This window comes from Rattus norvegicus, chromosome 17 (genome assembly GCF_021556685.1).
Source record: "Rattus norvegicus strain SHRSP/BbbUtx chromosome 17, alternate assembly SHRSP_T2T, whole genome shotgun sequence".
In the NCBI taxonomy this organism is placed as follows: domain Eukaryota; kingdom Metazoa; phylum Chordata; class Mammalia; order Rodentia; family Muridae; genus Rattus; species Rattus norvegicus.
This window is the reverse complement of record NC_141550.1, coordinates 90,484,293-90,556,027: the sequence shown is the minus strand read 5'-3', so window position 1 is coordinate 90,556,027 and position 71,735 is coordinate 90,484,293. Positions and strand designations below refer to the sequence as shown.

The 71,735-nt window shown below is 43.5% G+C and overlaps 2 protein-coding genes and 2 long non-coding RNA genes across 8 annotated transcripts in view; 1 reads left to right on the top strand and 3 right to left on the bottom strand.

Moving 5' to 3' along the window:
* Window positions 1–14,599: 14,599 nt before the first annotated feature.
* LOC134482761 (uncharacterized) lies at window positions 14,600–24,928 on the bottom strand. Of its 4 annotated transcripts, XR_015641930.1 has the most exons (6): window positions 24,774–24,928; window positions 23,656–23,748; window positions 21,298–21,401; window positions 19,726–19,937; window positions 18,493–18,623; window positions 15,238–16,233 (listed from the first exon to the last, which is right to left on the bottom strand). It is a non-coding gene; the product is annotated as an uncharacterized LOC134482761 (long non-coding RNA). The 4 variants fall into 4 exon arrangements; XR_015641932.1 differs by lacking the exon at window positions 24,774–24,928 and having other exon boundaries at window positions 14,600–16,233; window positions 18,493–18,627; window positions 23,656–24,426; XR_015641929.1 differs by lacking the exon at window positions 24,774–24,928 and having other exon boundaries at window positions 15,222–16,233; window positions 23,656–24,426.
* A 2,594-nt stretch (window positions 24,929–27,522) lies between these two features.
* Thnsl1 (threonine synthase-like 1) lies at window positions 27,523–33,960 on the bottom strand. The gene is given in 4 exon segments (NM_001025035.1): window positions 27,523–29,880; window positions 30,458–30,610; window positions 31,402–31,460; window positions 33,858–33,960. A coding segment is annotated over 1 exon segment (2,238 nt). The 5' UTR covers window positions 29,836–29,880; window positions 30,458–30,610; window positions 31,402–31,460; window positions 33,858–33,960; the 3' UTR covers window positions 27,523–27,597.
* Window positions 33,961–34,088: 128 nt separating this feature from the next.
* On the top strand, window positions 34,089–57,970 carry Enkur (enkurin, TRPC channel interacting protein). Of its 2 annotated transcripts, NM_001106126.1 has the most exon segments (5): window positions 34,346–34,637; window positions 43,103–43,248; window positions 45,207–45,430; window positions 50,084–50,230; window positions 57,575–57,970. In NM_001106126.1, coding segments are annotated over 5 exon segments (768 nt in total). In that variant the 5' UTR covers window positions 34,346–34,560; the 3' UTR covers window positions 57,749–57,970.
* Window positions 57,971–66,591: 8,621 nt separating this feature from the next.
* The window catches only part of LOC102550221 (uncharacterized), a 21,871-nt gene continuing 16,727 nt past the window's right edge, over window positions 66,592–71,735 (bottom strand). Inside the window, exon 2 of the long non-coding RNA XR_015641927.1 lies at window positions 66,592–66,977. This is a non-coding gene — a long non-coding RNA (uncharacterized LOC102550221). The remainder of the gene's footprint in view (window positions 66,978–71,735) is intronic.

Here is a 71,735-nt window from a genome sequence, read left to right as displayed (position 1 = left end):
AACTCTCCCACTGTCATGACCCTGGAGTTAACTCTTCTGTCTACCATAGATGGCAAAGAGGCAAGGGGGAAAAACTCTCTCCCTTACCTACACAACTGCTCAGCAAACAAGTTGCAGAGCTGGCTCTCTCACACTCAGGCTCCCATGGCCAGTTCACCCTTCCCCACCACCACCAGGAATCAGCTCTACTGTGCTGCCCAGGTTAAGAACAGGCCCAGTTCTTCCAAGTGCTGCAGCCAATGAGGGGCAGAGCCAGTTCTCCTACTCATGATCTCAGAACCATCTCTCCTGCCTACCATAGATTTCAAGAGGTAGGGATGGGGAAGGGTGTACATATCACTATACTTTTGGTACTGTAATGAATCATAATGTAGATATCTGCTATTCAGCCCCTGTGCAGTCCACAGGTTAACTGCTGATGTATGGGCTATGAAGTTTCTTGACTAGTCATTAATTTCTCAATGCAATCAGAGTGTGGCTCTTTTTCACATTTATCCTGAAGAGCAATAGCACACTTAACCTTTGTGAAAGCCAAAAAACACTCTTAGGGCTGAATGCCATTAGACTTTCTCTCCATGACTTCAAGTAGAGTCCAGATAGAGTCAATGTTTTTCTCATACAAAGACAGGGAGGCAGTTGGGTAATTGTCAGATCTACTTACCTCAAGTGTCACATTTCAGCAGGCCAACTTGTTATGCATTCTACGATCTACGTGTACCAAAAAGAGGCTTGAGCTTCAGCCCTCAGAAGGAATTCTTTCTACCTTATCTTAGATGGCCACCATATCTGTGTCAACTGATGCACAAGAAAGACCAGTAATAAAGAAGAGAGAATCTGGGATATAAATATGTGGAGAAATCAGCTCCTTCCTTGTGTTAAAAGCTGTCTTGCTTTTCCAAAGAAGCTGAGGTACAAAGTTGCTGAGTGCTTAATCCCATGAGGCCATTAACTGATTTTGATCATAAGAATAAGGAGAACATTGCTGATAAGTAAGTTAAATCTATTTGCTATATCGTCATGAAACCAAAAGTTTCTCTGAGAGCTTCTTCTCAGAATAGGTGGTGATTAACAGAGACCCACAACTGAGCAATGTGTAGAGAGTGAAAGACTTTGGAGCACACGGTCCTAAATGGGATATTAAACCCTTCCCCTCAAGGCCAGTGATCTACACAGAAGAGGAGGTGGAAAGATTTTAAGAGTCAGCGGTGGGTGACTCCAAAAAAACAATGTCTTCCAGACACAACAGAACTGATACACAGAAACTGTGATAGCATACACAGGACATGACCAGATTCAAACCAGACAAAATTCCAACACTGAGAAGAAAAAGTGGACACAAAGTCCTAGCCCTAACCAAGAAGCTACTCGCAATTGACACCTGGTGGGGAAAGGAAAATCAGTGTTCATCAGTGTTCACTAACTGGGCATATCATGCATACTCCAGGACACGCCGGGAGAGAGCACTGGGTCTCCTGCAATCCTGTGCTGGTCTCGGATGGGATGGGGACCTTTTGGCTTTGTTTTGGTAATTTTTGTCTTATTGGGCTTTTGCTGTTGTTTTGATTTTCATGGGTCTTGTTTTTGTTTTGAGAAAGAGAACACAAAGTTAGGGAAAGGATGTGGAGGATCTGGGAAGAGTTGGAAGAGGGGAAAGCATATGATCAAAATATAACGCATGAAAAAAAGTCTTAAAAATTTCAAAGCCTCTATGTAGTGCAATACCCTGGCTGTGCTCCTCAGTGAATAAAGAGACTTACCCCAGAAGCAGCATCGTCAATTCTGGTTAAATGGCCTGCATCCAATTGTGGCTTGAGAACATCTCTTCCCAACAGTTGATTGATCACTGCATTTGGGAAATGGATTCATTTTGAATTTGACTATATTCTCTTGAGGACTTTTGGATTTTTCAGCATTTAGTGAAAACAAGAACTTAAAGTTTAGTTCAGCCTTTACCTCATGTTTAGTCTTTGGGGCTTAAAGATATTCAGATTTTAAAACCAAAATGCCCGTCCCAGCAATCCATGTGCTTTCAGCAAGTAGAAGTAAAATCAGACAATTTGTATGAATGCTTTACAATGACTCTATCTGCCAAGCACAAGTCTCACAAAAATATATCATCTTATCAATAAAACCGTGTTGGATATTAGCTACAAAACACGAGTTTATATAAAATTGATCAGGGGAGATATAAATCATTTTTTTAAAACTAAAATGTGTACTTAGAGGAAGAGTGTGTGGATATTAAAATATAGAATGAATATGCAACAAAATCTAAATGTTCACATGAGACTGTATTTCACAAAATGTTATTTCTCCTGCAGAATCCTTAAGTTGGGTTGGAGATAGATACCTTTTTACAAGTGGATAAAGCAGTTTGTTATAATATTAACCTCTGTTAACCTGGGTTTAATTTCCTGATTACACTGGTTTACTCTTCTTTGACTCTACTTGCCATCTGACTGCCATTCAGCAACACTAAAAACTCCCTCTCAGTTGTCACTTCATGAAGTCATGCATCCCCAATGAGTTCACGCATGTGTTTATTCACATATTAAATACTTACTAAGTGTATATTGTATAATATGTGTTAGGAAAAGGAGACAAGGCATAGTCCTGCCCTTAAAGAGCTAATAGGTAGAGAGTAACACAGAGAAAGGAGTTGACAGGAGGATGGTGTTTCCACACAAGTTGTCCAGACTTTATGAGAACACATAGCAAGGACAGGAGACTTGGTTTTGATTTGGAAGGTTGGAGCATAAAACAAAAGTTCTTAAAATAAATTTTCATGCCTAAATTAGATTAAATATACTAAAAGCTATGAAAAAATATGAAGTGGAAATTTCTGGTTTCTTTGGAGACTCGGTTGTGTCATGATGTTTTTCTGGAAACTGTCTTATGAGAGGAAGTTTTTGCTGAAGCAGACACTTGGGAGGATGTTTTGCTGAGAACAGACATATGGTGTTTTTCTGAAAGCAGCCTGGGAAAGGGCATGTGATGTTTGGAAAGGGTATAGATAGAACCCAACAGACAGGGGACGACTCTGTGGTGTTGGTTCGCCTCGCCACTCTTTTGCTGGTCTTTGTTAGGTTTTGCCATCTCTGGTCTTCACTGATGAAGCTGTGGCATTGGGTCACCTTGCCTTCTTCCCTAATCATCATCTATTGTGAGTTTGTAGAGAGAAATGCATCAAAGAACTTCTGGCTCTGGTGACTTATTGCCACTTCTGCAGACTGGGGACAAAACCTCAAGGATCTTCTGGATCAAACTGCCATTATTGATTCTTGAATGGTGTTTGCGAGAGGGATCCAGCTGTGCTGTTGATTCCTGTGGACTGAGCTGCCAATACCCTCACAGTGAAAACTGGAACCTCCCCAAAGAACTACTTCTATAGGTCTACATCCCCTTTTGCCCTATTAACCTTTCCTTTCCACTACCTCGGGTGGGTGGTGGGCTAGAAGGGAGGTTAAAGCGTTTAAGAACTCTTATTAAAGTAGGTTTTGAAAAACAGCAATGATTGAATTTCTCAAGTGCAGGCACCCGTCCTCATAGTAGAGACTCAGTAACCCAGAGGGATGAAGCTCAGTTGGTAGAGAACTTGTCTAGCATGCACAAAGTTCTCAGTTGGATCCCAATCACCTCATAAACTGGGCTTGGTGATATAATGCCTGTAATCCCAGCATGCCAGCCCTGCAGAGACAGACACAGGAAGAATGGGAAAGGTCAGGGTCAGCCTGAGTTACAGATGAGCTTCAAAGCCAGCCTAGGTTACATGAGACCTTGTCAATAAATCAAAATAAATAAATAAGAAAGAAAAGAAGAGTAAAAAAATTATGAATAATCTAAGGAGAAATCGGTATGCCTTAATATCTTCCCATTTTATAGATGAGGAAAAAGGAGGTGTGAAGGTTTTAGAACAGTTACTGTCTTCTCAAGTTCACACAATCATCGAGTAGCAGAACATTGTTTGGGAGAATGCTTCCAGCCAAGGAAGCAACGTATACGAAGGTCATAAAGAAAGAAGTGAGAATGGCGCGTGTGCTCTACACTTGTGGGACTGAGTAGGCAGCGGGAGCCCAACAAAGCACAGATTGTTAGAGGGAGCCTGTGGATGTGCTCCGGTGGCTCTGCTCATGATGCAGGTTTCCCACACTAAAATTCCCATGCCATAGCGATGGAAACTCCTAATGGCTTCTAAACAGAACAGGAGAAACTGAAGTCATGCATATGCTAAGGCCTCAGTTTATCCCCCATTTCTTTAAGACTAGTCTGAATAGAAGAGGGGAGTATAAATGGCAGTTAGTAATGGGTGAGGACCTACACTTCCACCACTGTGCACCGCAGTAGCCGGAGCAAGCTTTAGAGACAGGCCAGGAACTGCCATTTCCTCTGTCAGGGTTCAGTTCTGTTTTGTCCTTGGACATGTGTTAAGCACCTTATACTAAACACTCAAGCTGCAGTGGAAAAAAAAGAAATCACTGTATCTAAAACCATGACTCTAGCATCTCTGGAAAGTAGAGGTCAGGGGGAATTCAGAGTCCCCTAAGGCCTGTGCTCTGGACCTCTGATCTATCCTTGGAGCCATCCACTATCTTTTTTTTTTATGGGTATTTTTTTTTATTAACTTGAGTATTTCTTATATACATTTCGAGTGTTATTCCCTTTCCCGGTTTCCGGGCAAACATCCCCTCCCCCCTCCCCTTCTTTATGGGTGTTCCCCTCCCCATCCTCCCCCCCTTGCCGCCCTCCCCCCAACAATCTAGTTCACTGGGGGTTCAGTCTTAGCAGGACCCAGGGCTTCCCCTTCCACTGGTGCTCTTACTAGGATATTCATTGCTACCTATGAGGTCAGAGTCCAGGGTCAGTCCATGTATAGTCTTTAGGTAGTGGCTTAGTCCCTGGAAGCTCTGGTTGCTTGGCATTGTTGTTCATATGGGGTCTCGAGCCCCTTCAAGCTCTTCCAGTTCTTTCTCTGATTCCTTCAACGGGGGTCCTGTTCTCAGTTCAGTGGTTTGCTGCTGGCATTCGCCTCTGTATTTGCTGTATACTGGCTGTGTCTCTCAGGAGAGATCTACATCCGGCTCCTGTCGGCCTGCACTTCTTTGCTTCATCCATCGCCATCCACTATCTTAATCTTTAAACCTCAGCCAGGCAAGGGTGACAGGGAAACAAATCTCTCCAGCTAACTGCATCCCTTGAATACCATCCACTCCCAGAAGGAAAGTTCACTCTGTCTTGTCTTATGCCCATGAATGCACCCTTTGTGGTGTACCTTTTAGCAATAATATTTGAGGCACTAAGCAACACTCTCAAAAGGGTTGATCCCTAATTAGGGCATTTCGAAGGCTAACTAGCCACTCTTGGAATGTGGGTGCCTGATTGGGATATTTCAAATGCCTCCTCACTCCCAGCGTGGCGATTATGCAATGTGATATCGTCAGGTAAATCAGCACCCAGATGAAGTCTCTGCTTGTCACCGAGAGCCAAAGGGGAAACTGTCTCTTTGTCCATTTGTTTTTAACTACTCACTGCAAGGAAGAGAAGCCAAGTTTGAGTGATGTCTCCAGTCATTTCCTCTTCCTGAGTGGACATGCATTTGAAGCTTTAGTCATGCATGAGCTCTGTATACCTCTGTCTGCAAACCAGAGCGACACACTCTGCTCTCCAAACTCCACCACCATTCCTCAAGCTTTTGGACAGGGCCTGACTTAGAGAAGTAGCGACGTAGGCTGACAGCAGAGAGAAAGGCCTGGTGACAAGTTTCTATGTGGAAGCACAGGAAACATACTGTGCACTGGCTGAGCTTAGGAACAGAGACTTCTGCACAAGAAAGAAAGCGCTGGCACCCTGGACAAGCTAAGGACAGAAGCACATTAGTTTGCCTGTTCCATTTAAACCAGACACCCTCAGCTCAACACAGGTCTTCAGGGAAGTCGAGGTACCACCAGTTGGAACTCACAGAGGACCCCATTCAGAATTAAGTGCATTGGCCTTAATTCTTGAAACCCAACAACAATAAATAACAGACAAAGTACCTGTGTACATGTATATGGCGTGGGGGGCTGCAGGCTGTGTGGGGTAGTATATTGTTAGATACTGGGTATATTTCTTCAGCCATTTTCCATCTTTTTTTTTTTTTACTGGAAGTTCATCAATTTTACTAGATGGCCTGGCCAAATTTGGCTTCAGTGTCAACCTGTCCCCACTGCATCCAGGGCTGAGGTTATACGCAGTTGCCCTGCCCCATTGTGTGCGGCTTTTTACACAAGTTCTCGGATCATTGTGTTTGCACAACAGACTCTTTATTTACTAAGCTGTCCCTCCACCCCACACATGTGATTTTGCATGTAATCTCAGGAAGGACATGAGTCCCCTCCCCTAAATATCACACAGACACAGACAGACAGACATACTACTAAAGGTCTTTCCACTCCGACAGTACCATAAGTTGAGCTGTTGGGATCATGGAAAGGCCTAGCAATAAAATCCCTTCCATGACTAAGATATAGACCCACATCTGGGGCAGCTGAGATCTAGAATAGAAGTTCAGTTTTCCTGTGAACCACCCCATCTTCCTCATGTAGCTTCAGCTCCAGACAAAAAGGAACTAGGATAAAAAAATTAATTGTTGCATAATTCTTTTTAGCATCTATCAGCCATATTTTATTCCACAAGCATATGTGATTAGAATAGACAGAATATCACCAATATTTTTGTTGGGAATTCTTATTTGGACATACAACTGATAGGTTTTTCCATTTTTATTATTTGTTTATTTATCAGGTGGTAGGTTTTAGATGTAGGTCTGGTAGGGGCTCCGAGTCTCATTTCATGACTTGATAGCATTCTTAACTGCACAAAACATGAGCAACGAATGCATCAGTCAAACTTATTAAAGAAATTAGATTTTGCCTTGGAGAATCTAAGCAACCCAAGCACTGATGTGCTTTCAAATATCATGATGGGTCTCCGTGAGAGAAAAGCTTCTCTGAGCAGGGATTTGGTGGATAGCCCACTCCTTATCCCAGCTCTGTGCTCTATACTAGCCTTCCTTCTCCCTCCATTAGTTGTAAATGCCTGGGAGATGGTAGGGATGAACCATTTGAACACCATTTCAATTCCTCTAAACAGCAGTCTTGTCAGCTATCCCCTCCCCTCCCCATCCCCTGCCACCTCTTACATGAAAGACAAAAATCTGCTAGGCTCCTCCACCTCTACCGTCCTGAGCTTTCGCCCCCCTCCAGATCCAATACTGGAGCTGAAATACGAGGTTACCTGAAAACAAGTACTAGCTTGCTTTTGTGGTTGGTTTGTTTTGTTTGTTTGTTTGTTTCTTGGCGGGGAGGGTGGTATTATTATTGTTTTGCATTTTGTTTGTTTGTTTTTCCATCAAACTATTTCTAAGACAAACAACTTTTTATCCAAAGAGCTAGGGAAATTCCAGCTGACATGGCCAAGTGCTTTGAACAAGGGATCCGTCACCCTCCCAACACCGGGACCCCTCCAAACAATCTCCTCGGTGCGGTGCGTTGGAGCCAGCAAAAGGACCACTCCTACAGCACATACCAGACAAGGGTTCTTTCAGACTCCAAGGGGGCTAGAAATTGGACAAAGCTTCACAGGCTCACCTCCATCATCAGGTGGTGCTGACCATGGCACCATGTCTGCTTCTTCTCCTATCCTGTGTCACATACATGCCAGTTCCTCGGAGGGCAAGCTACCCGCCCCGCCTTCAAGAGTGCCAAATCTACTGGGGACCCTTGGGAGCCACAGTGATGTCGTGTGCTCTACCTTTTGAGTACAATTTTTCCGAAGGACCTCTGTGGAGGAAAGGAACGCAGGGAATGTTTCACAGAGGAGGAAAAAGCATAGTCGGGCTTAGAAGCATGAAAGTAGAATGGGGGAGGGGGTGGTAAGCATAGGAGACAATGTGTAAAAGATCGGAGGAAAAAGCAAGTGAAATCATGAGAGGGAGGTCATCCCATGTACCTAGAACACACGATGCTGTGACAATTCGGAGAGTGAATTGAACACGGGACCTGAAGGACAGACAGGATAGATTACAGAAAGGGTGGCTGGGCATGGACAGGATGGGGAGGAGCTTCCGCTCTCAGCTCCACTTCCCTGTCACTTCCCGGCAGACCCGTTGACCAGGCTCTTTCCCCAAAAGTGAGTCACTGCCTATAGTCCTTGTCTACCCCCAAGCCTGGCTCAGTGAGGTGTGTGCTGTCTAAACACGGCTCTCCTCACACAATTTTGGTGATTATTAATGGATAAGGCCAGACTTGCAGTGTTACTGGCTGCCAGAACGCTAGCTCCAGATGGGCGATTGGCTGAGAGCTTGGCCAGGCCTGCAGACAGCTCCGGCCCGAGGAAGGAAGATAGTCATTCTGGAGGGACACAGAGGAAAAGCAAAAGGGAAATGCTAGAGGCCAAGTAGAGACTTCCCAGATAGGGAGTGGCTATCCAGGACCTCCATTCTTCCTGAGTCTTCTCTGTCATCTTCTTTCTGCCTCTGTCTTTCCTCCCTTGACATGTGTGAGCATACACACATACGCAAGTATGTATGCACCTTTTCAAGGAAATAACATTTACCTTTTCCATCCTTCATTAAGAGAACATTGGTGCAAATGTCGGGAAAAGCAAGATCTGTTAATTAAGGACGACTGATTCTGTGGGTGCGATCAGGGATGGTGGTTCTCAGAGTGGTATCCTTTGATCCTTTGTGGGAGCCAGGGAAGTCTCTATACACAGGAAACACACCACCAAGCCAAAATCCTATTCTTAACTGTACAAAATGACTCGTAAGCTACAGTTTTAACCAGCAGAGAGGTTGTGGCATTTTATAATTCCTCCTCCTTGCCTGTAGTAGTTATTGTTGGTTTCCCTCCTCACAAACACCCTCAGAGAGATGGCCTGCTGGTGGGGCTCTCGGTAAATCCACATTTTGCAGCTGTCATGCCTGCAGATATTTTGAAGTAGCCACAGTGCACCAGGAACTATTTGTTCTAAATGCTAAAAGCAGTGAGCAGGTAGAGCATGTAACCCAGTGACTTGTGCATTTCAACAGTCCCTAGTCCCTGGGGCCAGGGATTAGGTTCTGAGGACTAAGTTGATACATCAGATGGAAAAGAGAAACATATGGGCTAGAAAGGAGAAGCAGTTGGTGAGGATTCTGATGGTAAAATCACTGAGTATTGCTAATTTTGGTGTGTGTGTGTGTGTGTGTGTGTGTGTGTGTGTGTGTGTGTGTGTATGTGTGTGTATCCATCGGACTGTGGGTGTGTCTGTGTAATGTGGGAGGGTGACAGGGTTGGAGCATGGGTTGAACAGTCTTGAAGCTGCTCTAAGTGCTGAGTCTGTGGTAAGTTCCTAGTCTCTTGCCTGGATGTGTCTTGGAGCCTGCCTTGTATCTGCAGCACATCTTAGAGACTAACACCTTGCCATATATGTCTGGTATCTGGGAATCTTCTCATGGAAACCAGTTGCCATGGAGCACTAAAACCATCCTGCTCAAAGTTTTCACATCTTGAGAGCTAGCGCAGCAGGGGACTTAGAGGTCTCCCTATTTCATCTAGAGATTCATGAGGTAGGGAGGTGGAATTTGTAATGCCAGCACTCAGGAGGCTGAGGCAGGAGGCTTTTGAGTTCAGAGGTAGCCTGTGCTTCATAATAAGGAGGAGGAGGGAGAGAGAAGGGGTCTAGGGAGAGAGAGAGAGAGAGAGAGAGAGAGAGAGAGAGAGAGAGAGAAGACAGGAAGGATACGCCTCATCTAAAGAAATAGAAGAAATTGGCCTTATCTTTCCAGGTACGTGGCTGTGGTGGGATTTACCTGTCCTGTGACCAGAGCAAACTGTCTACTAGTTCTGATCCAACCATGACTGAAGTTTTGCCATGTGAGATGACAGACACTGGGAGAGCTCCTCCTGGGAAATCTCTCTGCATTGATGTAGTGGAGGCTGAGGAAACACGTAAGGTCTGTTTCCAGTTTGGGGTAAGAATGAGGCTTCCATGAGTTACATTTTCCCTCTGGACTTTCCCTGTTGAGATGAGAAGTGTCTTCTTCCTATGATCTGATTGAGAAAGTCGAGCAGCTGAGGTATTCTTTGGCTCTTTGTTGGAGCCTGTATTATGAGAATAGAGACTCGCTTTCCTCATCCAGGAGCCTGTTCCTGCCCAGCCAAATTACCCAGGAGCCTGGCACCCAGTCTGTTTGCACAACACATTTTTAGACTCTGAGTCACCCTTGAGTTCTTTCTGGTATCAGGTTGGATTAAACCTCACAGCATCCTGTTACCTTGGCTTCCTTGTACAGGCAGGTTTGCTCAAGAGGCTTCTCAGAGCCCCGCCTCCATAGGTAGAGGAGCCAGGGCAGATCAAAGGGTTGCCTATTTTACACCCACTTGCTTGGGAATACCAGGTATCGATAACAAAGGTTTTATCATTCCCAGCCTTACCGAATTCACACAAAGCTGCCTTGGGCAAAATGGTGTAACAGGTCCAATTCATCTGGGATGTTTTTCAGTCTTTCCTTAGGTTAACATTAGTTAGTATACCCTCCCATTCCCAGTAAAATATAACGTCATGCAACATGTGTTTCTTAGTAATTTCCTTGCCTGGTCTAGGCACTCAAATACAGTAACAAAGTGTGTGTGTGTGTGTGTGTGTGTGTGTGTGTGTGTGTGTGTGTGTGAGAGAGAGAGAGAGAGAGAGAGAGAGAGAGAGAGAGAGAGAGAGAGAGAGATCTTCTTTCTCATGGAAGTGTCGACAGGTGCCGCCAGAACTTTGGCTATTTCTACGACAAGAATTTCCTTTGTGCTATATATACAGGTCTCCCATAGCTAGTACAAATAGCACAAAATTATTCTTTAAAAAAATCAGAGACAAAAGTAACATGGATCAGCTGTTCTCCTAAATAGAAAGCTCACTTAGGGAGAGGGAACCTGAACTCTGCTGCATGGGCCTGTGGAGAGCAGAGTGGCCCCAGTTTCTCAGAGCAGTCACTTTGTATGAATCTCAGATGTTACCCTAGGTCCCCATCACTCTGCCAACCATGGCTGTCTTTCCTGCTGGCTACCTTCTGTGTCAGAAATCAACTGGGAATAAGGTGGAAGGTGGCCTATCTTAAATTACGTGACACAGTCAAGCCGGAGAGGCAGTAAGAGCCAGATTCTTTCTTGAATCAGAAAGGAAATAGGTGAACAGTTGATCTTGGGTGCAAATTCCTTCAGCCTGAGGTGGCAGCAAGAAAAGCTTCCTTTCTCCCCACCGCCTTGTCTCCATTCTTGGGACCTGACATTACTGAGGCAGACAGTGAAAGAGAGACCTCTGAACTGACTTAAGAGAGGAAAAGAGTCAGGCACTGCTCTAGCAGGGTGTGTGTGTGTGTGTGTACACAAGTGCACCGTGCCTATCCCAAACCTAACTGTTCTCCATAGTTCCTCACGGAACCCAGCTCTGAGCTGTGCCAGCCTTGACTCTTGCCTTTCCTCTCACTCTCCCTGACCCCCACTCAACCTCTCCATTCTGAGTTGTGTGTGTATTTTAGGGATGCACAGAACATTCATTTTCTCTAGATTAATATATTTTAGATATATATACCATGTCATACACATCATTTTGGTTTTAACCTCTTTTTTTCACCTTGGTTAAGTATATTTTATTTTTTGAGAGAGGGTCTCATGTAGCTCAGGTTAGACCAGAACTCACTACATCGCTGAAGACGACCTTGAATTTTTGACCCCCCTGTTCCACTTCCCAAGTGTTAGAATTAGGATCATCCCCACCATGGCTAACACTCCAGGGTACTGGGGATCTAACCTAGGGTTTTGTGGATGCTGGGTAAATATTCTACCAACTGAACCATAACCCTGGCACTCACTCATTTTGGGGTTTTTTTGTTTGTTTGTTTGTTTGTTTGTTTGTTTAGTTTAGTTTAGTTTTATTTTTTTAAGTCAAGTACCATTTATTACAGTTTTTCTGCCCTTGGGTAGAATTTATTTCCGAGTAGAGCAGACCTTTCTAACCTTGGAAAAGGCCCTGACAGTGAATTTGCTCTGGAGCATGTCACGCCGGCCCTGCCCAGCTGGGGCTGCCTATCTTTACCTGAGCAGTGTTTTGGTTCCTCCTGGATTCCTCTGTAGCTGGGCCTTTTGTGGCAGTTGCCACAGCTTCAGGTGGCGGCTCACTGAGAATATATCCTCGAGGTGAGGTATAAGATTGTAGGAGCTAAGGCCATGCCCTTAGTGCACACAAACAAATACTCCTGTACTGACAACTAATGCCATCAAGATTAGTGCCCCAGACTCCACAATGTTAACATGTCAGCAAAATGGACGGTCTTTAACTCCTCTTTTTATTAGAATTCCCAGCATTCCAGTCCTTCCACAAAGTAATCCCTGGCCTTCCAGACATTTCTCCCTCCAAGCCGTGCCCCTAGAATGATCCCCTTGAGAAGATCCTCACCTGTTTCTCACTGTGATATGCACTACACTTGCCTTACACACCTTGTATTCTCTTTACTGAACCTGGTGATGTCCATTGCTACGAGCCCCTCTGAAGTCCCTACTTAGCCCCCATATACAAATTCACCTTCGCCCCTGCCCAGGACTTGCCACCAGTCTCTGTAGCAATCTGTGCAGCTGAGTCTGCAAAGGAACTAACTGTCCCTGTGTGTGCCTTCTCCTCCCCACGACCTGGGAAGCCCTGGGTGGAATGCTGGCGCTGCCTCTCTCCAGAGCACAGGCTTTGATTCCCACCAGACCTGAATGCAAATTCTGACTCCTTCTCCCGCTTAGGCTGGCTGGTTTGCCTGCAGAGCCTTGGACTCCTCGTCTGTGAAGAGAGAACAACAACATATATATCCTGAAGGAGACCAAAGATGGTGTCAGAAGTATACATCAGTGATGACAGGGGATGAAGGTCAGGGCAATGCACACCGTCCTGGCAGCCTCTGTGTTCACAGGGAGGAGCAGCTGCCTAGGAACTTGCTTCAGGGCTCAGCTTAGTACTCTAAGGGAAGGTGGACAGTTGGTGTCACTACAGGAACAGCCTGATAAATGAAAGTGGCCAGAGAGCATCAGAGAGTCCAAGAGGCATTACAAAAAGTAGGCTGGTCATAAAGAAGCAAGGCTGTCTTCTGATCATCGGCCATGTTACTAGTTACCAGAGCCTCCGGTGACCCCCCAACTGTCCCGCTTCCTGCCAGTTGTTTGTTTTGCGGTTTCCACCATGCATTGGTTTTGCAAATTGCTTCATGAATTTAGTGTGAAACATTACGCCTATGAAGAAGGGCTATACCTCAGGGGAGTGATATAAACCACGCTTAGAAAGGCCGGTCTGAAGGGAGCCTGCCAGTCCGGGGTGCGTGCTCCCCATGGGAAGGAGATCAGCACCGTGTTTTTCAGAGATCGGAATCTAAGGTACATTGTAATGTACTTCTGTTCCCTGCCTAACTTTGGCACACAAGAAAAATATATTTAAGATATCTATAAACATTCCTATTCAAATAAAAATAATCACAAGAAAGAAAAGAATATATTGTGAATGCTATCACTAACTGGGGATTTGAAGAAGCAGAGGACCAAAGAACTATGATAAAATATGTTAATAAAAACCCAGTGAATTTGAAATGGAAAGATACAGGTATAAGTTTTGGTCCTTGAATCCATAGCCAAAACATTTCAAGAGCTCTCAGAACCTCTGCTTTGAATGTGGAAAGTGAAGACAAAGAATCGGCCACCTCTATTGTACTGCCCAGGTGAGTTCAGGGCCCACTCTCTGGAGTGCTGCAGCCCATGTTGGATGGGGCCAGCTCTCCCTTGTTCACGGCCTCAGAGCCAGTTCTGTAGCCAGCGAGGGGCCTGGCCAGCCCTGTAAAGCCCTCAGATATCAACATGGCCCCAAGCAGCAGCCCAGACCAGGGATGTCAACGTGGCCTTACCTTAGTGGTAACATTGGTCACAGACATCCCCACAAACCCACTGCTGCAGGGCCACAGACCCAGACATGGCCCTGGGTGGTGGCAGCACCAATGAAAACCCCACCGTGGCCTCAGGTGGCAGCCCAGACCACTCACATCCAGCTGTCCCTTGCCACGCCTGAGTCTCCAGTCTGCCTCTCTTCATAGTGCACAAACCGCCCTGCTTCTCTCTCTCTTCCGTCTGTCCTCCACTTACATGCTCATCTTAGTGACGCCCGGGGCCTCTGGGTGTCTCCTAGTGGCCCTGGGCAGGCATCATCTTGGGTGCGCTCTGCCCTACCCCCTCCAAATGGCATCCAAAAAACTTTAAAAGAAGAAAAGAGGAAGAAAATTATTGTTGGGCCCAAATGAAGTGGATCACCTCCCAGGTCTTGAGTTTACTTTTGTTTTCTTTCTTTCTGATCAAGCCGTGGTCATTTCTCATCCACCAGGAAGTCATGCAGTAAGACGGCTCTCCAGTCTATGTCTCTGCACATCCCGCCCAAGGATTCTAAGGAACACTGCTTTCAAATGAATGGCAAACGAGTTTTTGCTTCTATTCTTTGGAGGCTTACATTAGAATTTTGTAATTCAATGTAATTTTAAAAGTAATCATTTTATAATATATGAGTTATGCGTGTTGCTGATGCATATATGACTGTTTATTTATGTCATGTGAATATTGTAACGTTGGAGATGTTTGGTCCAGTTCTTCCTCCCAGTCCTATGCTCCCAGAAATAAGACCTTGGCCCTATAGCTGGGCTCTACTCTAACTCGAATCATAACTTAATTAACCCATTTATCTATTCTAATCTACATTCTGCACATGGCTGCTTACATGTGCTTAGGTACGGTGTGGCCATCTCATCATGTCTTCCCGGCCAATCTCCTGCCTGGCTCTATCCCTGAATCCTTTCTCCTCCCAGATATCCCACCTTCTATTTCCCTCCTTCCATAGGCCATGGGCTTTTTAATTGGCCGGCGACATATCCATACAATACACAAGATATTCTCTCTACAAACAGCGGGTGTTGAGTAGCTTCAAAGATCAAGAGAAAGACATAAGCTCGTAATGAGCGAGGGAAACTGAATTTTCCTCCAACTGTCTGAGACTCGAGGTTCAGCCTTGTGTACTTCAGAAGCTTGGTGGTTTCTGTCCCTAGAATTCATGAGAGGACACAGCACAGTTCTGTGGGATCTCAAGTATGGAAACAAGAGAGGACATATACTTCAGAAATCAGAACACCAATGAACCCCTTTGTTCAGGACTTAGCACTATGCTCAGTTTTACACATCTGTTTATTTTCAGCATCGTTAGTGTAGAAGATTGTAAGTTCATTGCATAAATAAAACATCCCAGTCTGTTCGTATTAGACATGAGGAAGGCGATGCTATCAGCAAATAGTAAGAAATGTGGACCGAATTAGATTTTTTTTGCCACAATTGGCCAGTGCGAAGATGACCCTTGTGTTAACTTTAATGAAACCCCTCTTTTATAAAATGCATTTTAACCTTTTATAAACATGGGGTACATTTCTATCATCTGGGGGTTGGAAAATTTTGAACCAGTTCTGTTCTACATTAAATACCTATTGCATTTCCTGTCTTACTTGGGAAGACAGTAAAAACAGGAGAGTTGAAGCGTCTTTGCCAGCTTGTCCTATTCTGCAGCTCACGGCATGTGGACATGAAAGTTCCACAGTGATTCTGGATACCATGTTATGCAGCTATGCTCTTGTCTATGCCCCTTACAATCGCATAACTACTTATATCCAAGCAACCGCTTTCAACGGCAGTGGGAACTGCGAAACATCTGGAGATTAGCCTGACATACAACCTCAGAACCTCTGTGTGGTCTCTGTGTGAGAGGCTTTTTCCCCGGTGCAGCCTCACACCCTCACACTTCCCACTCCTCCACCCCCTACTCCCAACCTACCCATCCTCCAACCCACTCTCCACCCCACCCCCATGCCCCAGTGCCAAAGGCTTCATCCTGAGCCCTCGGTGCTGCTGGACAGCAGCAGTAGCTTTAATGGGGAGAATAGTCACGTTCTGGTCCTTGGGGCCTTGCTCTCAGAGGGGGCTGCAGGGCTGTTCCTGGGGCTTTGCTTTCGGCCAGGAGGTGAGCAGTGTCTCCTACTGCACTCTCGCCGTGGTGTAAAACGAGAGATGGGATTAGATCATAGTATGGACACTCCAAAACCAGGAGCCAAAATAGACCCTTCTTCTTGTTGAAGTTGATTACCTCAGATGTTCCGTAAAAGTAACAGAAAGCCTGTAGACACAATGCCAAGGGAGAAATCATAACACTGTAAAACTGCCTTCTAGAATTATCTGAGTAAGCAGGCTACCCCGTATTATTGGGAAAGGCAATTATTTACAAAGAGATCAATTTTCCTCAAATTAATTCTATTTACAGATTTAAAAAAGTAACTAGCTTTATATCAAGTTGACATAAATTAGTTAGTGATTGGTGAAGGAGGACCCAGCACATTGTGAGTAGTGCCACTCCTGAGGAGGTGGTCCTGAGTTCTATAAGAAAGCAAGCTGGGCAAGCCACGAGGAACAAGCCAGGAAGCAGCACCCCACTATGGCTCTGCATCAGCTCCTGCCTCCAGGTCCCTACCCTGCTAAAGCTCCTGTCCTGACTTTGATGATGAACTGTACTGTGAAGGTGTAAGCCAAATAAACTGTTTTGTGCTCCTCCTATGCCCCTGCCCCCCCCCCCACACACACAAATATGATGGTTTGTATATGCCTGGCTCAGGGAATGGCACTATTTGGAAGTGTAGCCTTGTTGGAGTAGGTGTGCCTCTGTGGGCGTGGGCTTTAAGACCCTACTCATAGCTGTCTGGAAGTCAGTCAGCTTTCAGATGAAAGATGCAGAACTCTCAGCTCCTCCTGCACCATGCCTGCCTGGATGCTGCCATGTTCCTACCTTGATGATACTGGACTGAACCTCTGGACTTGTAAGCCAGGACCAATTAAATGTTGTCTTTTATAAGACTTGCCTTGGTCATGGTGTCTGCTCACAGCAGTAAAACTGTAACTAAAACAACTAGCTTTCTAAATAAAATATCTAAAACTGACTTTGAAATTTCTGTGAAAGTACTGAGGGTTGTAGTTAGTTCAACCTACTTTGAGGCTCCAACTGGAAGCAGGGTATTTGGCAGACACTCTGTCCCTCAGAGCCCTGTTTCCTTTCATTTTCTTACACCATTTTGTGAACCTGACACATCTCTGCTTGCCTTCCAAAATTAGAACACCTTGAAGGACAACTATGATACAGTGAGTGTGTCTCTTTAGGGCTCCTCTTGGGCTTTGGCTCAGGAAACCCTTACTGTTGGGGCAGCTCTGCAGTCACACACACGTTATCACTGTATCCAGATATCAAGGGTTGGGTTTTATAGAGACCCCTTTGTTATTTTTGATGCCATTATGTCATTTTGAGGCATTCTCCACAACTCCATGTATCTGATCCTGGGGTTCACTGTCTCCTCTGCACAGCCCATCTCTGATGGCTCCTGTCATTGCTGTCACATGATGCTTCTGGTGACATGGTTTCCCTTGCTGGTCTCTCCAAGATACTCCTTACTCTGTTTCCACACCTTAGCCAATAGAATTGTTTTCCTCTGATATCTTGTTTCACTTGATTTTTTATCTTTCCCATTCATTCTAATCATTGGATTTTGAGCTCTGGGCCCTTACCAAGATTTCCAAATCCAGTTCTGTTATTACCTCCTGTAACTGTGGGGACTTTGTTTCTCAAGTTTTCCCCAGCACTGAACAATTCTGAGTTCCTTGCTGGTGACTGATAGCTACCTCCAGGAATCTCCCAGGGAACACATAGCTCACTATCGTGCATGGACTTTATGTGCAAGGCAGTCTTCTAATGGTTTACAATAATCTTCCCAACAACCTTTTGGATTTATTATCCCCATTTTATAGATGAGACATACAAACATTTCATAGTTTACCCTCAGGGTGTTCATTACTTTTCTCATCGCTGAGACCAAATACCTAAGGAAAATGAAGTTGAATGAGGATTTACTTATTTTGGCTCATGGTTACAGAGGTGTCAGTCTACAGTGGGGAAGTGGGGAAGAGCATTTCAGGAAGCAGAGAGAAAGGGATGCTGGCTCTCTGCTTTTCTCTTTCCATTCTACTGCTCCCTATCCATGGGTTGGCGACTCGTATACTTCGGTGAGTTGCTCTCTCTCTCTCTCTCTCTCTCTCTCTCTCTCTCTCTCTCTCTCTCTCTCTCTCTCTCTCTCTTCCACACGCATGCAAGAGCTTTGACCCACCAATCCCCTGAGGGATTCTAAATCTAGTCAAGTTACAATAAAGATTTGCGGAGAAATAGTTTGGTCACCACTCCCTGTGTTGGGTGGCTCACAGATGTTGGGAATTAGGAGCCCTCTTCTGGTCTCCTTGGGCCCTCAAATGAATGTGTGCATTACAAACATGCAGATATGTGCATAGACATAGACAAACAAACGAAAACCAAAAGAAAGAAACGTAGTTTGATCATTACTCGAAATCATGAGGGTGTTGAGCTGCATGTGGAGTACACCTTTAATCCCAGCACTAGGAAAGTAGAGGTAGATGAATCTCTGAGATCAAGATCAGCTTGGTCTGTATAGTGAGTTCCAGGATGGTAAGATCCTGTCTTGTAAAACAGAACAACAACAAAAAGCCACTGGGGCAAACAATATAAAAATTGCTTTACCACTAAAGATCAACATCTCAGAATGGATTGGGAAGAGCCATTGGGTTCCCTGATTCCTAGCCTGCCATGAAAGCTCCGCCTGATCACCCACTTGAAGTGTCCTAAGGGCTGAGAACAGCTCTGTGAGACCTTGGCTCACAAATTAAACCCAATCTGGTTTGGCTGTTGGTTTGGGCCACAGCCTGTGCTGGGCTCTGCTTCTCATCAGCCATTGTCTACTTGGTGTCAAGACCTGGCTAGGGTTTGAGCTTCTCTGTATCTGTGTTTGTTCTTCCTCACGTGGACCTAGGCCCACTGGCCTTGTTGTGTCTGTCATTTCTCCTGGGATGTTCAGACTCGGGGCTTTCTCCCTTTCATTTTGATAAGCTTCTGTGCCCTTTTCATGTTGGTAAATGTGTGGGTCTTGGCATGATGTGGCATCTGCCGGCAGGATGGAGAGGTCTCCAGCAGTCCTTCTCTGGCTGCCTTTAAAACCTCAGCCATTTTTACCTCTGTGCTTATCTTTCCACTTTCCAATTAAAAGTTCTCAGATCCTCTCTCACCTCCTTCCCTCCTTCTCTTGCTAATGTTGCTTGACTTTACTGCCACCTCTGTGACCTGTGGTTTCCTGGGAGAGCCAGATGTAGCTGTGGGACTTCTCTAATTGTTCCCACAGAAGAGTTGCAGGGAAACTGTGGAGATGCTATTTGTGCCAACAATATTATCCAATTTTTGTTGTGGTGTTGGGTGGGGTGCAAGGGGTGCTAGGTCTTGACCTTGAAGAATGCTTCAGAAATTATATGTAAGGCAATCCAGAGATAAAAGGCAGAAACTGTAGCAAATATTGTGGCCAGGAGAGTATTCTGTGGGATATGAAGCAATTAAATAAGGCCTAACCAACCCCACTGTGTCTGTTCTGCTTTGTGCTGTGTATGCTGACTAGGGAGCTGCAGAGACCGTCCTAAATGTCTGCTTCCAATTGCTACTTTTCAGGCACCCAAATCAAACCAACCCCCAACAACAACAATAAAAACACCAAACAAACAAATGAAAATGTACCATGCAAGGAAAGAAAAGTAGTCTTTCAGATCAATAGAAACTGGGGCTGGAGAGATGGCTCAGCAGTTAAGAGTACTTATTGCTCTTGCAGAAGGCTCAGGGTCAATTCCCAGCATGGTGGCTTACAACTGTCTGTACTTCAGTTCCAGGGATCCAGTACCAACTTTCTGATTTCCACAGGCATGCATGTGGCACGCAGTATACAGACATATCTATGAGCAAAACACTAATATACATAATTAAATCCCCCCAAGAGAACTTTTTAAAAGATGGCTAGAAAGTGTTCAAGAAAAGAAAAAACCAAAATTCAAATCTGAAGTTCAAGATCTTTCTTCTCTTTTATAACCAAAAAGTACTAGAAAAGGTAAGTCTGTCTCTAAATGAAGGGACTTATTACCTTTGCATTCTTCTCCTTGACGGTGCCTTTTCTAATGGCAGAGGAATGGGGAGAGGGAGGGGGTAGGGAGAGATGTCTCACTGATTGCCAACACTTCTTTGAAAGGACAGTGTTAAAAAGCCTTGATGCCAACCACTCGGCTTGTTACCTCGGTCAAAGGTTTGACAGGGAAGTCTTCGATCAAAATAGGGTACAAGGGTTTGTCAATTTTATTACGCATGTTCTCTCCACCCATGGTTCCTCTGATTAATTAAATATGAATGGCCAGACAGAATGAGAGTCCAGCATCACCTAGTAGTCACCTGGGATCTAATCCGGCTGCTGACAGACAACAATACCCTTCTCCTAAAAAGAGCTGGAAACAAAAGTAATTGGCATCTGTGAATGAACCTTCAGCGTCTGTGTTCACATCAGGTCAAATGTGTAAAAGGGAAAACTGGGAGTCACGTTTCCTAAAGTACAAGGATTTGCACAGATGGTTCTTAAACTGCCAACAGTCCCAGAGACAACTACCTTGAGGTTTTTAAAACAAACAAACAAATACCTCGTTTTCATTTGTTGAAAAACTCAGCAAGAGTCTATTGTCTTGGCTTAAAACTCAGATTAGCTTGCAGTTTGCCAATTGTCAGGTTTTTTTTTTTTTTTTACCCAAATGCAACAGCTTCTATTAATATCTTAGGTTTCTAAAGATGGTAACATCTTAAATTAAATTTTGAATTAAATTTTGAGTACAGCAACCTTTCAGCGGAATCCTTGGGGTGTTTGGGCAAAACTACCCATCAATATACCTGTACGTTTATGGTAATGTGCTATATTTTACAAACTATTTGAACTGGGCTGGTTCCTTAAAGATTCTTTTTCCTTCAAAATGATTTGTATCGTTTTAAGCACTAAATGTTTCAAACAATCTTTACTACGTTTACTCATTCATTTGTGCTTTTCTGTGTGACCTCTCACGCTCACACACGTGTGGCAGTCACGGAATAGCTTGCGGGAGTTCATTCCCACACTTCTGCCAAGCGAGTCCTGGCAATCCAACTTGGGTCAACAGACTTGGCGCAAGCACCTTTACCTTAGAGCCATCTCACCATCTTTAAAATACTTCTTAAAAAAGCATGTCGACATGAACTTCTCCCTTTTACTTCCAAGAAAGCAGCAGAGAACAGAAATCTTACCCCAGTTAAAACTCCAGGACAGAGCAAGCCGCACAGTGACACAAAACATCCACAGATAATGGTGTTTTCAGAATTGACCACAGAGCCAGGGACGGTGGTGATGCCTGCAAGGAGGGGTGAGAGACAGTGTGACTTCGAGGCCAGCCTGTAACCTTAGGCTAGCTAAGGTGACATAATAAGATCCTGTCTCAAAAAAAATTTTTTTTTACTACATTTCAGTAATTTTGAAAAAATCCCAGAGTACAAGCAAGATGAATAACTCCAGCCCATGGGCGGAGCTGAGAGGAATGACCGGCCTAGAAAGGCAAAGGGCAACCGTTCTTTCTCATATGTGCATCCAACTTTGTACCTTTGGGTTTGTCTGACTTACAATAAGCTTAAAGCTGGGAAACCAGGAAGGAGACATTGGGTGAAGGAAAAGTGAGCTTCTGGGATAAAACAGTAGATGCTGTGACTGGGAAGGTCATAGGCCCAAGGGAGAAACGACTGTTATTATCTTATGAGTGGGCATAGCATCAATTGCTCTTAATATCTATGCTGAGACAAATAGATTAGTACTGCTCTCCTCACGGCTCATTAGAAAGCCCCCCCCCCCCCAGTGGATGGCAGGCAATTGCAGGGATTAACAATTTGTCAAAGCACAGAGAATAAGCGACTGTGGGTTGCCCAGCCATAAATGGGACACCTGTGTCATACCCTGCCTCACGAGGCTCAGGAAACATCCAAGAGGAGGAAGCAGAAAGACAGTAAGAGGCCAGACTTGTAAGATTCTATGGGTAGGAAGGACTGATGGGAAATGGTGTCTTCTGAGTAGGACAGACTGCTGCCCTGAAACTCTTGTGCTGCTGTGGCTGTCTGCAAACGATGGGGCCAGCCAACTTTCCAGCATGGATGGTCTGAGGCTGTGAAGTCTCTTGGAAGAAGAGTCCTTTTCCTTCCAGAGTGTGACCTATGATAGGTAGCACACATCCCATCAGATGGCTACACACCCATGCTCATGTGGTTGGCATTAATTACACTCAAAGAAAGCCATAGTCAGATACACAATGTAAGTGTTGAAAAGAAGCAACAAAGAGAAAAGGAAAAAAATCAGAGAGGAAAAAAGCCATGTTCCACACAAGGGAACAGAGGCCGGGATGAGCACAATTCCTCATCAAAGCCTTGGGAGGAGAAGACCATCTCATTGTCCATCCTGAAAGATAGCATGCATAGTTTAAATGTCCACACCCTTTAAGAATTCTACTTCAACAAATTTGCCATGAATAAATGATCAAAATGATCTAAGCAGATTTAAACAGTAGAGGAGGGATTAAATACTGATGTTTATCTAAGAGCTATTTCAAATCATGCTCATATTTATTGACAGATTTGTACAATCTTGTTCATTTGTCTGTGTGTATGTGTCTATGTGTGGGGGGTGGGTACAAATGTGTGAAGGGTAGGTCAGCCTCAGGTTTCTTTCCTTCGGTGTAGTCTGCCTTAATTTGTAGGGTAGGGTAGGGCCTATTACTGATCAGAAGTTCATCCAGTGGACTAGACTGGCAGTCCAGCGCCGCCCCCTCAGACCCTGGGATTCATCTGTCTCTGCACCCAGTACTGAGCTTATAAGCATGCACTACCGTGTCTGGCATTTTGAACACAGGTTCTGGAAATAAACTCAAGTGTTCATCTTGTATAGCAAAGGCTTTGCCAAATAGAGCCCATCTGGTGAAATTTTAAAGAGAGGTTATTAGATGGCATGAACTCATGTATTTTCTGAACATAAGCCCAGCATGTTTTCACCAAGGAGAAATAAAGTTTTGTTTAAAAAAGATAAGTCAGATGATCAAACACCATGAGGGCAGCATTCAGCATTGTTTATTAATTATTAGTGATAGAATTCTCAAATCATGAACAAGAAACTGTCTTCCAACTGTGATTGCCTCTTGAAATGACCATTTCATTTATTATAACTGATAGAGTGTATAATATGGCCCCAATGGGTGACTCCAAGTCCAAATTCTTTTACTGTGTAACTTTGCTACTCCAGTCATAAGGAAATATAACTTATTTCTTTACAACTTGAATCTACTGGACTCGCCACCGGCTTTAAGCATTCAAAGCAGTGGAAGTGATGTTCTGTGTCTCTCAGGGATATGTTATGGTTGTGAGGCCTTATAGTTCTACTTCTGCTTTTAGAATATGGCAACTATAGGAAAGTGATTCCCCTGTAAAGAAGCCAGGTGAAGAGGTCCTGGAGGAATAGCATATGTAGAGAGGAGAAAGGCAGATGTCTTAGTTAGGGTCTTTTTGCTGTGAACAGACACCATGATCAGTATGAGTTTTAGAAAAGACAACATTTAATTGGGGCTGGCTTACAGGTTCAGAGGTTCAGTCCATTATCATCAAGGCAGGAAGATGATGGCATCCAGGCAAGCATGGTGCAGGAGGAGCTGAGTTCTACATCTTCACCTGAAGGAAGCCAGGAACAGACTTGAGCATCCTCAGGCAGCTAGGAGGAGGGTCTCCAAGCCCACCCCACAGTGACACACTTCCTCCAACAAGGCCACCCCTTCTAATAGTGCCACTCCCTGGGTCAAGCATATGCAAACCATCAGAACAGAGAAGAAAGATGTGTGCTTTGGTCCAGGCTCTAGGCTTCTAATGGCTTTCAACCTGCAAATTTTAATTCCTCTACCTCCACCCAGTTCCCAACGTGATCTCTGATATATGATTTGGAGATGGCTCGGTGACTAAGAGCACTTGTTCTTGCAGAGGGCCCAAGTTGATTCCCAGCAGCCACATGGTGGTTCACAACTATCCATAACTCCAGTCTGTTAGTCCTAAGGAATCTGGTGCTCTCTTCCGGCCTCCAAGGATCTGAGCAAAACACTCGCAGTCCTAAAATAATCTTTTAAAAGAGGACTATGCTATTCAGCTTAAACTCATTCAGTCATATCACAGAACTCTCAGAAATGTTTAAACCTGTAGAACTTGCCTGACTTCCTAGCTTCATCTCCAGGTTCCTTTTGTTTCAGAAAAACTGAACACTGCCTACCATACTCTATGTCAAGTTCCTTCCAGCCCCTATTTGCCTATTTAACTTTCACTTAAATTTTGAGATTTGGATCCCATGAATGTCACCATGTCCCCTCGAACATTTATTTAAAATTTTTATGTGTGTTTTGCCTGTATGTATGTCTGCACACGGCGCACACGCCCGGTACCTGCATTAGCCAGAAGAGAGCACTGTATCCCCTAGACCTGGAGGTGCAGATGGTTGTGAGCTGCCATGTGGGTGCTGGTAATCAAACCTGGATCCTTTGGAAGAGTAGCCAGGGCACTTGACAGCTGAGCCATCTCTCCAGCCTCCAGATTCACAAATTAAAGATAGCTAACAACCAAAAGCAAGTCAAGATTTTGGAAGTCAAGAAGTAGAGAGAAGACAATGTGTCTGCCTGCTTCATTTGTTCTCTTAGCATCTAGATGGTTATTACCTCATGTCTTCACATGGCCTTTGGATTCTCATCACCTTGAGCTCCTCTTTTTTGCTTGCTTAGGATGGGGTTTCTCTCTATACCCGACTGCCCTGGAACTCACTCTGTAGAGCAGGCTGGCTACAAACGCACAGAGATCCCCCTGCCCCTGCCCCCGCCCCCGCCCCCGCCCCCCGCCTCTGCCTCCCAAGTGTTGGTACTAAGAAATCGTGCACCACCACGCCCAGCTTCAGCTCACTCTTGTAAAGAGTAGTTCTCCTCCCATGTGACTTAGATGATAAAGAAAAGCAAAACTGTATTAAACAAACTGACTTTAGACATGGAATTTGAGATAGCTACTTCTTGAGGGAGGAATAAATGTGCCTCTTAAGGTGCCAGAGGTGAAAATGTCTGTGGTGCTCTGCTCTTACTCCAGAGACTCAAGCACCTCAGTGTTTACCACCTGCCTACAGTCACTGAACAGTGGAGATGAGAAGGTGGAATCAATCCTACAGCCTTTGCAGGACTATGTCTTGGTTAGAGCACGGTGGGATGCACAAAGTGGAAGTGTAGGTGCTTGCAGAAGTTTTTCTATGAATGCTAAACTATGTAAAGATCATCTGAACATGACAGGAAGGCAGGCTCCATTGTAGACATCAAGAAACGAGAGGAAGGAAGCACGATATCAGAATGAAGCATGTTATCACAGTTGAAGGAAAATGGACACAAGGTTCACCTGGACCCTAGTCCTTGAAAGGAGGACTACCACCTAAGTCACACAGGAAGAGGGTGAGCATCTCTACCCTTTACAAGAGTGAACTGAAGCTGGGTGTGGCCAAGCATGCCTTTAGTCCAAGCACTTGGGAGGCAGAGGCAGGTGGATCTCTGTGAGTGTCACCAGTCTGGTCTACAGAGTGAGTTCGAAGACAGCCAGGGCTACACAAAGAAACCCTGTCTCAAAAGAAACAAACAGAGGAGCTGAGGGTGATGGGGACCCAAAGGCCACGTGAAGACATGAGGTAACCATCTAGATGCTGAGAGAATAATTGTATAATGACAAAGGAAGCAGGCAGACACTGCTTGACTTCCAAAAGCTGCCCCTCAGAACCTACATCCACTATGGAGTCTAATTACTTTATAGCAGTGCATTATTTCCCTTTTGTTAGCTCATTTATTCGTTTAGATAGTCTCCCTATGTAGCACAGGCTAGTCTGAAGCTCACAATCCTCCTGCCTCAGCTTTCTAGGGGGTGAGAGCTCAGGTGGGTGCCACCACACCTTCTTCTGTTAAACTCTACACTCCCCGGCTGCACTGCTGGTTTTTTTTAATGTGTCCCCACACTGTTTTACAGTAATTATTATCGGTTGTACATCACTTGGACTTCATGTGCTCTTCGATTAGTCGCTATGTCCAAAAATGAAGGCTCAACATTATCCCATTGCTTTTAAAGTAGATGATCATGCATACACTCAGTAACATTAGGTAATTTCTTTTTACAGATCATTTTCTCAGTATAGCTACTGAAACAAATATTCTGAAATGATAGGATGTGTATACAAAGAGAGAGCTTTGAGTCTATTCACAAAAGTGTCTTTTGTTTATTTGCTTGTTTGGTTCTTTTTTTAAAACAGGATCTCATGTATCCCAGGCTGGCCTCAAATTGTGTGGCTAAACACGACCTTTAACTCCTGCCTCTACTTACCTAGGTGCTAAGGATAGAACCCAGGGTTTTGTGCACCGTACAGGGACACTCCTGGCCTCCAGTATAGGCTCTAGATCTACATTTTAGAAGCGAAGCTAGAGAGTTAATATTAACATGTAATTGTTTATTTAAAACCTGTATATCAAATTGCTTCTTGCTTATTAAAACTATTAACTTTTTCCATCATTTCAATTTGGAATGTTTCCCTGTAAGGTAACCAGAAGCAGACTGTCACCAGCAATAGCAAATGCTGTGAGGAATGCCATCTTGTGGTGGGGAGCAGCCCACTGCACTTCTTCGGTCAGTCACACTCTTCAATCCAAAAGCCAAATACGCAGGAAATACACAAATCCCAGTTAAGATCACTGTTACTACACAGCCGTGGAATGAGGCATTTGTACTGATTTGTGTGGATTTAGGTACCCCAAAATGTTAAAAGTGAGACAAATAGGAACAGACTACAAATAATACAGAAGTGCTGCTGTCTATGACTGAGCTTTCATTAAAGCAGCTTAAACATTACTAATCTTGGATCACCTTCCTGAAGTAGGTGACTTTGCTCCCGTGCCCACAGTTCTGTCAACGGCTACATCCTGGAATCACACGTTGGCCTGATTTTCAAACTTCATCAGCCCTAACTACAGACATTCAAAGAGCAGTGAATGGTCCGCCAACTCTAACTGGATAGTGTAGGGTACATGTCAGCAACTACTGTTCAAAGTGGAGTTTGAAAGGGGTTAACAACGATGACTCTAATCTTAGCGTTCTTACTACTTCCTCTATGCTGGCTACCTCAAGCAGCAAACTGTTCAATCAACACTAAATGGCTACAGATGCAGTACCTAACTGTGTTTAAATGTTTTTAAATGCCACGCTATCTGTTCCACTCAGAAGAGAGGTGAAGGAGAAACTGCCATGCTCAACATGAGCAGAGAATACAGCACGAGAGCACAGGGGTCCAGGTACTGTGCTGGCCTTGTCTCTTCTGGAGGACGTGAGGACAGCAGGTGTAATAGTCAGCTCCAGAGATCAGATGCACACAGAAACATTTATACAAAACAAACTCTATTGTAGTCCAAATCCACTTTCGAGATTTATTATTGCTCCTTACCAAGAAAAAAAAAAAAAAGAAAACAACCCTACTCAGACTTCCCTAAACCAACTTTGGATGAGTTTTTCCACATGACTCTTCAGGACATCCACATCAGCTACACAAGCCTGGTAATCCATCTTCCCCTTCTGCTTCATTCTCTCTAATAGAGCCTCATGAGGAGGTGGTAACGCATTGTACGAGCTCAGGAGGTAGAGCTGGCTTGCCGACGTCTGGTTGAGTTCTTTGATCCTCAGTGCCTGCAGGACGACAGGTGCAAACTTGGAGTAGTGAGCTGTCGATGCGATGACCACGGGGCAGCTTTTGTCTTGCATCTTGTCTGCAACCACTTTTGCAACAGCGGTATGTGGATCCAAAATATAGCCCGATGTGTTGTAGGTAGTGCTGATAGCCTCTAGGCATTCGCCCTCAGAACACCAGTCAGCAACAAAATCCTGCTGCAGCTTCTCAACTAGCAGCTCCTCAATCTGGAAGTGAAGCTGGCTCTCCAGCTGATTATATAAATCCGCCATCAACTGCCCGTCTTTGTTAGCCATCAAGTATAAATGTCGCTCCAGGTTTGAGGACTTGAGAATGTTTATTGATGGTGAGAAGGTTTGTGCTAATCTCCTATTTCTTAGATCATAATGTCCAGTTTTTATGAAATCAGTCAGAACGTGGTTCTGATTAGAGGCACAGATAAATTTTCGAATAGGAATTCCCATCATCTTGGCATACACTGCTGCTAATATGTTTCCAAAGTTTCCTGTGGGGATACAGACATCGACTGGGCTTCCAAAAGAAATAAACCCTTGGCTAACGAGCTCAAGGTATGCGGAGGCATGGTACACTACCTGCGGGAGTAGTCGAGCCCAATTTATAGAGTTCGCTGAACTTAAGACCACGCCGTATTCCACAGTCAGAAAGCCAGTAAAATCAGAATCATTAAATATTTTTCTAATAGCTGCCTGGCAAAAATCAAAATCTGACTTGACACCTATTGCCCATCCATTTTCTCTCTGACTTCCAACTATCTCTGCTCTCTGGAAATCACTAACGCCATTCTCTGGAAAGAACGTGAGCACAGCTATCCTTTCTTTATCACTTCTGTTAAGCCGGCTAAACCCATTTAGGACGGCACTCCCAGTGTCTCCTGAAGTAGCTACAAGCAGCACATAGTTGCAGCCTGGAGGGATACAGTAGGCAAAAATATGAGGCATAAGCTGTAAAGACAAATCTTTAAAGGAGCCCGTCGGGCCATAGAACAACTCCAGGATGAACTGATTGCCAGAAAGGTGCCTGACAGGGGCAACTTTGGAGCAGGCAAAGCTTTCCCCATAAGCAGTTTCAATCATTTCTCCTAATTTGGCAGCAGGAATGTCCGCAGGGTGAATGCACCTTTCCAACAGCACCTGTGCTCTTTCGATGTAGGTTGCCCCTATGAGGTTAGTCCACTCCCCGAGGCTTAGTTTGGGAAATCCCCTCTCGGGAACAAAGAGGCCACCATCAGAAGCTAATCCCTCAACCACAGCTTCACTGAAGTATTTTGGTGGAAACTTCTTGTCGTGGTCTTTAAGACAAACATGCCTTGTTGAAATGAACGTCTCTGAGTCCACATCTTGGTATCTTTTAACCACATCAAGCACTTTGTCGGCAACCTCCTCAGCTGAGGCCCCACTCTCACAGAAGACTCGGGCATCGTACCACTTCCTATAGTGCAGTTTCCCATGCTTCAGCAAGTCTCTCAGAGACGTGCCAGTGTTCCGGCCAACAATCCTATCAACTCTCATTGACTTCAGACGACTAATTATATCTGTTAGAGGCACATCCAGGTATACGACAATCCCATTTTTCTTCAGATGCCACATGCTAGCATCATGCATGGGATTGGACCCACTGAGGGAAATCACACTTCCAGATGCAAACAAGTTTAACACTGCTTTTCCTTCCTCTTCTAAAAATCGCTCATTACCAACATCCTGCAATTTTTCAGACACGCTCATATTCCAGGTTTTCTCAAGGACATCAGCATCCACATCGATGACACAGCAGCCTAGTTTGTCACCTAATATTCTGCCGACTGTTGTTTTCCCAGCACCAGGAGGCCCCATCAGGACAATATTCTTGTCTCGAACGAGGGAGTGGGTCGAGTGCCATGACTTCCCTGATTCTGCACATGCCAAGGCTCGTGGAAGCGAGAGCTGTGTGGGGGTCTGCACTTTAACCAGCGCACTAGAAAAGCACTTCTGTGTTATCCGCTTCAGATGGTGACATCTGGTAAAGCTCAGCATTTCTCTTCACTCTCCTGACCAGCCAACCAGGGACTGGCTTTAGCCCTTTTCAAGACAAAAAAGGCACATGGTTACTTTTCACAAACTGGTAACATCCTGATGGAACTGAATACACACATGCACTCGATATGCAGATATTCAAATTACTTCAAATGTACACTATTCTTAATAAATTATCACGTTCCTACAGCATCATTAGTGCTTGAACTTAAATTCTAGACTTCAGAGAAACAGCCAAAAACTCCATAAAGATACTCAATGATGAAAGGAAACTGTTTAGCATCTCAAGATGATCTACAATTTCCAATATCAATCCAACTCCTGTCTTTGGAAATATACTTATTCTTAAACAAAACATGCCAGGTATCAAGTATTATGTCATAATAAAATTCAACTTAGTAACCGGCAACGTTTCTTACACTGGCTGATGTAGCTTTACAGGAGCAGAGTGAGGCTGCTCCATGCCCTCTGACAGGACTGGAACGCAACCAAACTAGATCAAAAATGAAGTGCCTTATTTAATCATAAAAATTTTCCAATAGGTTACTGCTTTTGATACTAAACTGTATCACAATAAAACCTTCAGACTGCTTTTAAAAGTCTAACTCTGAATTTTACTTACAAGTAAGTCGGCCTGTCAAGAGAAAAACTTCATTTCCTTATTTGGCTTTGTATGGTGCAGTTTCACTCACTGAAGTGGAAACACAATAGAACAGGATCCCCAGACAAAGAGCGTACTGATCTGAGGCAAAGGCAAACTTGCAAAAAGTAGGGTCTGCAGTGAAAGAGAATTTCAAGTTAATAAATATTCAATATTTTTAATAAATATTTCAAAATGGCACCTGAAATTTTTAAATGACAAGGAATAATTTTTCATGTTTCTGAAATCTATTATTGAATGGTTAAAACATTGGGCAAAATTTATTATATAAATGGATTTTTATAACAGTGCTGAAGTTATTTTTATCATCAAGCAATAAAAGACAACATAACCAGGACGGGAGAGATAGCTCAGAAGCTACTTTAGTGCCCACACTGTGGTTCAAAACCATCTATAAACTCTAGTCTCAGGGACTCCGACACCTCTTCTTACCTCTAGGGAACCAGACAGGCACGTGATGTACATGATGTATATGTGAACAAAACACTCACATATATAAAATAGTTTAAATAAAGATGACAACATAACCAAATAGTAGCAGTGGCAATGTCTTTCCTTATGCCACCTGACTTTAATTACTTAATGGTATGCAGGTTCAATGCCGAGGGCAGATCGGTGAGCCAAAAGCTATGAAATGAGTACCTAAACTGTTCTTTTAGACTTTCCTGTTCATCTAAGCCACTCTGAAAAGCCTGCAGCCCCTGTTTCCCACACACAGGTCTTAGCTACTGAAATGGGACGGTGATATATTCAAAGTGTATATTCTGCTAACTATCATAGAAATATTAATACTAATAATACCCAGTCAATGATAAATATCAAAGAATCTACACATGGAATGGAATTATCCAGGGACAAGACCAAGCATATCATGTATAAACTTTAGAGAAAGCAGTGATGCTTACCCCAAATTACAAACAATTTCACCAGGTAGTCTGATACACTCTCTGGAGCAAAGCAAAGCCTAGAGGAAAAAAATTTAACTTAAATCACTCAGCAATTCACAAAACTGTACTCTGGCAGTGTGTTGGCACTAACTGCTTTTAAGGACACCTCGAAACAACATAATTAATCTTCTGTTTATACACATGCGTAGGGAAACGACTGTGCATGCACGCGCACATACAACACAAGCTGCATCATCTGTAGCTGGCTTGTTCTCACTGTCTTCATAGACAATGATTCTTTCATGTTTGATTCAACTTTTACATGGGTTGCTTAATATCCACCCCATAAAGGACAAACAGTGGAAAAGCAAACACGACACATATTAACTCCCTTATTTTCTCCAGTCATCCTTGGGCTTTCCACACCATGTTCTCATTTTAAATGTTACTTCATTTCCTCTTTCCCAACGACACTGGCAGATCAGAGTAAAAGCAGGACTCTTACAGAGTTCAGCTTACAAATTCTGCATCAGCATCCTTTCACAGTAAATGTCTCATTAGACGAGCAAAAGGCAAGCAAAAGGCAATGACAAGTGGCAAATAAAAGAGTATCTTGTCCAATTCCGCTTTAATCTACATAGGAAATTTTGTTTTGTAGAATTCAGCCATAAAAATAACCTTGGAGCCTTTCTACCTAATTCTTAGTTGAGCTAATTAAAAGGCAGAAGAAGGTGGACTAATTCTCCACCGCTGGCCATTTACCTATAATCTGAGCCTTCACTATGTTGCTTCTTGTTCATGTAGTTAGGGTCTGTAACACTCCTACCACCCCTGAACTGGGAGCATGGCCACTATGAACTCCTAAGTGAGACGCTGGGTTGGGTTCCCACGAGCCTTCAGTCAATACTTTTTTTTCCAATCAAAGAATATATTAACCTTACTGTGTGTGTGTGTGTGTGTGTGTGTGTGTGTGTGTGTACTGCTCGTTAATATGAACACTAATAGGAACAAAGCCAGCATCACTCTCATACCTCAATGAGGCTCATCTTAACACACCTGCTTTTCTGTAAAACACATCAGTCTCTCCATACTTTGGACTACTACGGAGCACCTGAGTACTCAGTTTAAGAACCATTTTAAGTGGCCACTGAAACCATCAGAGTGCAAAACATGTGGCATGTTTCGCAGAATATAAAAAGGATATATGTTACTGAAACCCCAAGCAAGACAAAACACAGCTCGTCTCACTTCATCTGGGAACATGCACCTAACACACTTCAAAAATTTCACTGCCATGCCTACGTCCATAAATGACTAATAATGTATGGCCAAATATTAAAAGATTATGAATAAAGTTGATCAAATGAGATATTAACATATAGAATCCATGAATAATGGTTAACTTTGTCATTTCCCTTTATTGAAAGCTGCATTCTTACTTCCTTTTTCACATATTAACTGCATCTAATTAGAACATGCCTTGGGTTATCAATCTGGTTCCAAACACGGGCTTCGAATACCTGAATCCCTGGGTTCTGTGCCAAGGTCTGGAAGGTATATATATACCTTGGCTGATGGATATCAAGTTGGTCAATAATGTCGCATTCTATTAATTCACAAATCAGACGTTAGCATGCACAGGAGCACATACACAACAATAAAGTTTTTCTCTTTACATGTTAAGTAAAAAGAGGGCGAGAGATTTTTGTTTTCCTATCCACACATAAATCTGTATGAAATGTTTTTAAAGAAATCCAATCCGCTGTGAAATAAGGAATCACCCCCCCTCCAAAGATTATTCATCTGAACTGTGGGCTGCCCAGAAAAAAAAAATATAAATTCTATCAAACAGAAAAACAGGAAACAAAATTGCTCCTTTATTCATCGAATAAAATTTAGCAAAAGCCTCCAACCGCCATTTGCATTGAGCTAAGCTAAGAACTATAAAGTTCACTAAGCCACCAAGCCATTTAACCCATCCACCAGGCAGTTAGAATTGCCGAGCTAATGCACTTGACTTCCCTGGCTGGACACTGCCTGCCAAGTGGTTTCAGACTCATGGATCACTCCCCCGGCCCCCACCCCCCAAACCAGAGGGCCAATGGGTGTGACTGGGGTTAAGTCTTTCAAATGAGCGTGCAGTCACAAGTGCGTAAGCATGAACGGAAGATCGAACAGCTCAAAACAAAATAAAAGCACTTCTCGGAGAGAGAGAAAAAAAAAATATATATATATGTCAAAAAGGGGTCAAGGGCTGAAACCTGGGCCAAATACAAGGCCCACTTCCAAAGGCTGGTCCTCCTGGCGCAAGCTGCGCTCGCGCACGCGCCGTGGAGACAGCGGAGCGCAGGGCGCGCCGCGGGATCCGGTGCGACAGGTGGATGGCGAAGCCGGGGCCTGGTGGGGCGCGACGGAAGGAGGGATGCTAGGGCAACAACGCTCGCTGGCCTTCCCTTCCTCCTCCATTAACTCACCAAGAAAACCACCCAGAGAAGAATAGGAAGAGAAAGGGGAAAGGGAAGCGACTTCGACACCGCCTTGGTAGCCTCAGCCGGCAAACCCGCCCCAGAGCTGCTGCTTCTGCGCCTGCGCCGACTGCGCGCCGCTCCACTAGGCCGGCCACGTAACCCAGACGCCCCGCCCATTGCCCCGCGGCTCCTCCCCTCCCCCGTCGGTCGCTCCGCCCCCGCAGGGGCGCGGCCTGTGTGTTGGAGACTATTGTGTGACGCCTGCGCGTCTGCCGTGTTCCCTATTGTAGAATTTTTCTTTCCAGATGCACCATGGAAAAAAGCAAAATGTTTGTGCGCAAGGGGAGGGGAACCACTGTTTCTACATCATCTTTTCCAAAGACGCAGGAATGTCTTTATCCGTACGTTTTTCTCAGACAGAAGAGGTTACAGAAAAAGGAATCAGAAAAAGCCAGTTTGCCCCGCCCCGTCTCCTAGCAACTGTTTCCTTAGCAACCACGCGGTCAACAACGCAATTCAGTCCCAGAAGGAGCAGAGTATTTTCTTCCTGAAAAGGGGCTCCCACGAAAGGGTCAAAGGGAAATTACACGAAAGATAGATTTTAGTTCCTTGATAAGAGAGCAAGAAAAGGAAACGGCGGTGAGAGAAGGAGTGGAGACAGTGGGAAAGTGAGCCATAAGCTGAGTAGTTAAGGAACTCCTTGGTGGCCATGGACCCAGCCTGCACTTCCGAGAGTATTTATAACCTCATACCCAGTGACTTGAAGGAGCCGCCCCAGCGTCCTAGGTATGTGGGTAAGCAAAAGCGATGACTTCAGCCCAGAGGAAGATTGCTGACTTCTTTTAAAGAATTAAGGGCTTGCATATCATAGGACTTTTAAAATTAACCTTGGGTGGCAACTTCTTAGGAACTAATGGACAAATCTAAATAGCGTTTTCTAATTCACAGGGAAAAAAAGGTGAGCTAGAGCTGTCAGATGTCCATTTTATGATCATAATTCCCGCTTATTTGCAATTATTGGTTCGGTTTTAGGTGGTGTGTATAGTGTGAAATTCCATGTCGTTGAAAAGAGAAAAAATGTTTTATCAGTCCAGTTTAGGAAATCTGATGTTTAATTTTAGAAACTCAGTGTTGTATTTGACTTCTGCACTCTTTTGCCTCCCATAATTTGGGTCGAAATTGAATTCCCATTTGTTTCTAGGCCTCGGTATTTCAATTGGTTAAACAAAGATGGTGGACTAGAATATGTCTAGGATTTTTTTTCAGCCTTTGTAGTTTAATTGAAGGGATATGGTTGGATGGACAGAGATTCCAAAATAACAATTGAAGGAAATTAGTCTGTATTTGTTAGACCTTTGAAAATCTCCAAATCTCAAAAAGGAAACTACAAAATAAATGTCCCAGACACTCCACTCCGCCATATGGCTATTCTGTAAACTCTATTGAAATCTGAGAGAAGAAGACAGTCTCATACCTCTTAGGAGTTGGTGTTTTCTGCTTTGTACCTTTGTCTTTTGACTTATGAATGACACAGCCACTTTAAAAGAACCAACACTCAAGTGTGCCTGCCTATTGCAGCATCCAGGATACTGAGGGAAGAAAGAGTTCAAGGCTAGCATGGGCTACAAAGAAAGACCCTGTGTCTAAAACTAAACAACTAAGGAAAAAAAATCCTCTGAGCTAAAAAACAAAAAATTCAAGATTTACAAGTTATTATTGTGGAAGTGTGCGATCAATTTGCACTTGTTTTCTGATTTGAAAATAAGGGAAGTAGACATTCTGAGGTTCCCTCTATATAATGGTCAAATTTTTTATGACTTGGAGTGGTACCAGCAAAGTGGAACTTCTTCCATTTTAACCCTAAGCGAATACCTAGCTTAGATCAGAGCAATCACGACATTGTACTTCCATTGCTTATCAGCTGGTCCTCTTTGGGAAGGCAAGTAAATTGCAATACTCACATTACTTGTGGCTGAATTAACTTTTGGTTGAACTGTCAAAGATAAACTTCCTCCTCTCTGTAGCACACTGAAATAATCTGCCTTCTGTGGAATACTGAGTTTAATAGTTCAGCATTCTGTTAAGTGGTAAAGAGCTCTAATGCACCTGGAAAGTTTGTTTTAAAAGGGATTTATTTGGCCCCAGTTCTGTGTCTAACTGTGCCCCAGTATTCTTGCACATGCTAGAGTGACAGCATGAATTTCTTGGTTTATTCTTAAGAAATACTTACAAAAGGGACTTAGAATAAGAAGCAATAAATGGAGTGCCCTAAATAATCCTGTTAGGTGATGTCAGTTTCCCTGTCAGCAACAAGGGTGAGACAAGACACCACACATGCAAGGTACTGATTTGTTGTTTTTTCAAAGCCTGATAAAACATTTCACCCTATTTCTCCACCACACTGCCACAAACTTCCCCCTCAGTCTTCTCACTAAGGTGCTTAGTAACAAGAAAATATTTAAAGGTGCAAGTCCTGCTTGCATCATTGAATAATAATCCAAGTTTCTGGAGAGGTTGCCACAGCTCTGAAGCACCGACGGAGAGTGATGCCAACCACGATACACCACACCTCACAGGAAACAGTCTTGTTGTTGAACAAAAATAGAAACATTAAAATGTCGATTAACCACAAAGAAATATATTCTTAAAACCCTAAAGGAAGTTTCAAATAAACGAGTGGAAGAGATTCTTGGAAACAACAGCTTTCGCTCTGTCACAGAAATGAAGGGAAGGACATAATATGCAAACAGGGTTTAGACCGCAAGGAAAATGGCAGCTGACCCGTTTCATCCAAGTCGCTGCCTCTCACCCCCACTTCCGTAGATAACATACTCTCAGAAGTGTGGCACGCCTCTCTGGCGTTCTACATACAGACCACTGGGGAGAGGACATGTGCCAACGCTACCAGTTAAAATTAGCTGCCATGGAAATCTGTAGATAAGCCAGCCTATTCAGAGCATCATTCCACACAGAACAAGGTTTACCATTCTATGCAAATAACTCTGTATAACATACTGTGATAAGAGAAGTCATTTTAAGAAGTTAGGAATTTCTGTCAGTCTATTAGATTCACCAGAGGGCGTAAGACTGCATTTTTATTTTACCCAGGACTCTGGAAAAACAATGTTAAATTAATTTAGTTTAAAAAGTTAACCCAACATACAGCCAACAGATACAGTGGCAACTGATACTGCCCACAGGGTCATGTCCAACTTACCAGTAGCTCTGGCGTCCCAGGCACTGTACTGCTTTTCCCTATTCATTCCCATGGGAGCTCTATCAGATGATTAGCATTGTTTTAGTTGAGGCAGGTAAGAAAAACCAGAGCAGAGACTGACAGAAGTCTGACTGCAAGGTCCAACGCAGTATCAGCTTGCAACTGCCCGACCAACAGAAAGAAACTCTCAAGTGCCTCGGCTTCAGCAGAGCATTCACCATTGGTTCCTGAGAGCCTGTCATGCATTAGATACCGTTCAGTATTCATACGATGCTTTCTTCTCGTGCAATAAGATATGACGAGAACAGCAGAGAAGAAGAAAATAGTGCATGACTGTGTGCTCAGAAGCCTTGATCTGTCTCACTCAGATTTGACTTCAGAGGAACCAGAAGGCAGTCAGCCATCCACAAAGGAAGAAATGTCCAAGTCAAAACGTCATGGGCAAAAGTTAAGTTGTAGTTGAGCAGAAGTATGATACTCTTTATAGGGAACCATAAAACACCTTCTCGTGGTTCGTGGAGAGAGAACACAGTGTGGGATGAGAACCGGGGTTAGGATCAGCCTCACATGGGACGTGCCATGTTTTATTGCTCTGATACTCCAGTGCCAGCATAGCTTAATGGAGGCCGTTTGAATGGAGTGCTGTCCTCTACTCTAATTGAACCGATTTTTTCTAGTATTTAGGCCAACGCTGTTCATTAGAAATGAAATAAGATAAAAAAAATTTGTAATAGTCATTTTTAAAAGAAAAAAAGAAGACAAAAGCAACATTAACTTTAATGTACATTTAACGATGTACATTGTTTAGCCTGATGTATCTACACTACCATCATTTCAGCATCATTGGCGCTGGCCCCAACACCCACAGACAGAAATCTAGATGATTATATTGACAGCATTGAACCTTACCATTTTTTCTCAGTAGCTTAAGAAAGAGCATAATTACACTCAGTGACATAGACCTGGATCACTGACTATAAATTAAGTACAGGGCATAGCGGTGACAGCTAACCACTCTGGGAGTGGAATTTCATCTAATTTTGAAAACTTAATTAGCCTGTATAGTCAACAGGATGAATTGAAAAAAATCATTTCAATGTCTGTGAGTGAACTTATGCAGTATTTAACTAAATGTAAAATTCTCAAGATATAATTTGGAGGACTTTCGAACACAGTTCAAGCTCCAGAGACATTATTAATCTAAAATTGAAAGCACACATACATGAGTTCACACACACACACACACACACACACAGACACACACACACACACAAATGTAGTTTCTCAGATGTCTCATTCATTACAAGAAAAATCTGAAGTCCTTTCAAATTATCAGCACATTTGAGCAATATTGTGTTTTTGTGTATCCTTTTAATATGTTATAAAATGGATTACGATGTTGTGCTTATTGGCAATAAGAGAGTTATAGTATGTTAATTGAATATGACGATTTTAGTTTCAAAATAAGTTATCTCTAGCCCAATTTAAAATAAGTAGAAAAAAGGTCCAGTTATCTGATAAAATTGCCTGCCACAGAATGGAGGGGTTGCTCAGTGGTTAAGGGCACTGGCTGCTCTTCCAGAGGTCCTGAGTTCAATTCCCAGCAACCACATGGTGGCTCACAACCATCTGTGATGGGATCCGATGCCCCTTTCTTGTATGGCTGAAAACAGCAACAGTGTACTCATATACCTAAAATAAATAAATAAATCTTTTTAAAAATATACCTGCCACATCCCTATAAGGAAGCTGCACATTTTAAAAAAAAATGCAGTGGAATGTAGCTACTTGGAAAAATAACCTTTCTATATACTGACATGAAAAAGTATCACATCACATTATGGTTAAGAAATGAAGCTGCACATACACGGGCACACATATTTGTGTAACTATAAGTAATGTGAAAGAGTCCATGAACTTGCAAAAGGACACAGGAGAGGGAAAAGGGAGAAATTATGTAATTATAAATCTCAAAAACTGAAAGAAATAATTAGATATGGATATAAGCAAAGTTAAGCACTCTGATGATGGTACACTAAAATGAAAAGAATAAAAAAGAAAGATAACAACAATTAGAATTGCAATTCATACAGACAAACACGCACTGAATATATGCAGGAAAACTGTTGGGAAAATGAAGGGAAGGGAACTGAGATCATTATTCATTTGTAATTGCTTTGGGACAAAAATTGTTACTTATCGACTAAAATGTCAGAATGTTTTCCACTCCTATACACACAAAAAGTACTGAATCACAAATTTCCAAACTGAAAAGGAGGCCGTTATAAACACATCCTATTTCACATCAAAGGACGCCACACCTTCTCTGCCAACTTCCGCAAAAGCTTTAAGGCGCAAGCTTGGCTTGAAGATCCCCTCCGAAAGTTATCTATGACTCATTCATTTCCATAATGTTCCCAGCTAATGTTCATGGTTGAAGCAAGGCCCTAAAGCACAGAAACAGTTTTGGTTTTCCATACACGTCTGTGTACCCACATAAGCAGAGAATACAAGCCGACAGAGGCAGGAGGACTGGGTGGGGAAGGGGTGTGAGCAGAGTGAATTTATGTAAGTATGAGATGGTCAAAAAATGAAAACTCCAGATTAGAAACAGACTGAGGAGAAAACAGATTACCCCAAATTTCATGTCCCTAAGATAGTTATAATTTGATGCATTTTCCTTCCTACAATATTAGTACAAATATTTTAATGTATCCATATTTGGGTAGATAGAATACATAGAATTTTAATAACATCAGCATCAGGTCCTGAGGATTTTCTAAAGTTACTGAGTAGTCTACAAAAAGAAATCAATTTTAAATACTTTATAAACAAAACAAAACAAACAAACAAAAAAAAGGATAGCTGAACATATGCTTCCAAGTAAGGGTGGGATTTATTCTCTCATGAAAAACAGCCAGGACACCAGGAAAAAACACATGGAGCAAAGGTATTCAAACACCAAGCAGGGGACAGCTCAGAGCAGTTGGTCCTTCCTGAGCAAGGAGAAAGGACTGAGTCAGGGCTGCAGTTGTCCTCACAGACACTCTAGGGACAACATCCTGGTCAAAGTCCAGAGGAAGGAAACAAAGACCTTGATGATCTGAGGACTGAGAAGACAGTTAGGAGCTGGAAAGACAAGGCAGCTAGTGTTCACAGAACAGTGCACCAGAGGAAAGAACTATCCAAAAAGGGACAGAAACCTACATGAGATCCCTTTGAGCTCCTTGACTGACAGTGTATATGTGTGATGAAATGCAACACCACAAAAATGACCTGAGAAAAAACAAGCTGTAAAAAGTTCATCCGCTCCCCAGCCAGAAGGGTAAGGTCTCCTTATACACAGAACACATCGCCTCAGAAGCAGGGCAGAATCAAAGACAAAGCTCGCAAGCTGAAGACATCACATCTAGCCTTAAGATGACCAATTTTTTGAACTATGATAACTCATTCTAGACTCAAACTAAAGAATGTTAAAACCATTTTTAAAATTTTTTAAAAGAACAAAAGTCAGGAATTAACACTATAAAATTCACAATACTTGGCATCCAATAAAAAATATGCAGGCCAGTCAGGCAGGATGGTGCATGCCTTCAGTCTTCATACTTGAGAAGCGGAGAGACAGTGTGAGTTGGAGAGTTGGGGGCCAGCCTGGGCTACAAAGTGAGTTCCAAAACAGACAGGGCTAAGCAGAGAAACCCTGTCTCAAAACCAAAGCAGAACAACGGAAATGAACAGGCATTCAAAGAACCACGAAAATAAAAGTTATGACCTAAAGAAAGATGTCGATCTAAACACCTAGAAATGTAATACATACTAGAGAATGGCATTTAAAAAGCTATTTTAAATATCGCATTCAAAGAGGTAGAATGATGTAAGGCTAAGATACGGAGAGACATGAAAGGGGAAAGATATACAAGTCTATCTTCTAGATGCAGAGCCGACCATGTCCAAAATGAAAACAGCCACTGGGTAGGACCAGCAACAGTGAAGCCACTCATAAAGAAAACCTGGAATCTGAAGACACAGTAACCAAGAGGAATCTGAAGACACAGTAGCAACAACACAAAATGAAACATGGAGAATAAAGACCAGAAAAGAGAAGGCAGCATTGGCAAGCTAAGGGCATAAGTTAGGCATGGTAGTGCATGTCTTTCCTTAATCCTCAGGAGTCATTCTCTCTGTCTCTGCCCGTGGTCCTAAGGGTCAAAAACAGGTCCCTATGCTTCCTGACAAACTCCTTAACCCGCTGAGCCATCTTACCAACCCATAAATGCAGTCCGAAAAGCACATTAACGTTAAGTGACACAAACATACAAAATAAAAGTGGTTAGTGCTTGGCTAAAATTTCTATGTAGTCTATGAGAAAATCCTTATAACAATAAAGATATCGAGTACAAAACCAGGTTGATTGAGTGATGTGGCCAGCACAGGCAGCTAACCCTTCCTCAGCACACCACGTGTGTCCCTCCTAAAGCTATGTTCTGGGGAAAGGAGGATGACCTCTCCCGGAGACAAGGAGAACTGGTCTTCAGCCAAGAGTCTAGCTGTGCTCTGTCAAGGCTCCCACCTCCCTAGTCTATACAGATTGCCAGTATTTATTTTTAAGGACTGAAGTCATACAAAGTGTATTCTCGAGGTGCAGTGGGAGTAAATCGGAAATCAGTTAAAAGGATAATTGGGAAGTCTGAATCTGTGAAAACCAAGCAAAGATAAGCAAACTTCTAAACGAAGGCAATAGAGAATGTTCTTAACGTTGTATGAAAATGAAAGATATCCTAACTTGCCCACCACTGTTTCACCCCTGGGAAACAGTGCTGCTCTCTGTAGCCCTGGCCATCCTGGAACTCAGTAGAGCAGATTGGCCTCGAACACGCAGATCTGCCTGCCTCTGTCCTGCAAGTGCCCCAAGCCTCATGAAAGATCTCCTTTCAGAATATTTGGGAGGCAGCCAAGGCAGTGATTGGAGGATGATCTGTAGCTCTAAACACTCAGAAGGTCCCAAAAATTTAAAACCAAATATATTTGGTTATAATTACACCTCAAGCTTTTTCACCAAGATGGCGCCGAAAGCGAAGACGGAAGCTCCTGCCCCTCCCAACGCCGAAGCCAAAGCGAGGACCTTGGAAGCTAAGAAGGCAGTGCTGAAAGGCGTCCACAGCCACAAAAAGAAGAAGATCCGATTGTCACCCACTTTCCGGCGGCCCAAGACCCTGCGGCTCCGGAGGCAGACAAATGTCCTCGAAAGAGTGCACCCAGGAGAAAGAAGCTTGACCACTCTGCTATCATCAAATTCCCACTGACCACCGAGTCGGCCATGAAGAAAATAGAGGACGCTTGTGTTCATTGCGGATGTCAAGGCCAACAAGCACCGGATCAAACAGGCCGTGAAGAAACTCTATGACATTGATGTGGCCAAAGTCAAGACCCTGATACCGCCTGACGGGGAGAAGGGGTATGTTCGCTTGGCTCCTGATTATGACGCTCTAGATGCTGCCAACAAGATTGGGATCATCTAAAGTGAGTCCAGATGGCTAATTCTAAATATACACTCTTTTTTCACCATAAAAAAAAAATGCACCTCAAAAAAATTTTTTAAAAAAACAAATCACACCTTAAGAAAGAGGAATAAATACCAAAGAACAGTGAGGAAAATGAAATGAAGCAAGAAGTCACCATTAGAGAAAAACTATGAGATTTGGATTCATTGAGAAGACAACGGTTAGATGCTAACAAGACTAACTGGCTGGGGCTTGCGGGTAGGAGACACACACATCAGTAAGATGTGTGTGAGAGAGGAGACATCCCAATTGACACTAGTGACAGCCCGGGGCTGATATGGAGAGAAATGAAGACCTTTGCCCTGGTCCCTCTCTTACCCCAGCGTGCAGTGGGCGGCGTCAGACTGTTCAGCCTCACGCCCACGCTCCACTATCAATACAGCCGGACACAAAGCAGAATGTTGCGCCTGTTTTTAATCTTTGAGTATTTCGCACTAGAAGTAGAAATGCTAGTTTTAAATGTTTAATTTCAGGTACTCATCACTGTTTAAAGCGACTATAAAAGATGACATGAAGAAACTCAAAACTGGGATGAAGACCATGGGGCCTGCAAAAGTAGAGGTGCCTTCCCCAAAGGATTTCCTAAGGAAACATTCCAAGGACATACAGCTGCCGCCCAGTAGGTTAAAGTCACTTGCCCTTTTCAATGCTAGAGTTGTTGGCAGGTAATGAGCTGCCGTTATGTCCCCCTCCGGGAATATTAAACGTACAGAGGCAGCAGCGACTTCACCCTGTGAGTGGGGCTCAGGGGGACTGGCAGAAAGTAGGAGCAGAAATAGAAAAAATAGAGGGGCTCGTGATAACTTGGCTCCGTATGGCCTCTTGGTGTGGGGCAAGCGCTTGCCTCACTTCTCGGCCTATCCAAAGAGGCCCCACCTCCAACAGCACAGGCTTCAGCGTCCGGGCTGGCTTTATCTTTAATACTAAGCATTTACAGAAAGGGTTAGCACCCCAGGTATGGTGTTTGCTTCACAGGCAAGGTTGCCTCTCATTTTGTCTCCAGACTTTTTTCTAAGAGATACAGTGGTTATTACCAGTTGGAGCAATATCTAACTTGAATTAGAAACCATTCTACTAACGTCTATTTATCTAAATTACCTTAAAAGATCTTACCCTCAGATAAGGTTCACTTTCTAAGGTACCATATCTATAGATTTAATGTGTGAATTCTGGAGGGACAGAAGTCAGTCCCAAGAAAAGGGGAAATCTAACCCACAGACTTCAACAATAATTATGGGATTTTTCCCTGAAATTAAAAGTACTATAATCTCATCTGTAACAGGCCCCCAGACCTTAGTATGACTGACTCCATGATGTAAGCTCCATTCAGCCCATACAACTCAGCATGTAGATATTACCACCTGTCAAAATTAAAACAGAGGCCTTATCCATCAATGTCCATAGCTCTAGGACAGTCCCTAAACATGCTCACCTCTCTTTTTAGCTTCTGTAGTTCTGCTTCTGGATAACTGTTCTTGTTAACTGTCAAACCAGAACATGACTTTTATGATTAAAAGCTCACTCTAAGAAAGGCTTAGGGCTACACTGAGATCCGGAAGATCCAGATCACCCCGTGTTACTGCCTGTCTGCTAATAAAGACTTCCCATTGGTTAAACCACGTCTGAGCAGTGTTCTGTGGTGAATACCCCAGAAGATCACTACCCAAACAGTCACCTAGTGCAGAAGTGAATAAACTCAGACCATCGTAACTACAGTGCAGCTGAGACTGGAGTGAGACAGGAGAGTAGCTGTTCCAGTTCTTAGAAATCAATGTCAATTCTTTTACAGTAGAATAGACAAGTCACATTTCTATGACTATATAAAAATGCTGGCTGGAATTGTTGAACAGGAAAGACCGTTAGGCAAAACAATTTCATCTGCTTTCCTGAAGAGTGTAGGATAGAGATCGAGGAAAAGGCCTGGGGGTTGCTCCTGTAGAATGGGACACACTTAGAAGGAAGGAATAGGGAATTTGGGTCACACTGGTAACCTGTTACTTGTTAAACTGTGCATTGAGTGCATAGTAATTATTCACTGTAATAATAATAGTGCCTGTGAAAATATCCAGAGTTTATTGGGCTTCCAATGTGAAGTCTTATTAATTTATTCAAGGGCTTTGTTATCATTTTCTCTTAAAAATAATTCTGGTTAGTACTGAAAGAGTGCTGAAGTATCTGTGGTTTTGTACTTATTTTAAGTGGTAAAACTGAATGTGGGTTGCTGTGGCCTTTATAATAGCCATCAAAACTGTAGTGGCGATCCCTTGTCACCCTCTTACTTTTTATGCTGCTGTTCAACGTCACATCTGTTACATTGGGCTTAACTTGGTGTTTTGATTAATTAAATTTTTTCTGTTTAAGTGCTTTTGTAGAAGTATGACTGACAAAGGGAAAGCAATACCCACTTGATGTAGACAATCCAATATATTTTTGGCTATATAGCATTTTTTCACCTTAAGTATTTATGTATGCTGTAAAGAACTCTCAATACCAGTGGCACACATTTGGATGTCCCAAAGAGTGCTGAGTAATAATGTTTACTTTTGAATATTAACAATAAAATGTTATGTTTGACAGAGAAAACGTTTAATAGGTTCTCTTCCAAGAAGCCTGCAGTGCCCTTGAGGACCGATCATCCAGTCATGGGAATACAGAGTGGAAAAAACTTCATAAACACAAATGTAGCTGATGTCATCGTGGGCGTGGCCAAAAAGCCCAAGCCAATTTATGTTGACAAACGAACTGGAGACAGGCATGATCTTGAAACGTCAGGACTCTTCCCCAAGTACATCAACAAAAAGGTAGCCCTTTATTTTCAGTGAGAGATATGAGATCCAAAGCCCAGCAGAGAGCTAGCCGTCTCTGCGAGATAGCTGGAGTGCGCTCCCTGGACAGACAACGGTCCGGTCACTCCCACCGCCCTATGCTCTGCGTGTGGCTCTCACTGAGCATGAATGCCGTCTTCCTCAACTTTAGCTGCTAATGTACTTAATAGCTACAGCAGTCTAAAAACTATTAATTATCGGTGTCACTAAAGGCAGTCAGTACTGTAAATGTGGAGGAACGGATGTTTCAGGATGTCTTGAGATGCGGCCCCTCACCTCACCACCATGGGAGCGGGATGAGAACTCAGCCCACGCAGCTTCAGAGCCAGCTGTCCTGTCCATCTCTCCAAAATAACCCGGGTCACTACTTCAGTGAAAGCTGATTTGTGTGATGTGCGTTCGGAGCAATAACTGCAAAGGGATTAATGGCTTGGGTCCTTGATCTCTATCTGAAAAGGTGTTCATAGGGGAGGGTCAGGATTTCATTTGCTAGACATTACATAAAAAGTAAATTAGTAAGTAAAACTACTAAATTAGTAGTTTGCATTTAGTAAAAAGGTTTTTAAATCAAAAAAACTTACAAAGAAAAATATACAAATCTTGCACTATTTTATATACTTTATAAAGCATAAAAGTGTGTGTATGAACACACACTAAAACCAGCCGCAAAGTCCCAAATATTAGGAACAAATAGTAGTTGTGGCCAGAAATTGAAAAGGATAAAAGGAAGGAAGGAAGGAAGGGAAGGAGGGAGGGAGGGAAGGAAGGAAAGAGAGAGAGCTCAAGGAATAAAGAAAGGGGCAGAGGGAGAGAGGAAAGGGGGAAAAGAGAAAGAAAAGAAGAAAAGGAAAAACAGATGAGAGGGAAAGGGAGGAGAGGGAGGGGGAAGGGAGGAGAGAAGAGGGGAGGGAGAGAAAAGGAAAGAGGGGAGGGAAAGGAGAGGAGAGAGGGGAGGGAGAGGTGAGAGGGGAGGGAGAGGAGAGGAAGGGGGAGGGAGAGGAGAGGAGGAGGGAGGACGGGAGGGTGGGGGAAGAAGAGGAGAGGAGAGGAAGTGGAAGGGGACTCCAACAGTGAGGGATGAGGACAGGTAGCCCAGTGATGTACTGCATACCAACCACAAGTGTAGAAATGAAAATAGGTTCCAGGCCGCATTCAGAGCACAACACCCCTTCTCTGGGAAATTTCTTGTCCAGCAGGCTAAGATCACCTCCGGAAGAACTCAGCTGTTATCCAGACGTTGGCCACATGCTGAGAGCATTACTAAGGCTACTCAGGATAACTTCTTCCATGGTTCTTGTCCAATCACTGGGAAAAGTGGCCTCCTGGCTCCTTTAAGTCACTTCCAACCCACTATTGATCTGTTAGAACAGCAAGGGCTGCATGTGCTGCCTCTCTTCCAGCAGTCTCTGTTTATGCGCCACATGTCAATACGCTTTTTTTTAACAGAAAAAATGTTGACATATCCATCACAGAAACATGAAGCTTGAAGACCCACCTACTACCTGTATGCATTTATTAAACCTCAATGGCAACACACTGTTCTCTTGCTGTCTCTCTTCAGAGACTTACTGGATCAACTTTTCACTATTCAGAGTTAACTCTAAACACACACACACACACACACACACACACACACACACACACACACACAAAATCCATGATAAGTAATGGAGGTTGCCATATCTCAGTTTGGCTTCTGTGTGATAGATGGCATGACCAAACACACATAGGGAGGAAAGGGTTGACTTAATCTTACAGCTTATAGTCCATCACAGAAGGAACTCAGAGCAGGAACTCAACGCAGGATCGGGGTGGCAAGAGCTGATGCAGAGGCCATGGAGGGGTGCTGCTTACTGGCTTGCTCCCCATGGTTTGCTCAGCCTGCTTTTTTATAGAACCCAGAACCACTGACCTGAGGATGGCACCACCCACAGTGAGCTGGGCCCTCCCACGTCAACCATTGATCAAGAAAATGCCCAAATAGACTTGTTTTAGAAGCCAATTTGATGAGGGCATTTTCTCAATTGAGCTTCTATCCTCCCAGATGGCCCTAGCTTATATCAAGTCAACAACAACAACCAATATCAGAGAGTAAAGGGAATACAATTTGGAGAAAAACAAGCACGTCCCCCATTGGTTTTAAATGAATTACATGTCATTTGTGCCTTAGGAATGCGGGGACAAACCGAAAGGTGAGCGAGCATATGAGGTGTGTCGCAGTCACAGGGAGCCAGCCTTTCAAACCCTGACTCGATGCTTGCTAACGCTGGGATCTGTGACATGCTCTGGAACTGACCACAGGGGTATAGTGAGCATTAAATGACATTAAGTGTACTAAGTCCCTGACAACGTCTGGCACCTAATGAAAGAGTCAGAACAGATCAACGTTATAATAGAACAATTAGTGACAAGATTCATCAGTCTCCAGCCACTTAGCTTGTAGGAACACTTAAGATCACTAAAGCTTTTGTTCATTCACCAGATTTTTTTCCTGAAATGTATTGTGGCCCCTTCCTGAATATAACATGCCAAACATAATCTAACCTTTTAAAAAATATCTTTTATTATGGCGCAGGGCAGTGTGCATGTGCCACAGCTCACATGCAGAAGTCGGGATGACTTTGTGAGAATAATTGTGAGTTGTTTCCATGACTACCAGACCCCCCCTCCCCCGACGACTGCCTCCTGGAGATAACGTCCCTGGGTTCTGTACCTTCAGTTGCTTCCCTTTTGTTTTGCTTCCTAGCCCTTGTCGTCATCTGCGCATGTGCACGTGTTACAGTATACTTTTCCTCTTCATTATTACAGGGCACCTTATGCCTACCAAAATCCACAAATAACCGTAGCCTTCATATGAATGGCTTAGTGGATGTGTGTTACATACGTAGCCTGTTAAGGACTTTATTTTATCTCTAGATTTCTTAACATAAGCAATATAGGGCAAATACTGTGTACAACATCGGTATACCATGCTGCTTAGGGGAGAATCACAAGAGGTGGGGGAAGTCTGTAAGTATTCAATACAGATGTAGTTTAATTGTCTTAGGTTTATTTTTATGTGTACTTTGCCTGAGTATTTTAATCAGTGTTTTGCCTGCATGTATCTCTGTCTACCAAGTGTGCAAGCAGGACCTGTGAAAGGCCAGAAAAGGTTGGTAGATCCCCTGAAACTTATGGTTGTAAGCCACCATGTGGATGCTGGGAACTGAACCCAGGTCCTCTGCAGATACAGCCAGTGCTCTCTAACTTTGGAGTCATCTCTCCAGCCCCAGATACAGGTGCTTAATGTTCCCTCTTTTGAGGTTGACATAACACATCTCTCCACCCAAGAATAAGAATCCTAAGAGGAAAGAAACCTTCCTTTTCTGCTCACTGTTATTCTTAGCACTCAATATGTTCTCAACCTGTCTAGAGGAACTGTGCTGCTCTAGACAGAGACACTACATCCCCTAATCTGGAAGAAGTCCAGCCCGTGGCCTCAGCATCAGTCCCTGTGAGCATCCCAGGAACCCCAACAGGAAGCTCACCCTTTCAAATCAACCTTAGAGTCCAGACCCAAGCTTCCCTTGACATTCTTGTGCTGGTGCCCACTAAGGGCTTGTTTTTATGGTGGATGAGGGTTTGTCCTTTTTATTTAACCAGATTAGGAAAAAATAAATAAAAAATAAGAGAGAGACCTATCTCAAAGATACTCAAAAGATTTCAAGAAACAGCTGAATTAAATAAAATACATGAAAGGAAAACCAACATGCACTTGTGTCCACCTGTATGCCAATGTGGGTACCTACAAGAAAAGAGAACCATCGGAACTGGAAATACTGGTGGTTCTGACCCACCTGAGTAGGTGCCAGGAACTGAACTCAGGTCTTCTACAAAGGCAGCAAGGGTTCCTAACCACAGGGCCTTCTCAATAGCCTCAGAAAAGCCCACCCCTAAAAGTAAAAGTTTCTGGGTGTGGTGATTTTAGTCTCAGTACTCAGGAATCTGAGGCATGTGGATCTCTATAAATTTCTGGCCAGTCTGGTCTACATAGAGAATTCAAGGCCAGCCTGGGCTGCTCTGCCTAAAAAAAAAGTCTAGAGCTTAAGAATAGACACTGGTAATAGAAGAGAGAAAACAAATTTGCTACAAGATCTCTCTTCTTTGTGTGTGTGTGTGTGTGTGTGTGTGTGTGTGTGTGTGTGTGTGTGTGTGTGTGTGTGTGTGTGGTGTGTGCATGTGCCAAGTGCATACACATATGATAAGGTCAGAGGACAATTTATAGAAGTCAGTTCTCTGCTCCCATCATTTGAGTTCAGGGGATTGAATTCAGATAGTTAGATTTGGTGTCAAACACCTTTACTTACTGAGCCAACTTTCTGGTCCAGCACCTTATTTTAAGATCAGGATGAACTAGCTCTAATTTGAGGAAGTGATGTGTGTGTGCATGTGCATGTGCCTGTGTACTTGCAATTGTGTGTGTGTAATTGCTGAATTTTGCCAGTTTGCCTAGTTTTTGTTTGTTGGGTCTTTCTTTTTCTTCAATATTTAAAACAAATGTCCTTGTTCTCTAGTCCTCAGTTGGTATGCTCACACGTAGAAGACTGCTCGCAGGACACTGATTAGTTTTTTTCTCTGAAATCCTCCCAGGATTACGGCATCATACCTGAGTACATATGCAAACGCAATGAGGATGTGAAGAAAGCACAAGAAGAGTATGACAATTACGTCCAGGAGAATCTTAAGAAAGCAGCCATGAAGAGACTCTGTGATGAAGAAAGGGAGGCCGTTCTGCAGGTGAGCCTCTGGACTTCGGGCCTCTCTAACTGTCCACCCTCCCACCAGCCCAGCCACTGAAGCCAGGGCTTCAACTGCCTCAAACAGTCTCTTTGGGTTCTAGCAAAAGTGCTCAGAGTAAAGCTTACTCTTTGGAAAGAGAAAGGGAAAAAACTGCGTAATACAGAGATCATAAAATATTTTGCTACTAACTTGGTGAGTTTAAGTTGTAAGGAAGCCACTTTCTCCTACTGCAAAGACTGAAGAGATAGTTACTTCCGCTCACTACATTTACTTGTTAAAGTACTCAGAAGGAGCTATTTTTCACTAGATGGAGCTCTAGAATAATTGAAGATGTCCCCAAGTTATATTTCTTCATTCCAGTAATTTAACTACTGAAGTTATTAAGTGAATGGGTATTAGGTTTCACATATGTCTCCTCCACTTTGAATAAATGGGCCTTATGGCACACCGTCGTTGTAGTTCAATGGAAGAGGTCTATCTAAAGCGTGAGGCATCAAGAGACGAGCAGGGTGTGACACTGTCATCTGCACAGAGCAGTTACCAAGCACCTGCTTGTCGTCCTCTTCTACCACACTGACCCTTGAAGAAGTGGCATAACGATTCCTTTTACATTTATTTTGAAAGCTTCTACAAGACAATATCCAGTGACTCCATAGAGCGAGAGGATTTGTTTGGGGAGATGGCGCAGTGGTAAAGAGCTCATCTGATGCATGTGGGTACATAAAACGTGAAATGTGCGTGTTTGCATCCTGGGGCCCCTGTGAAATGTGCGTGTTTGCATCCTGGGGCCCCTGTGAAATGTGCGTGTTTGCATCCTGGGGCCCCTGCGCCAACATGGAAGGTGCTGATTGACAAGAAAGTCGTGGGAACTCATGGGTCAGTTAGTCTGGTATACAGAGGGAACCCCTTCTCAAATAACGAAGGCAAGGATCAATACCTGAGGTTGCCCTCTGACCTCTCCACCGGCATCACAGCACCCACATGCCCTTAATTATAAATGGGCCATATACCATTATGATTCTTAACATTTAATGGATGTCATAAGCACCAATAAAGGTTTAGTAACTGTCTATTCTCTACACAATATTAGCCTGAGACATGGCAATACCACAAATGGTATAAGACACAAGTTTTGCTGCAGAAAGTGCTGTAATTAGATCGATGAGACATGATCTGTGTAATGCACAGAGAGACAGGAATGTGTGTGTGCTGTGGGTGTGTGGATTTCAAGCTTAAGCACATCTCAAGGAAGTTATCAGCACCAAAAGACATTGCTCTTAAGTGGTGCTGCAGAGTGAGAGGCCCCCAGACACCAGGGGGAACCATAGAGCAGGGGCTTCTCTGTTGAGGAGTGGTATGACAGGGTGTTGAAAATCTGCAAGGATGGGGGTCAGTATGGCAGGCAGGAAATGGGGAGTTACAGGTCGTCTGGGAGAGGGCAAGGCTCGAAGACCATTATTTTTCAGTTATTACTTGGCTTTAGGAAGCACATCCCTCTGCAAAAGCCAGCTCGCCATGCCTGCAGGACTGCATGAGGCTGAGAAATGGGAACAGGAAGGCCTTCCTCAGAGTGCAATGGCTCCTCCCTTCTATGCCTTTTGGCCATAGTGGAGAAACACCTTGGCCTTTTCTGGACACCCCAGGACCTCCCTTTGACGCTTCACTGGCAGCACAGTAAACATTTCATGGAATGCCTCACTCACCAGCCAGTGTATAGCTAATCAGCAGTGCAGATGGTTATACGGCTGCACAATTATACAACTAATTGTGGCCCTACTGATAAGCCTTGCTTCCCACGCAAAACTGCAGAGTTCTGCTCAGTGGTTGTCCATCTGCCTTGAGCTGCTTCTTTATACAACTAACAGTCCCCTTGAACCGGGAAGGGACCATCTGAGCTAATGACTCCAAACACCTCATTCTACAGATGAGGAGATTAAATACAAACATAATAAGCGGGTTCATCTGAGCATTTATCCGGTCCTTAATCGGTGGACATCTATGTGTTTGTGGGCAAGAGTCTAACACACAAAATAAACACAGTCTGTACTCTAGTAGACTGGTACACTTGCCTTTGGCCACATATCATCAAATCGGTGAGTCAGGACTAAAGTCATATCTAGCAAATCCTGTGCTGGTGTTTTTCGCACCACAGACGAGATGGGTAAAAAGGAAGTTGTATGAGTCTGGGCTCCAGTGGAGAAATAGAAGACAGAGTCAGGGGTTCTGAAGGGAGTTTTGGAAGGAGCAGTAGACAGAAGTGAAGTTCATTGAAGGGAACCAGCAAGGCTCTGGTACCTCCAAGACCAGGGACAGGGAAGTGCAGCACGGTCTTAGCCATAAGGACTGTGAGGGCGGGGACAGAGGCTGTCAGTGTTCTCAGCACACAAAGAGCTGGAAAGACCTCACAGTGCAGGACCCCTGGAAGTGTGTCCAACAGTGTAGAAGGCAAGGGGGTAGGAGCTTAGTCTCTCTTCCCTCCCTCCAGAGGACAGAAGGAAAAAAAGCAGGACTCTAGCAGTGTCACAGGGCAGGGACGGAAGGTGGAGAGTGTTTGGGAGCTAGAAGAACAGGAAATGGAAGGCAATTTTTATAGCTCAGACCTCGCTATTTGAAATTTTACATCACTAACAATATTATTTGAGTACTAAAACAGGAGAAAGAAAAATGTAAAGAATTCAGAGGACAAGTTTCTATTGCTCCAATGGATAAAAGACTATTTTGTAAGATAAAGTAAACAAAAAAAAAAGGTTTAAAAACAGCAAAAAGGCTGCATCAACATGATACAAAATTATATTGAGTTTCTGTCCTCAGCTGTTGACTTTGATCCAAACAGTGTTGTACATTCTAGAAGTTAAAAGCAAACTACCCTTCAAAAAGAAATCCACAGGGGGGAAAATGTGCTTCTGGGACCGCAAGTAATATGAAAATATTCCCCAACTTGCTTGAAACCCCTTTGATATTTGAAAGTGTATAAATGTATACATTTTTCTCTCTGCGGTAGGCGCCCCTGTGGTGCACTGTGGAAACATGTTCAGGTTTCATAATGAAGGACCAGGGAAAGCAGAGTCTCTTTGAGGACTTCTCTTCAGGACATATGTCGTGTGCTATTAAAAGCTTCTCTGACCCGACTCCCTCTTGAGAGAGTTAAAGTTCAGTGATTATGGCTTCTACAGTTCGCCATCCCAGATCTGTGCTTCAGTCTGACTCAGAAAGGGGCCAAGTCACTTTGTCCCGTTTCCCCAACCGGTGTCTCTTAGTTAGCATATCCTAGCTTCCCATTGCTTTACCAAAGTACAGAAGCAAATCACTGAAACGTTTTTGTTCCCCACACGTTTCTACTTTCTGTGATGTCATCATTATATAAAATAAGATAATTCCAATCTTGGGGACAGGGGGGTTGGCTTAGCAAAAATACTGAAACAAATTACTGGGGATCATTGCAGCATTATTCACACACATACACACGTAATGTGTTTTGCTCATATCCACCCCACAAGGCCGTCACGTGCCTCTTCCCCCTCTTACTCATCTCCCCCTTTCTCCCCTCCTGTTTGTTACCAGTGTTAAAGTTGGCATACATAGTGACGGGAATCACAATGTACTTCATGCTTTGTGGCTTTGTACTCTGTTCAAGTTTATTCCCCTTCCCCATTGGCCTCTCCTACACTCCCTGATCTGCTCTGTCCGATCCCTTTCTGCACACACGGTCCTCCCTTCTGCTCTCTCTTCACAGGGAGAACCTCTCCTTTTACTGCCTTGCTTAAGATCTGCTCCTCACCTGTGCCCTCCCCAACTCAAGGCTCCTCCCTGGTTCTATGATTTAGAGACGTGCACATCTTCCTTATCCATTGGCTGCTGACAGACGCGTGGGCTTGTCCCTTTCCCAGCAATTGTGAGTAGTGCAGCAATAGGCGTAGAAATGCCAGGATCTCTGCTGTGTGGTGGCTGCGTTCGGCTGGCACCTCCACAGGAGTGATATAGCTGGGCCATGTGGTATTTCTACTTTTAGAGAAACCCCTATATTGATTTCTATAGTGTCTGTACCAGCTCACAGTCCTACCAGCGGCTTAAGATTTCTTTCCTTCACGTCCTCACCAGTATTGGCTGTCACTTATGTTTCTCAGACAGCCATCCTGCCAGGGGTAAGATGGGGGACCGCAAGCTCTTTCAGTGTGAATTTCATCAATGGCTGCGGATACTGAGCCTTTTTTCAGCTTTCTAATAGCAGTTTCTGTATTTCTTCTTTGGAGAACTACTTGTCCTGTTTCTTGGCCAGTGGACTGGGTTGGGTGATCTGTGCTTGTTTTTGTTCCCTATTCTGAAAGCTGTCCTCACTGTGCCAATTATTTCCTGTGCTCTGAAGAAGCCGATCATACATTTTGATTTGATCTTACATGTAGTAGGATTTCCCCTGCATGTATGTGTGCCCGCCACATACATGGCTGGTGCCTGCGGAGGCCAGAGAGGGTGTTGGATCCCTTACAGATAGTTATGAGCTGCTGTGTGGGAGATGGGAATCATACCACATCTTTTAGAAGAACAGCCAGTGCCCTTAACCTCTCTCTGCAGACCGTGTGAAGCCCTTTACTTTCATGGAATCCTGCCTGCCAATCTTTGGCTTGTTCCAGTGTTGTTGCAGCCTACGTTGATCTTCTCAAGTTCTTCCCATGTATCGTCCCTCGTCATTTCAAAGCTTCAGATCTTACCTTAAGACCCCTTCTATCCATTTTGAACTGGTCTGAGCAGTTTTGTTCTTCTGACACCTTTATCAAGAATTAAGTGGTTTTATTTATCTCTGTGGGTTTATTTCTGAGTCCTCTATTCCATCAGTCGACATATCTGCTTTTGAGCCAGAACCATGCTATTTTTGTTACTGTGGCTCTGTAATATAATCTGAGACCAGGTATTGAGAGTCCTCCAGCATTGCTCTTTCAATAAGGATTGTTTTGGCTATTCAAGGCCCTTGAAGACTGGAAACTGACACTTATGGAGGCAGGGTCAATTGAGCTAGCGGACTCTCATCCTTTCCCAGCTTTACACTGCTGCTGAGTCGATATGAAAAATGAGACATTCACCAGATCCGTCTTCACTTTGGTGGCTAAACTCTTCTTCTTGGGAATCTCTGCTAGCCACAGGTAGCTTTTCAACCTGTGAGCTGGGCAATTGCCTCATCCTTCAGATACATCCTGAATGGCATCCCTGTGGAGGCTAATGGCTAGCTGGAGATGACTCCCAAATGTGGGACATCTCCTCCAAAGGTCTTGGGAGTGTGAAAAGCAGCCAGCACTGAGATCTGGTCAAACAGAAATGGTCTTTATACTTGCAGGAACCCTGGAGCTGTCTTCCATGTTGGAGGGAAGCAGCTCTTAGGTTTATAGACCAGGCCTGGGACAGCAGGTCTCTGGGGCTGTACGGCAATGCAGGACAGTTATCATGGTCCAGAGGCTGACCAGACTAAGAGCTTTCTGACTGCCGGGCTAGTCTCTGTTGATGAGATCTGTTTCTGGCCTCTGGGCTCAGATTATCCTTCCCCATGCACTTCCCTGCCCAGCTTCCTGTCGTCTACAGTCTGGGCTTGTCAGCATCCAGCCTGCTGCGCTCTACTTCTGCCTCCAGAGACTTCCCACACCCTGACGCTGTGGCAGGCCAAACTGAAGCTCCTAGGCCTGTTCTCACGCTTCAAGGAAGCTTGGTTTTTAATAGGATCTTGCTCAAGATGCTGCCTGTTAGTTGCCCTGAGTCACCCAGAGTGACACTGTGGGGTTTCTCACTGTCTCACCAAAATCCACCGCTGGAATGGCAGCTTTAGGCTTGTCCTGTGAGGCTCCACTTTTAGAAATGACATCTGTTTCTTCTCAGCCTACATGACCAGCTTGGCTTTCTCCTTATTCACATGGCATCTGCTCTTTTGGGGTATCCTTTTGCTTCCTTTGTGGACTCCCAAAACTTGCTCTTTCTCTCTTAAAATGAAATGTACTTTTTCTTTGTGTCTGAAAGTATGCACACGTGCGTGTGTGCATGTGAGTGCACATGTACTCATACGTGGAGGTCAGAGGTCAATGTGGGGGTGACTTCTGTCACTGTTTACCATATCCACTGAACCTGGAGTTTATCAATTCAGGCGACTGCCTGATCTGAAAGCTCCTTCTGTATCTTCTTATCTCCACCCTCATGCCCAGGAGTGGAGTGGAGTGAGTGAGTGAGTTAGTTAAGTAGTTAGTTAGTTAGTTAGTTAGTTAGTTAGTTAGTTAGTTAGTGGAGTGTAAATAAAATGATCTATGATCTCACAATGAATGAAACGGGCCAGTCTGTAAAACTTCACTGAATGAATTCAATTAGTAGTTTAAGACTGTGTTGTCAGTGAAGCCCACGTCCCCTGTAATGAGAAATGTAACCAGGCAAAGGTGGAAATGGGCATTTATAGCTCCTAAGAGAGCCCTCATTTTGAATGTGTTGATTTCAGAGACCATAAAACATTAGCTACGTTATTAAATTAGCATGTGTTCTACATTTAATGACATTCGAACCATGTCTAGAACACATTCACAGGATATGGACCCCTGACTGCACGGAAGATGACTTAGTCTTTGTAATATGTTGTAATAGGTTGAAAACATACAAAAAGGTCACTATAAACTTGAATTTCAGTGTTTTTCTTACAGTAACATTTCACCAAATACAACTTGAATATGCCGGTCAAAATTCAGGCTTCTGATGTGGCCTCCCTGTTGAAGAACAAAGATAGAACAGAACATTCTGAGCAGGGAGGAAGTGAAGGTGGGGGAGGGGCGGTTTACAAAGTGTTTACCGTGTGAGCATGGGGACCTGAGCTTGATCTCCAGAGCCCATGTAAGAGCCAGTCGTGGTGACATGTGCTGTGATCTTAGCAGTAGTGTGGGAGAAGCAGGTAGAGGACTGGGGGGAGGCAGCAGTGGGAGGGGCTGCTGGCCGGCTAACCTAAGTTCCTGACTTCCAGGCCTGCAAAGAGGCAGTAGGGTGGTGGTCCTAAAGATGATATCTGACAAAACTTTTCTAATAAATGTATGAAAAATATTTTCAAAACCAGCTTTTACTTGGGACCATCAATTTTCAGATTGTTGATTTTTACCGAAGCGTTTGGTATAAGCTTGGCTCCACAGTGCTCCTAACTCTGTACGGTACAGGGCTCTGCCGCTGTGCCGTGTTTTCTGTTACTGTGGCCAAGTCCAGGACGGACACGTTATCATTTCCAAAGTCGCTTCAGCAGCCGTCTGCACCTTCTCAGTCTCTGTTACCCGCAGTTTCGTTGTCGGTTCCTTTTGCAGTCTACCCGTTACGGCAAAGTCTCTTTACCGTTTGCAGGGGCTGAAGAAGAACTGGGAAGAGGTGCACAAAGAGTTCCAGTCCCTCTCGGTCTTCATCGACTCCATACCGAAGAAGATCCGCAAGCAGAAGCTGGAAAAAGAGATGAAACAGCTGGAGCACGACATCAGCATCATCGAGAAGCACAAGATCATCTACATCGCCAACCAGTGAGCGAGCTGTCACGGTGCGGAAAGAGGACACAGGACAACCCTCACGGACGTCAAACCAAACCCACTCTTCTCAAAGAGGACTATGCAGAGAATAAGTTCACTGAAAATGTAGGCAGTGTTGAAAGAATAATTGAATTATTTGATTGTTCTAGAGAAAATTTTCTCCTCCACTGTCACAGTTCTACTTATAAACAAACCATTAAAGTCGGAAGCTTCACCCTGGGTCTGTATTCCATAAGGGCAATCATCCTATCACCGTGGACGTGTTTCACGTGAACATTACGTCTGGACCTTAGAAAGTAAAAACATTTAGCATTTCAGGGCTTTGCACTGTTTTGTTGTGTGTTTTTTGTTTTGTTTTGCTTTTTTCTTCCCTGGGTGACAGTAAGAATACAGTGCAGAAAACCATGCCTGTCGGAGACTGGGGACCCGATTCCCTGATACTCGGAAGCGCTTCCTAGATCTTGCTTCTAAACTCCAGTGACTCAAGGCGTGTGTTCTCAGGGGCCCAGTGCTATTTGTAATTATTTCTAACTCAAGATCTTTTCAGTATCCACAACACTATACATGATTAAAATGTTCACTTAAAGGAAGAAAATTTAAGAAGACGATTCCTGAAAGGCTCCAAGGAGAATTCTAGAAAGACTCTCTTTAAGGCATGGATGTAGTTCAGTAGCAGGACCTGAGAGATCTCTGGGATGCGGGTGCAGAATGACCGGACACAGGTGAGGGAGGAAGGAACGGTGTGTGGATTGCCAGCACACCACTCAAGGAGAGCGGAAACCAGCAAGAATGAGACAAAATGAAAATTCCTGACTGTAGTACTCTGATGTATTCCATGATTCACTGTGAATATTCCAGTAAGCTGGAGTCTGTTTCCATCCGGGTCCAGTATAAATATTGATTTTTTATGAATCTCAAGGTTACTTTTGTAAGATTATACAGCTTATTGATCAATAGATTAACATCTCCTGTTTTTGTCATGTACTGATCTCTTAGTCTACATTTGCCCCTAATTAATAAAAAAAAATTGAGAAGTTCATAAACAAACCTTAAGATAAATTTCCAAAAATAGTGGCATATAAACATTCTCCTCTAAGTATCCCAGCTTTTTAATGGCGTCTCAAATTCTATACAAAAGATGTCACCTGGTAAATCCCACTCATCCAGGTAAGAACTGCAACAACAGACCACAGAGGAACTAACTAACCATAATAGAACCCCAGTCCCAACCCTGCACTGCTGCTGTGCTGTAAGGAGGTCACAACCAGAACCTCAGACTTACGGAGTGGGCAGGCTATGTCTTATCCAGAAACCAAAGGACCATGAACTGGACAGTCTACAAATGTTGAAAACTGTTCCACCCAACATTGTCTGAGCCACCAATTACAAACTTCTTTAACAAACCAACCCTAATCAAATAAATGAAAGTCTCTCATTTCTACCACTACTGGTATGAATGAAGGAGGAAGTTCTCTGCCAGGGTTAAGGTTAAGGTGGTGGTGGGGGGTCAGTATTTTGTTAATGAATTACTTACCATGAAGATCCCTTTTCAAGTATTTCAAAATCAGTAGCAATACAAAAAAAAAAAAATCTGATGATTCAGCCTTAGAAATGTTCTACACCGGAGTCATGAGTGGGAGTGATCTTAACTGACAGTCATGACTAAGACGGTCTTAAATGTTGACAAGATAAAAACTGGTTTTTAACAGATAGGGGTTTGGGCTTAGGTTTGACTTAACTTTTGTGGTTGTCCATTTTAAAGCATTTTTTTTTTCCGTTTCCCAGAATGCAGTCTCAGATGAATTTGTCACCTTGTCATGTACTGCCTTCCGACAGACATCTCCTCCTCACCCCCATCACGCTCAGGAAGGGCCTTGCTGTCATGGACTCCCAACTTTGGGGGCTCCAAATGCAATAACCTCCTTCTGCATGCACTCCTGGCTCCCGTCAACCAGAGGAGGGGCAGACACCTGCCTCAGGTGCTTGGCCAGAGAGTAGTCAGACTCTCACCCTTAACTGTGAATTAAGACCCAGAGACCATGATCACTGCAGAGGACACACCTGTTAAAATGTCCACGCTAAACGAAAATATAAAAATAAAAATAAATGTTAAAAGGAAAGGGCATGAGTGTTCATAGGTATCGTGGAGGAGAAAATTTATTGTGCATAAAAAGAAGCGCATAGTTAGAGGCAGGGACATCTGGGAGCCCAAAGTGAACACGACCCTGAGCAATGTGAAGAGGGAAGAAGCTAGACCAGGAGGCCAGGACGGTAAAGAGCAGACAAAAGGGCCAGGGAACCAAGGTGGTTGGGTTATACAGAGACGGGTGGCTGGGGGAGGGAAGTCTAGACCCTTGGATGGAGAAATTAGGGTAGGGAAAGGGCTATGCATGCACACATTCATGCACACACACACACATGCACACATGTACACATGCACACACACACACACACACACACACACACACACACACGCATGCATGCCCACGTGAAGGGCAGGATAATTTTCTGCACTCAGTTCTCTCCCTCTACCATGTGGGTCCCAGGAATTCCACCTACAGGAAGTGACTTTGCCCACTGAACCATCTTGCCTGCCTGTAAGATGGGCTTCCTCCTGCAAACACCTGCAGTTCCAATCCACTATCTGTGGCACCATTACTGATGTGCACTTTCATTTCTTTTTGGAATGTTCTCACTGAGCAACTTAGAAAAATTTGTCGAACATTGGCCGGTTCTTAGTGTCGTTATCATCTACATGTGCCTTGTGGGAGATTAGCCGGTCTGGGCTGATCGTAGGACCTTTAACCTCTCCAGTGAGGCCTCTCACTGAGACCACCTCTTCCTGCTCTGAGAAGCTCTACGGGCTCAGCATCAACTGCACACAGTAACAGAATTAACGGACAGTTCCAAGAAATCAGCGTGGTAACTCACTACCCTTCCACAGGACAGGAGTCTGGCTATCACAGTTTGTTTCTTTCTGCTAGCTGTCATTCCGCAGAGCAGAGTGGTTTGTCTGGGTTACTGGTTTCATTTTACAAAGAAGGCAAACACGGCTGTGAAGGGCTTCAGAGTGCATTCAGGGGAGGGGACTTAGTTGCAGATACAAGTCTGACAAACACCAGGAGCTGGACTCTTCAGCACTACATGAAACTCTGGGTATCAGAGTTTGCTACTCTTAGTAGCAAAACAGGAAAGCAACGAAACTTTATTCTCAAAGACTGATTCAGGCCGTAGGAATAAAGCCAATTGGCCACTAAAATACATGTGATATTGCTCACAAATTTATTCATAAGGAATTTATTACATTTATTTATTGTGTGTGTGAGAGACTACACATACATACACATACATTCACACATACATACACAACATACACACAAACATACACACACAGAAACACATACACACACATACACACACACACACACACACACACACACACACACACACACACACTACAATGTGCATATGGCAATGAAAAGACATCAGAGTTGGTTCTTCCTTTCCATCACGTGGGTCCTGAGAATTGAACTCAAATCATCAGGCTTGGCTGCACACACTATAAACTGAGCCATCTTGTTGGCCCTCAATACAGAACTTTCAGAATCTACTATTTAGTAACTATCTTTAGATTCTAAAAAATGCAGATGAAGGGGTTGGGGATTTAGCTCAGTGGTAGAGCGCTTGCCTAGCAAACGCAAGGCCCTGGGTTCGGTCCCCAGTTCCGAAAAAAAGAAAAAGAAAAAAAAATGCAGATGAAAAGACACAGCCCCTTACTCTGCAAAAGGTTCGGGTTTCATGGGAAATGGATACTTAGAACGCAGGAGAATTGGTGCCTTAATGGGTTCTAAAGATTTAACAAACTGATGCAATTCCAGACCTGAACTCAAGTCTGGGGACTCTATGAACTATTTTCAGGACCACATTTTGCGTGTGAACTGAAATTCATTTGAATCAGAATTGTCACCTGAACATGAGTCTTAGGAAATATCTTCCATCTAAACAAATCCAGCTGGTGTGTGAGAAGGAAAGTCATCCTCCAAAGGTTATTTGAGATAGGGTAAAATCGTTTAAAAGTATTTCACTCATCACAACCCCGGTGGCCAACATAGCGTCTCACTGTTGTTCAGTAACAGTCACGTACCAGGAGCCACCCTATTTGCTTGGGCTATACAGACCACAAAAAAAAAAAAAAAAAGTAGTGCTGGAAAGATATAAATAATCAATAATCTGACAAGTGCACTTATACTTAGAAAAAATAAATATAGAAAATAGGATGCCACAGAAGAGAATAGTAAGGGAGTCCTATATCAGATTTTGTAGGATCCAGCATTTTCTGTTAGATTACAGAATTAGAAGAAGTTGGGGAATGAGGAGAAGCAAAGGTTGCAAGGAGAAAAAAATTCTGAGCAGGGAAGATTAAATGTATATAGCAGAAGCCAACAGCCACTGTGGCTGGTTGGGGCTTGGGGCAAAATATGGCACCTGCGGAAAGAAACAGGATCAGGGTGTTCTGTAGGCTTGATGCAAGCTCTTTAGCCGTGCCCTGCATAGGCCGACTGTGGACGATTACGTGTGTTCTGTGGACATCCAGGTGCAGAGACAGTGGCATAGGCCAAGGTCTCAGCAGCGGAGACAGAGACTGGCCAATAGCTTAGAGATGCAGTTATGGGCTAAAAGTACAGCTTGGTGATGATTTCAAAGGGGAAGAACGAGAGAGGTTTCAAGAGGAGTCACCAGATTTTGATCTGAAGAACAGGCAACTGGAATAACATTTTCTGAATTGAGAAGGGAGAGAAGTAGAGATTAGAGGCCATTATGGAGGAGAGACGGAGGACATGATGTTAGACATTATGACAACTTTGTGCATCTACTTGGAGATTTAGACCGATGAAGGAAGAGGCAGACTCACACAGACACAGGGAAGAAAGGAGCGAGCATGACTCATGAAAGAGGTCTGGGGAGAGTGTAAGTCCAGCAATATATCAGCAGGGACATCGTCTCCTGAGGACGATCGCTGCTGACAGGGACCAGTGAACTCTGAGCGGCTCTCCCATGAGGCCAGATGGACACACACACAAGGTAAAGGACTGGAGAGACCGCTCCAAGGTTAAGAGCACTGGCTGCTCTTCCTGAGGACCTAAGCTCGATTCCCAGCACCCACATGGTGGCTCACATCCATCTGTAACTGCAGTTCAGGGAAATCAGATGCCCTCTCCTGGCTGCCTTGACCACTAGACACACACATGGTACTCAGACATGCGTGCAGGCAAAACCCAAACACATAGAATAATAAAATTAAATTTTTAGTTAAAAAAAATTGTTGGTGGGGATAGCAAGATTGGCTCAGTGGACAAAATTACTTTCCGTGAAAAGTCTGACAGCCCACATTCATACCTGGGATCCACATAATGAAAGGACAGAACCAACTCCCCAAAGCTGTCTTCAGATCTGTATGCGTGTGCCATAGCATGTATACACACAAAGATACACATGCACACACACACATACACACACAACTAATTTAAAACTTAATTGTTGAGCAAGGTCAAAGGAGGTAGTTTTTTTTTTCTTTTCAGTATTTTCTTCCACACACTAAATACCCATTGAACAAGGAACTAGCAATAGAGTAGGCATAAAACTGAAATTTTTTTTTGTTGGTATTAATCAGTCACACATATATTATTTTAAGCAACATATGCAAATCATCCTTTAGATACGTATTTTTATTACTGTTCTGAAGGATTCCTCCTGCATAAGAACCGAGAGTGTGCTGGGTGGTGGTGCACGCTTTTAACCCCAGTATTCAGGAGGTAGCGGCAGGCAGATCTCTGAGTTTGAGGCCTGTAACTTTGACCACTTTGCAGGTTCTTCTTTCTTCTACCCTTCTCCACCCTTTAACCCCAAACACTAGATAGGAGAGAGAAAAAAGGATAAGAGGGGAACGAGGAAATACCATTAGACTATTTCCTGTTGATTAGGAGTGTCAAGTTCCTCTGGGCAAGTTTAATCTTCACTGTGGGGATATCTAATTTCTTCTTTCTTCTTTGTGTATGATGATGTTACAAACTGTGACCAACAGAAGCCAACCAACAACCCACCCCAGCCTCTGGGGGCCCTTGCATTTATCTATCCTCTGAAATGTCTCTAGAACTCCAAACGTCACACCACTGCAGAGACTATCTGCAGCTGGCAAAGTCATGCCCCTCCTAGAGCCTGAGGCAAATCATAGTCAGCTGCTGTGGATGACCTGAAGCAGCCCCACGTCCCACACCTGGGGTTAAAACACAAACAGATTCCCATAATGTTTCTGTGTTTTGTAAAGAAATCAAAACTGGAAAATTGTCACTACAGAGGCCAGCCTGTAGTGGCCACTACAGAGCAAGTTTCATGACAATCAGGGCTATAAAGAGAAATCCTTTCTTAAACAAAAAGAAAAGAAAGAAAATGAAAATATAAAGAAAAGAGGCTGTGCATGTGTAGATGTGGTGGTGAATGAGAACAGTCTCCCTAGGCTTCTATGGGGGGGGGGGGGCGGTTCTGATGTTAAAGTCCTGTTCCCCCGTTGGTTCTTGTCAGTAAAGAAAGCCAAGGGCCAATCGCTAGGCAGAAAGTTAAGGTGGAACTTCCTAGTCCCAGGCAGAAAGGGCAGATGCAGAGAAACAGAGGTCTTTTTGCCATGGTATGCAGGGAGAAGAACACAGCAACCATGGGAGGTCTCAGAGGGAGTTCGGGCATATGGCCTCTCCTACAGGCAGGGGGCCAAGAATGTTTGGCAAGGGCTAGGTGGGACAAGCCACTAAGTTTAGGGCAGGGGGAGAGATGGAGAAAATATATTGGTAAGGGCACGCTTTTCGGGCGAGAGTTAATCACGCCCAGCAATTGTGCCAAGAAGCCAACAAAGGAACAAGCTGTGTGTGTGTGTGTGTGTGTGTGTGTGTGTGTGTGTGTGTGTGTGTGTGTGTGTGTGCGTGCGTGTGTGTGTTTGTGTATGTCCTCATATCCTCATATTCAGGGGTTTCAGGTGGGAGCTGGTAGTGCAGTTACCTCCCGGAGCAAAGTCGGGTAAACAAAAGGGAAACCAGGAGGGGCTGGTAGCATGGACTGATCCTAGGCAAAGGCAGTAGTGATTTAAAACTTACGGTGCAACACATCCGTTTGAACTTTTGATCCCCAGATGGCGGAACTGTTTAATAAGGATTAGGAGATATGGCTTTGTTGAAGGAGGTACCATTCCCTGTGTGCCAACTCCTGATCCTGCTTACATTATCACAATGTGAAGTCTCAGCTGCTTCTACTGCTATCCATGCCTTTGCGTGTCATGAACTCTAACCTTTGAAACTGTAAGTCCAATTAAATGCCTGTTGTCTGGGTCCTGGTGCTTTGTCACGGCAATCGAAAAGCAATGAATATGTGTTTTTGTTAAAAGTTCTTGGGGTCGGGTTGGGGATTTAGCTCAGTGGTAGAGCGCTTGCCTACCAAGCGCAAGGCCCTGGGTTCGGTCCCCAGCTCCGAAAAAAAGAAAAAAGAAAAAAAAAAGTTCTTGGGGTCAGTGTCTCCTTTCCTGAGACACCCAGTGTTCTCATCTTGTAACAGCAAACGTGCATATATACACACATGGACATGCAAGTACGTATAGACGAACTGAATTCTCTAATCTAAGCACTAACAGGCCCTGACTCAGCGCAGATTCCAAGATCAGAAGTGATCAGCTGTGTTCATCCCTGGCCAGGGTCTTTAAATTCTAACGATGGCGTATGATTCACTTTTTTTTCAGTTAGTAATATTGTGGGACCCATCTCCTGTCAAAACACGTTATCAACATTCCTTCTGTGGATGCACACTGTTGAGTTCCATACGTGTATATGATTAACTTTATCTGTGCCTTACTGGCAGATGCTTTAATTACTTCAGTCTTTGTTATTAAAATCAGTGCACTGTGAATCAACTCTAGGACACCATTTCACTCTTTTTTTTAAGATTTATTTATTTATTTCATGTATGTGAGTACACTGTATAGCTAGCTGTCTTCAGACACCAGAAGAGGGCATCGGATCCCATTGCAGATGGTTGTGAACCACCATGTGGTTGCTGGGATTTGAACTCAGGGCCTCTGAAGACCATTTCAGTCTTGTGGATGGTTTGCAGGATATTATTCTCGGGAGAGAAATATTTGAATCAAAAAGCATATACACTTACAATCTTGTTAGGTGATATACTTTTCTATGTGTATGTCATTCGGTGATGAAAATGTACCCAATCCAAAATTTCCAACTACGTAAAGAAAGACAGGAAGTGTCAGTCTTTCTCAAGTTGCTACAGCCGCTACCTGCCTCTCCCAGAGGCAGGAACCAACTTCTGATACATGTTTCCAAATTACATTTTGTACATTATGGATATTTATAATACAAAAACTTGTATATGTTTCTATAAAATTATTCAGGTAAAGGTATGTGGTTGTGTTTCGTCACAATCTAGAACAGCATTTCTCAAAATGCAGGTCACAACCCCTTTGGGAGTCGAATGACCTCTTCACAGGGGTCATCTAAGACGTATACAGATGTATACATTGCAATTCATAACAGTGACAAAATTACAGTTATGAATAGCAATGAGAATAATTTATGGTTGGGGGGTCTCCACAACATTAGGAACTGTATTAAAGGGTCACGGCATTAGGCTTTAAAGGAGCAGAAGACTTGCCAAGAGATGAATCATCTGGTTTAAATATTCCTGTTAGGAATAAGGATTCATTCTCTCATTCATTCCTTAGCAGCTGTTGTGCATATGTCACATTATTTCATATATTCTATTATATATGTATAAGATATAGCACATATATATTATCCACTATATATGATGGGCTTCATTTAATATATGTGCATATTGTGAATACATAGATCCATTGTGGGTAGATAGATGATAGATGAGAGAGAGATGTGAGGGGATCTCATTCTGAAACAATGGTTTCATTAGATCTCGCTGTGTATTAGATTCCACGGGGAACAGTAGATGTTTTCACTCTGGATAGAAGAGAAGATACAGATTTGCCTGGTCATACTGTGATGAATATTCCTGTATAGATTTTTTGCAACCATCTGAGATTTTTCTTTCTTCATCCCGCTGATGGACATCAACCAATCAACTGCTATCTGTTGCCCTTTTATACTCTTCTTTCCCAGTATTAGAAGGACACGCATTCCCTCTCTCTTTAAATTTCAGCTCATCTGCAGAGAAAACACAATAGAATCTCATCTTTTACCTTTTAGCAAAAGAATGTAAAAGAGAAGTGGAGCAGGTCTTTGTGGGTTCTTTTCCCTCCCCTTATATCCCAATTCCTTTTATCCCACAACACTAAATAGAAAAAAAAAAAACATCAACAACAAACTGTGTGCACTCTTTGTTTAAGGTGTCCTTCTCTGTAGTGACAAATCTGGAATTTTGGTTTCTTTAAAAAAACACAGAAACATTGTAATAATAAGATTTTGTTTTAAGCCCAGGTATGGAGATATAGGCTGCTTCTGATTGTGTGTAGCAGCTAACTATGATTTGCCTCATGCTCTAGCAGAAGTGTGTTTTTGACAGCTTCCGATAACTTTTTGTGATTGTGTGACATTTGGAATTCTGGGAACTTTACAAGAGGTTTATAAATACTAGAGTCCTGAGAGGCCAGATGAGTGGCTGTTGACCATTTAGGGTGTTTATTTGCAGTTCGTTAGTAACTATGGTCAAAGAAGAAGTGAAGGGAAAAAAAATAGAATTGGGGATTTTCTGAATCCCCACGCCCCTCTATCTTTGTTGTTCTTTGTTGTTTCTTTTTGTTGTTGTTGTTGTTGTTTTTCTATTTAATGTTGTGGGATAAAAGGAATTGGGATATAAGGGGAGAGAAAAGAACCCACAAAGACCTGCTCCACTTCTCTTTTATTTTGCTGAAACGTAACAGAAAGCAGCTGACCTGCTACAGTGTTTGTGTTCCAGTTCCCTTGGAAGGGTAGACCAGTACATGGATGCCTTTCTGTGGCAGTTTTGGCAGGAAATAACAAGGCTTAGCAGCTTTCTTGTCTGCCCTCAGATCTGCTCTGCATACTACTGCGGCCAGTGACTGTTAAGAAAACACATTTTTCTAGCATACAGAAATCTTGACTTTGGTAGGATTCCGTTCCAATGATATGAAGTGGGCATGTATCCTGAAGTGACAGTGACAGGATAATTGAAGTCTGCTATGAGTACTCAAGGCCCCCTAGTGATCAATGGAGTAGTCAAACACACAGTCGATGACCCCATTCGATGATGGTTTTAAGCACATCGAACAAACATCGTGAAACAGAGGACCCGCACAGCAGTCTGCATTTCCTCCTTTTCCTTTGCTTTTCTGAGGCCAACAGAAAGGACAAACCTTAATCTTGTGCAATTCCCACCCACGAGCTGTGCTGTTGTGGACTATGGAAGGTTTCTTTTATCTTATTGGCTTTGAGAAGACAGTCCATTTTTTTTTTCCTGGATAAGCCAGCAGGCTTCAGGCCCAGAGCTCCCTGGAGACCACATGTGGTTTACGATGGACAAATGCTTTGAAACAGATTCCTGGCTTTCCTTCAGGATTATGGAGCTGACAGGCAGCTGCCACCCACATAGAAAGATGATGTCCGGTGCTGGCTAACACGGGAACCCTGAGGGTATAGATGGTATAAACCACAAGCCTGGAGAGTTGGCCCTCAAGTTACTACTCCCCCAGAATTTGGATGGCCACTTCACTGGGCCATTACCCTACAGTTACTCTTCTGTAAGTCATCCAAAGATATTTTTAATTGCTCTGACACACCCTGGTGGATATTAAAATACAGTAATAAATCCTAAAAGGCTCTATTTCCTATAGGTATATTTTATAACTTAAAAACTACAGACGAAAACGGGCCAAGATTCTAAGTCTTCAAATTTTCTACTTACTTCAGCGTAAGCCAAATAAACTAGTGGCTATTGATCTTTTTTTTTTAATTTTAAGTAGCTTTTTTAAAAGTTTGGAAAAAATAAGAATATATCCAAGGCTTTTTAAACTTAGTCTGAACTGTAGAGGACACCCTGTGTGAGCCCCTATGGTCCCAGTGTCATCTTAGGACTCCCAAGTTGGACCTGCTACTGAGTTTCATACAGCGTTTTCCTTCCTTCCTTTCTTTTCTTCCTTCCTCTCTCCCTTCTTCCCCTCCCACCCAAGTTCCTTTCCTCCTTAAAATAAAAGCATTTTTCATGCACTTGCATTTGCATTTGCACCGACTCACTAGACAATCCTCACGGTGCACACATCAAGGCAAATTTCCTTTTTTAAACGTTTTAACTATTATTAAAGTGCTAAAGTCTTACCCCAAAGCTCACGGCAGAATTCAAGTGTTCTGGTTCATCAGTCCATTTTGTAGAAAATGAGTCTTAAAGGTAGTGTGTTTAATAGTATTTGGAGGGAATTTTAAGGAGTTTGAGTCTTCAGGCTGCTGTGTTGTGTCCTGCTTGCTTTTTCTACCATGGGTCCTAAGTACCCCTCCTTTGTCTGTTGGTCTTCTTTGCATGTCTGTACACCATCATGTCTGAAACATCATTATAGTAAAAAGTACAGCTATTTCACATACCACAAAGGAAGAATGTTCTAGCAAAACATCACGATGCCTTCTTAGCTCTTTGAGTTTTTGTTTTACATTTGTTGCAAATGCTCCTTTTAGCTTAAGACAGCTTGACTTCCTATTTGATTGTGTGGGCCTAGAAGGTTATGGGATCTGACATGCTTACATCAACAGGGGCTGTGTCTGTCCCTGCACTCCTCAGAACCATCACTATTAGTATTTCAGCACATGTCATGTGCCAGCCAGTGTGTTAAGTCACATGAAAGACTCTGTGATTTCTTCCTAAGCTGCTTTATCTCCTCTGCGATTTGATGATACTGGGGGTTCCTCCCCCAACAACCATTTCTTTCAATTAGCATCAAACTTTGTCCCTGAGAAAATTTCATCTCAAGAATGAGTAGTTCATACAGCCTTTTGAATAACATTTTAAATGTCAGTCAAAATCAGTTTGCATAGAGCCAGTCCTTGACAAAACAGCCAAAGGAATAATGACCAAGTTTACTAGTGTGCAACTACTGTCACATACATCACAGTTGTCATCATGACAGAGACGGTGAGACACGATCAAATCAAAACTAGCCTCATTTCATACACACTCACGTAAGAGATCTGGGCATTTTCTATTTATTTGTTTGTTTGCTTGCTTATTTTAGTGATAGGAAGGATTGAGTTCAAGACATTGGGCATTCTGTCACTAAGGTTAATACCTAGTTTTTTCTTCCTCCCCACCCCCATATTTGGTACTTTTCATTTCAAAACAGACTCTTTTAAGTCATCCAGCCTTTTATTGAACTTGTGGAGGTAGCTGGTCTTTACTACCTTATGGGTTCTTCTTTTTCCCCACCCTTTACCCCGCCTACCTCCTTTCATAGCCTATCACTGATGGGAGAGAAGGAAGGATAGAGGGGACAGGGAGAGAGACCCTTACATCTAAATTCTTTCTTGTTTCTTCTTTGAGTACGGCAACTAACAAACTGCAACAACCTCCCTGAACAACCACCAACCACCAAACCCACCTGTCGGGGCCCTCTGAAGTTCCCAGAATTCCAAACGTCAAACAATCACAGAAAACTATCTGCATCTGGCAAAGCCATGCCTCTCTGCTAGATCAGGAAGCCAATCATAGTCTGCTGCTCTGAAGCAGTCCCATATCTTCACACCTGGGATTAAAATGAAAACGCTTTCTTATTCTCTCTCTCTCTCTCTTTTTTTAAGAAAACAAAATTCCAAAATTATCAGTACATGTGGCCTTCCGGTCTAAGCCTCCCAAGTAGCTGGGATCCCAGGCCTTGTGCCACCAGGCTCAGCTGAGACTGCACATCTTAAGAGAAATGGAAACTTTGCTCAGAGTTGGACATGGTGGGGCACATCTGTGATCCCAGCATTCAGGAGGCTGATGTAAGGGGACCAATCCAAGTTTCAGGCCAGTCTACATCATGAGGCCCTGATGTAAAAATACAAAACCAACCCAAAAACACCTTGCTCAAAGCCAGCTCCCTGAAACCTTCCAAAGAGAAACTCTATTTGACGCCTTGACTTGTTCCCAAAGCCTGCAATACATTGCACCACACTCTTTCAGAGCAAGTCCTACGAGCCATGGTAGGAGAATCCTTTGATGTATTTTAGTGGGTAGGATGCTCCAAGAACTGGGGTGACTTAGGACTGAATACAACAATCCGTAGACACCACAAGGCTTCTTTAGTGTTGGGCTAGGTGAGTTCTGGTTTGAACCTTGTGAAGGAAAGCTTCTTTGTTTCTCCCAGAGCCAATGCTGGCTTATTTCAGAAAGTGCTGGAATATACAATCAGATAGATTTGACACCCAACCAATGTGCAATCTGTGAAGCTTAGACATCAGTATGAAAATTTACTACAATGATTATCTTTCCGTTCGATGGAGGAACGTTTTGTTTCTATAGTAACTGTTCTAGACCCGTGTGTACTGACATACTGACTATACTTCTGAAGTATGCAGCCCGTCCTTATGGGAGTACACATCATCTTGAAAGGGCTTTTTGCCTTCCAATAAACACTGACATTTTTTTTTATCCTTTTCACCTGATTTCAGAATAAAATAAAACTTTGTTTGTAAGAATTGCTAAGGAAAAGTTTGAGGAAATGAGAACCTTGAGTGACTCGGCCTTTTGCAGCTGTCATGGGAGAGTAGCTACTCGGTCCCCAAGTGATTTCTGGGAACACACGCCCGCTCTCTGCATAGCTGTATTTCTCCCAGCCTGTATTTTCCAAGCATCATCGTGTTTTCTGTGTTTGGGATGTTGCTATGCAAAACACTATAAAAGAGTAGGGTTGTTTTTTTTTTTCCTGAGGCAATCAAGAGCTGAGCAGATGCAAGTTTAGGATGATACAACCGTTTCTTAGA

Coding starts and splice junctions, on each gene's coding strand:
- Enkur (XM_087590279.1), top strand. CDS start 45,272: ATGGGAATACAGAGTGGAAAAAACTTCATAAACACAAATGTAGCTGAT. Junction 45,431..50,083: donor CCAAGTACATCAACAAAAAG/GTAGCCCTTTAT, acceptor AAATCCTCCCAG/GATTACGGCATCATACCTGA. Junction 50,231..57,574: donor AAAGGGAGGCCGTTCTGCAG/GTGAGCCTCTGG, acceptor TACCGTTTGCAG/GGGCTGAAGAAGAACTGGGA.